Below are 72089 nucleotides of genomic sequence, written 5' to 3'. Positions count from 1 at the left end.
ATGGGCCAGGCGGCCCAAACTGCTGCATTTACCCTGACTCTGCTTGAGAAGTGACAATTACCCTAGTTAAAAGAAATTCATGTTAGCAGGCAATATTAACTAAATATGCAGGTTTAAAAATATATACTTGTGTATTGATTTTAATAAAGGCATTGATGTTTATGGTTAGATACAGTGCTTTTTTCGCGAATGCGCTTGTTCAATCATCAACCGTTTGGTTTGATAAATTAACAGGCACTGCATCGATTATATGCAACGCAGGACAAGCTAGTTAAACTAGTAATATCATCAACCATGTGTAGTTAACTAGTGATAATGTTAAGAATGATTGTTTTTTATAAGATAAGTTTAATGCTAGCTAGAAACTTAACTTGGCTCCTTGCTGCACTCGCATTACAGGTAGTCAGCCTGCCACGCAGTCTCCTTGTGGAGTGCAATGCAATCGGCCATAATCGGTGTCCAAAAATGCCGATTACCAATTGTTAGCAAAACTTGAAATCGGCCCTAATTAATCGGCCATTCCGATTAATCGGTCGACCTCTACTTGTAACACCGCTAAGTGAATCCAATTACGCTCACATAAACAGTGCCAATAGAACCACTTCTAAACTCCCAAAACTCTCGCTTGTCTATTCATTGTTCAGTTTGTGGCCCAGGAGTAATGAAAAATTTACAGACGTGTCAGAATTACTTTTCTTGGCGCAGGGATACAGAGTTTGTTTTGTGGTTGGATGGATACAGAATGTCAGTAGCTTTATCCTTCTCAACCACAAGGACTCATATAGAAGCACAGGCAGGCATGCGTGAATAAAAACACTCACGCATAGATATTTGCATGCAAACCAAATTGCATGCAAATCAAAAATCTTTCAAACACTTATGGTGTCTGGAGCTCCAGACATGGTTTTGTGACTATTCTGTTGGTTCTATTGGGCCAGGTAAGCACAATCAAGCCCAGTTAACGTACATGAAATGATTTAAAATAGTATTTGAACCTGTCTGGTACACACACACGCACACACGCACACGCACACGAACACACACACACACACACACACACACACACACACACACACACACACACACACACACACACACACACACACACACACACACACACACACACACACACACACACACACACACACACACACACACACACACACTCAGCCAAATGTCAATATTAGGAGGCTCTGTTCTGTCAGTGTTCTGTGTTTCATTAGCGAAGCTAGCCTAACTTTTACTGACCTAGGCCTCTTTTCTGTTTACCCCTGGTTCTTCTTATTAAGGACTGTGAGATCCTTAAAGACAGTCATGCTTACCTCTTCATATTTTACATCTTGCCTCCCTACCTCGCTGTCCTCATCTTTCAAAATCCCATCTTTCTGTGTCATGCCTACCGCAGCTGTCATCACCTTTTAATTGCTTCTCCTCTCTCTCACACACTTGCAGAGTTTGACAATCGTATTTCGCTCTCGCTGATACACACACACACACACACACACACACACACACACACACACACACACACACACACACACACACACACACACACACTTTCAACCCCTTCTCTCCATAATGCAAATCTTGAAGTATTCTTGAAGTTTTATCTTTTATATTGAGTTGGACTAGGAGTCCCAAATCGCGTACGCAGATTTACTTATGTTATCGCAGGGGCTGTGAAATGCTTGTGGGATGGGAGGAAAGCCCTTCTCATGGTATTTTATGCTTGGGGGTGAAGTTTCCCCCAGGTACAGATCGAGGCTCCGCTTCCCCTCCCCCAATCCTAACCTTAACCATTAGTGGGGGAAATGAAAAACTGACCCAAGATCAGCGTCTTGGAGCAAATTCACCTTATTACCCAAAGAGACTTAATTTTAAACTCATGGGACTACATACACAACATAATACATTATGCATGTTTCACAATTGATTGAGTAATAGTACAGTACATGTGTAGAAGTCATGATATACAGATACACTATACAGATATAACAACAACACAATAAAACAACTTTATTTATGGGAATTTCATATGTGGTTGGCTCATTCTAGAAATGTGGTTTGCAACCATAGAAAACACTTTAAAATGCCAAATAGTTATATCTGTGAAATGTGATATCTGTCATATCTGTACAGTTATTTTCTGCAGAGACGGATAACATTTTTGTAGTTGCTGCAGACTCATGCACGTTCAATCTCAAACTTCATGATTGTACATATGTTTTCCTCAGACAGACCATTGGCACTCTTGTGGCACCTTAAATAGATTTGCAGTCATGCTTTTGTGATTTGTAGCTCCAGATGCCTTGCCTAGCAGGTTGAAGAGACATTGCTCACTCGTTGACATTTCAGCCAACTGGGAGCTTCCTTTTCCCCGTCCTTTTGTTTCAGTTTATAGATCTCTTGCTATTCCCCTTCCCCTAGCTCTGATCCAAGGTGTTACGCTCGGCTTGCTGATACTCAGCCAGCCAAATGCCCTGAACCAGAATCTTCTCTCAGAGCAAAGACATCAGATCACCATACCATTTTGGTTGATATTTGATTGAGTGGTCAGCAAACTTAAATTCAATTAGAAATAAACCAACCATAGGAACTCTATTGGTGAATTGTGGTTGAAATCTGGGTTAAAATGAGACAAAGACTGTATACGTTGTTCACTTTTAACAAATTCAACCAATCAGCTACGTTGATGGACCATGATGACGTTGATAAATTAAGTTGTAATAATGGGTAACTAGGTTGACTCAACTAATGTTAGCTCTGGCTTGGAGGGCATTGGGGGCTGCTGATGGATCTATCAGCAAAAGAGTGGAATGCTAACTCATTCAGGTTTATTAGGGCCCCTGATTTATTAACTTAGTGGCACACTAACTCCTGATCATCACGATCATCATCATCATTGCATTCTCACAAACAAGTTTATTACAGGCAAACACTTCATGAAATCCCAGAGTTCCAGGCTACGAGTATGGACGGATCGTATAGACCTACAAGGAGTTCTAGGGAAAGTCAGTAGGACAGATGTGGTTGGGGAGCCATGTTCGGCATTGACCAAGTTGGCTGTACAGCACAAACCGACATGGGACCAGGCTAATGCTGGGCCTCCAAGTTGGGGATAGCGGTAGAGAGAGCTGGTGGAAATGTAGTTTCAAAGCATTACTGGAGATGTCTAGTTGAATTATTTGCAGATTTATTCCACTTTTTTTTTTCAACCAAAACGTTAAGTAAACATGGCTGAACAGTAGATAGTTTGAGGTAGCTGGAACCCATTTAGAAAGCAACGAAGAAGAGTATGGGTTGTTTACAGTGTAGCATAGTGTTTGTGTGGGAGTCTTTCCCCTTCAGGTGTCTTGCTTCTTTCTTCCTGTGTAGGCCTCTTCTCTTCTCACCTGAGACAGCTGCTGGGCACTGTCATGTTGGACTCCGATTTCGCTGCTGCTGCTGGTATTGAAATATCTGACCGCTGCTATTTGCTTGCTAAGCACGATCATAACCCTTTATCCTTGTGACAAAGTCACCTCAATCGTGTAGCAGTCTAATGCTTGTGGCTAGCTGATGAAGTGGAGCTGCTGCATGGTCTTAGCCGTTGCTGTTTCTGTAATCTGTGAGGTACGTTCTACAACTGTACAAATCCCCAAATTACCACTACGGATGTCATTTGTATGCAAGAGGAGTAGAAAAGCATGGTGGCCGGGTGCGTGAGAGAAAGAATATTCAGCAGGTAGTCCCACTCTAACCATAAAAATGAAAAATAAATAAATCAAGGAGGCTGAGATGCAAAAATATACTTCATTTTATTCCATGGTCAAAATAATACAAAAAATGCCAGTGTAAAGTGCTAAACAAAAAAGAGCATACCTTTTGTTTCAATGGCATCATTGTGCTGTATATTTTTGTATCTATTCCTCCTTGCCTTTTCCCCTTTTATGGTTTGAATGCGTGTGCCTGCTGAATTCTATGCAAGATGAGTGCCAAAAGTCTGCGAGGGGACTACAGTTCTGCACACTTAAAGAAAGAATCATGCAAGTGAAAGTTGAATGTGAAAAAATATATATATATTTGGGTTTACACTGATAATAAAGTGTATTCGTTTCTTAAATCGTTAACAACTAACTTTTTTGTTGTTACAGAGGAGAGATTTTTACATTCTAAAAAGTTACATTCGTAAAAGCTACCATTCACAGACTTTTGCCACTAAATTCACTCCATTATGTGGAGTGCGTTTTTAATGCCTAAATACATAAAATATGTATTTGAATAACAGGTTATCAAGTCATTTCACATGCTATGGAACATGTTAAAATTGCAAAAGGAATGTGTTAATTTTGTATCGAACTTCTGTTATCTGTAATTGAATGGTTTGAATCGTAAACAACTTGCCATTAAAAAAGATTATGCATGCAGCAGTGTATAATCGAACAATAGCAGAGATGGACTGTCCATTTTTAGCCTAATGGGCCTGTATAAATTGGGGTTTTCAGTGGATCATTATTTGGCTAATCATTGGGTCCTCAAATCAAAAAGTGGGCCGGTGTGGGGGGCCTCGAAGAAAAAAATGGCCTGGTGTGTTAGAAAATTCCCAGGACGATTTCTGTTCCTAGTCCCTCCCTGAACAATAGTGACCTTGCTGTTGTTAAGAAGCTGCAGCACTATGACATGGAATGTTCCAGAAATTGTTATCGTTTATTCTACATCCACGTAAACGCATATTGACACATTTGATTATTGTTATGAGGGATCTCAACTGATGTTTAGGATCACTGTATATTATTTACTGATAATTATTATGGCATATAATAAGATTTCACTTTCACTTTTAACTTTGAGCGTTCAGCTTTACAGTTCTTGTTACTGTCTTGTTTTAAGCTCCTATCACCTTACAAGGTGAACATTTTAACCTCGCTTCTGTTGACATAATTACGTGAAAGGAGAGAGGGGTCGGGCCAAGCTTCTGGCAACACCAGTATCTCAGCCAATAATGAGTTGACTCAAATAGAATATATACTGGTACATACTTATCAATGCAAAAGCCTATACATCAAAGGGTCAACATTGAGATATTTCCCTTTTAAATATATTCTTAATTGCATAATTTGGTAGGAAATGGAAAGAGGCAAGCTGCAAGCATTGGTATATTCCCATATTGAAAATAATCTATATGAATCATTTAAGGATTCTTATATGGGTACTCCTGCAACATTTTAAGTAACATACAGTTGAAGCCGGAAGTTTACATACACTTAGGTTGGAGTTATTAAAACTTGTTTTTCAACCACCCTACTGTCATGTTCTGACCTTTATTTCCTTTGTTTTGTCTTTATTTAGTATGGTCAGGGTGTGAGTTGGGGTGTGCAGTCTGTTTGTGTTTCTATGTTTTTACTATTTCTGTGTTTGGCCTGATATGGTTCTCAATCAGAGGCAGCTGTTTATCGTTGTCCCTGATTGAGAACCATATTTAGGTAGCCTGGGTTTCACTGTTGGTTTGTGGGTGTTTGTTTCCGTGTGAGTGTTTGTCGCCACACGATACTGTTTCGGTTTGGTTTTTTCACGTATTCGTTTGTTTTTTGTATTTCATAGTGTTCAGTGCTTTTCTTATTAAAATTGTCATGAACACTTACCACGCCGCATCTTGGTCCAATCCTTACTCCTCTTCAGAAGAAGAGGAGGAAATCTGCCGTTACATCTACAAATTTCTTGTTAATAACAAGCTATAGTTTTGGCAAGACGGTTAGGACATCTACTTTGTGCATGACACAAGTCATTTTTCCAACAATTGTTTACAGACAGATTATTTAACTTATAATTCACTGTATTATAATTCCAGTGGGTCAGAAGTTTATATACACTGACTGTGCCTTTAAACAGCTTGGAAAATTCCTGAAAATTATGACATGGCTTTAGAGGCTTCGTATAGGCTAATTGACATCACTTGAGTCAAATGGAGGTGTACCTGTGGATGTATTTCAAGGCCTACCTTCAAACGCAGTGCCTCTTTGATTTCTTTGCTTGACATCATGGGAAAATCAAAAGAAATCAGCCAAGACCTCAGAGCAATTTCCAAACACCTGAAGGTACCACGTTCATCTGTACAAACAATAGTGCGCAAGTATAAACACCAGGGGCCACACAGCCGTCATACCGCTCAGAAAGGAGACGTGTTCTGTCTCCTGGAGATGAACGTACTTTGGCGCTAAAAGTACAAATCAATCCCAGAACAACAGCAAACAACCTTGTGAAGATGCTGGAGGAAACAGGTAGAAAAGTATCTATATATACAGTAAAATGAGTTCTATATTGACATAACCTGAAAGGCCACTCAGCAAGGAAGAAGCCACTGCTCCAAAACTGTCATAAAAAAAGCCAGACTACGGTTTGCAACTGCACATGGGGATAAAGATCGTACTTTATCCTCTGGTCTGATGAAACAAAAATAACTGTTTGGCCATAATGACCATTGTTATGTTTGGAGGAAAAAGGGGGAGGCTTGCAAGCCGAAGAACACCATCCCAACCGTGAAGCACGGGGGTGGCAGCATGATGTTGTGGGGGTGCTTTGCTGCAGGAAGGACTGGTGCCCTTCACAGAATAGATCGCATCATGATGAGGGAAAATTGTGTGGATATATTGAAGCAACATCTCAAGACATCAGTCAGGAAGTTAAAGCTTGGTCGCAAATGGGTCTTCCAAATGGACAATGACCCCAAGCATACTTCCAAAGTTGTGGCAAAATGGCTTAAGGACAACAAAGTTAAGGTATTGGAGTGGCCACAAAGCCCTGACCTCAATCCTATAGAAAATGTGTGGGCAGAACTGAAAAAGCGTGTCCGAGCAAGGATGCCGACAAACTAGACTCAGTTTCACCAGCTGTCAGGAGGAATGGGCCAAAATTCACCCAACTTATTGTGGCAAGCCTGTGGAAGGCTACTCGAAACATTTGACCCAAGTTAAACAAGTTAAAGGCAATGCTACCAAATACTAATTGAGTGTAAGTAACCTTCTGATCCACTTGAAATGTGATGAAAGAAATAAAAGCTGAAATAAATCAAAATAAATAATAAAGTGGTGATCCTAACTGACCTAAGACAGGGAATTGTTACCATGATTAAATGTCAGGAATTGTGAAAAACTGAGATTAAATGTCTTTGTCTGACTTCCGACTTCAACTGTATGTGGTATGTCTTATAAGACGTAGGCCACAATTATACACAGGCATAGTACAATATTCATATTTTTTTACTTATATGTTGTATATACCTACTGTAAATGTGATAAATACAGGAATTGTATAAGAATTATACATGTTTTGTGTGTTTTCTTATATGAAGTAGGCCATAATAATCATATAAGATTGACTACTATGAAGACTGACATAAATAAAAATGTGTATGAATCCTTCCCATATGGATTAGCAGAGAATAGTCTTGTACAGTTTATACTGTAAAATACAAAATCATTGGTGTACAGCCCTTCTATCTGCACACTGTTTAGGGTCTATGTTATCTTCTCATTGTTATCTTCTCATTGTTATCTTTTTGTCACCTGCCTTTGCCAGTTCCATCTAAGGGCAAAATCTGTGAGACTTCCTTATGTTCAATGTTCAGATAATGATATATTGATATTTGAAGAATTATAACTTGTTAATAATGACCTTATTCATTAGTACAAGTGTCTTACTGTATCTTAACTCAACATCTAAGGTTGTATTGCTCCATTGTTTATGTATTTAAAATTTTTATTTATTTATTTAACCTTTATTTAAATAGGCAAGTCAGTTAAGAACAAATTCTTATTTACAATGACAGCCTACCCCTGCCAAACCCGGACGATGCTGTTTCTCCACCGACTATTGGATAAAGGGAACCGTAAGGTGTTAACAACGCTTGGTGGAGACTAAAGATTCTGACTGCCAATGTGCCCAGCCTGAGACATGCCCTTAACACTCGAACCGCTGGGCCTCGAGGGACGCCCCTTCAGAACCGCTGGGCCTCGATGGACACCCCTTCAGAAGCGCTGGGCCTCGAGGGACGCCCCTTCAGAAGCGCCGGGCCTCGGGGGACGCCCCTTCAGAACCGCTGGGCCTCGATGGACACCCCTTCAGAAGCGCTGGGCCTCGAGGGACGCCCCTTCAGAAGCGCTGGGCCTCGGGGGACGCCCCTTCAGAAGCGCCGGGCCTCGGGGGACGCCCCTTCAGAAGCGCCGGGCCTCGGGGGCGCCCCTTCAGAAGCGCCGGGCCTCGGGGACGCCCCTTCAGAAGCGCTGGGCCTCGGGGACGCCCCTTCAGAAGCGCTGGGCCTCGGGGACGCCCCTTCAGAAGCGCCGGGCCTCGGGGACGCCCCTTCAGAAGCGCCGGGCCTCGGGGGCGCCCCTTCAGAAGCGCCGGGCCTCGGGGGACGCCCCTTCAGAAGCGCCGGGCCTCGGGGGACGCCCCTTCAGAAGCGCCGGGCCTCGGGGGACGCCCCTTCAGAAGCGCCGGGCCTCGGGGGACGCCCCTTCAGAAGCGCCGGGCCTCGGGGGACGCCCCTTCAGAAGCGCCGGGCCTCGGGGACGCCCCTTCAGAAGCGCCGGGCCTCGGGGACGCCCCTTCAGAAGCGCCGGGCCTCGGGGACGCCCCTTCAGAAGCGCCGGGCCTCGGGGACGCCCCTTCAGAAGCGCCGGGCCTCGGGGGACGCCCCTTCAGAAGCGCCGGGCCTCGGGGGACGCCCCTTCAGACGCGTTGGGCCTCGGGGGACGCCCCTTCAGAAGCGTTGGGCCTCGGGGGACGCCCCTTCAGAAGCGCTGGGCCTCGGGGGATGCCCTTTCAAGTTAAAGAGCAGTCATTCTGATTTCTACATTCTAACAGTGTAATTAATAAATGTCATATATGCTATTGCAAAAGTAATAATTTGGTTGTGTTTATGGAGGACTTGGGTAATATTAAAATTATGTTTCTTTTATTTCAAACAACACAATAGCCTTTTCATTAGTTTATGTTACTGTGGGATATATGTAAAAACAAAAAACACCAAAATTCAAGTGTCAATTTTATTCATGAGTGTCTTTGTTACAACTATGAAACAGAAAGCATATGTCTTGGAACACGGTAACAGTTTATTTTTATAACGACAAAGTGTCGATGCTTATGACAAAAACATAATGTTGTGTAATGGTCTGGTTGTAGCTGTGGCAGAGGAGTCAGGCGCAGGAGAGCAGAGATGAGTAACACAAGTAACTTTACTCAAATATTCCAATAACATGTCGTAATACAGAGCCCACAATAACGGACCGAACATACATAAAACAATCACGCACAAAAACTATGGGGAAAACAGAGGGTTAAATAATGAACATGTAATTGGGGAATTGAAACCAGGTGTGTAAAACAAAGACAAAACAAATGGAAAATGAAAAGTGGATTGGCGATGACTAGAAGGCCGGTGACGTCGACCGCTGAACGCCGCCCGAACAAGGAGAGGGACCGGACCGAAGTCATGACATGTTAATGTTGTAATATCTGTATGCCATGGCAGAGCCAGGGGGTGTGTGTGTTTGGTCAGTCAAAAACATGTTTTAAGACTTTTCAATGCAGACAAAAAATGCTAAACGTCCCCCGAAATAACTGTTGCTGTCTCGGTTCTTGAAACATATTACTTCTTAAAATGGGAAACTGACTTATAATTACCTTGTAATTACTATTTTATTTCAGCTTCATTAAAACGAGCACCTCTGCACGTCATTTGGCATGTAATCAATTGTGTTTCATCATTCAATGTGTCAAATCACTTGAAGTAAGTACGTAAAATTATCTATTGCTACAGTACCACACACTTTCATTTTGAAGTGAATTCCAGAAATAGGACTATAAAATAAATCGGATCGACCCCATCCCGCATAATCAGTGTACATCATCTTGTCTCTTACCTTCCACCCTGCTCTCTCTTTCCCTCCATCATTATCTCCAGCTCTCTCTTTCCCTCTTCCTTTTGCCTTAACCCACTCCTCCCTTCGATGAAACCTTCCCACTCTCCCTCCTTCTGCTCTCTTTTTCTCTCTATTGTCTCTCTATCCCCCAGCCAAGACCCTACTCATCTCTAAACCCTCTTATACAACGTCCTAAATCAATCAAAGCCCACGTTTGGTTTGTGTCTGCTTCAGGGCAATCCAAACAGCAAATTCACACCAAACTCATAAGCATGACTACAGTTCTACCAGTCCCTGTTCTCAATGTGTCTCTGAGCTTGGATACCATTACTGTGTAGTACACATGTTCTTGATTCAGCTTGTTAGTGTAACAGTTTAGCTTCCATCCCTCTCCTTAGTCCAACCTGGGACCCTCTGAACAAATCGACCACAACCACTCACAAAAGAATATTGACTTTCCGCACCGACCAATGAATGATGGCTTATATCTTGGCAGGGAACCTTGATTGAATTTGGTGGATGTCTTGAACTGTGTTGCTTTCTCTACCTCTCCCTTTCCCCTCATCCTTGTCTACCTCCCCCCTCCCTGTTCAAATCTCATATTCTCTTCTCAGCTCACTCTCCATGGAAATGTAATCATACAGCGCCCTCTACTGTAAAATGGGATGTATTGTGATTATATCGTGTTAAGCAACACTGAGCAATAATAGACACTACAGCGTCCTTATATTGCTTTATCATGACTTTTTAATGTGAACACTGTGTCGAGAAATGTAAATAATCAAATGAATTCATGTTTGGAAACATTTGCCTGTTAACAAAATGATGTGATGTAAAACACTGTTTTGTTTCGGCTATGTGTGATAGGGTCATAATCCAATCACAACTGGTTTTGGGTCATTTTTAGTTACCTCATTCTTTTGGCTGTTAGTTTCCAGGGTTAAAGGAAACAAAACTCTTCCCATGCTGTGAGAAAGTACTCTATGGTTTTACCAGAAACAAAAAGGCTCTGTGCTGAAACGGTGACAGTACAGTTTTTCTTAATCGCGTACAAGCATTTTTCTGGAATAATGTTGTCGATTTTGAAACCGAGTCCAAAAGACACAGAACTCTGGACTTTTTCAAAACAGTAGTTGCCTTCTCAAAACATAAATACATTAGTCAAAGCTATATTATACTATGAAAATTGGAAAAACATTAATCAAAAGAACATAACTGTAGGCAAAAAGATTAAAGCAAGCATGTAGTCTTTCTTTTAAAAATCCCAGTAGATCAATACATTTTCTTTGCATTCACTAAATTATGAAAATCAAAACTGGAAGTACAACTATCCAAAGTTGCAGAATTATGGGAAATGACTCTCCTTTTATGCATATTCCACCATACAATTTCATACACTTCAAATAAAATATTATTAAAATAAGCACATTGTGTGAAGGATTCATTCATCGGTATCATCACAATCCAATTCCATGTATTCAATATAAAGGTTGGTTTGCTCATAGTTTAGTTGACGTTCCATTGGCGCACAGAAACACAATACACAATAGCAATAAGGAAAGGTAAATGCAATGGAACAACACGACTGATGTGAATGTATAGGCATAAATCCACACCAAAGAAAACCTCTATAATGGAAGGTCACAATGTTGGAGATGATGATTTAGGACTTAATATTCTGTGAACAAAACACTTAACAGTAGATTTGTATTACTGATGACATTTGTATTTCAATTTTACCAAAAGATGGTCTGACCAAAAGATCTGCAAGTCAGGTACTAAGGCAAGAAAATGATCAGAAGTTCTGTAAAAGTATTTGAGCACTTGATCATTGCTGTCCTGCTATAGATACAGTACATTTCAACACAGATCGAAAAATGTACACAATGATCAAAATGGTTAACGCTCCCAACTATATCCCCACTTCTCGTTTTTCAATGGTATGTAGCCTAAGGGGATGAGCATTGACTGTGTAATGCTGATCTTCTTCATTATTCATTACCGGAAACTCAGTCACAAGTTTTAGCATATCAGGGGGTCCCCTGTGCAAAGCACCAAAAGCAATGGTGTAATTCAACATCATTATTGCCTAGTTAAATAAAGGTTTAGAAAAAAAAATGCCTCATCATAATAGATGAGAAAAAAACACCATCATCCCAATAGTTAGAATTACAGGTTGACCGATTTAATCGGTATCGGCTTTTTTTTGGTCCTCCAATAATCGGTATCGGTGTTGAAAAATCATAGTCGGCGACCTCTAGTTAGAATGGTCCATTGACAATGGAAAATGCCACTTGTTTCTGAGAGCGCCATGTACAACTGACCATAATGGCACAGGTACAAAGATGAGGCCTCTTTATATCTCTATGGTGTCAATTGTTTAGATTGTGACAGTTTCAGATTGGACTAATTATACTTATTTTTTTACTGTAATTTATCCCCATAGCTAACATATGGATGGGTAGATTTCATTTGGACAAATGTATAGTACATACCAGCAAACATATATTTTAGTCCAAAAAGCATACTTTACATATTTCTTGAAATATTAGATGTTCGGTATTGACGCTTCTTAAAAATACTTGAAGATTTACCAACTTGCTTATTCACTTTCTCAAATGTTTGCAGAGGGACGACTCACCATGTGGCCATGCTAGAGAGGGGTGGAATCTCTTTGCCTCATTATATTTGTAGGGGTGTGGCTTAAGGCACACACATTCTAGTCTTTTAATGTGTTTTTTTTGAGAAAGATGTTTAAAAATAAACTAAATGACTAATTATATCATTATCTTTCAGTGTAATAAAAGAACAACTCAAGATGCTCTATAGAAATAATAGTGCGGTAGAAAATTACAATAATCATTCCTCTTTATTATGCGTCAAGAGACAATAATATTTGATATTAATCAAATCATATTATTATATCACTTATCATTAAGATATTCACAAGTCACAGGAACTTTCATGTCTGTTTTATTTCACCTAAGATTGAGGAGCTCAACAGAATTGGTACTGGTACCTATTGGTACTGCAAGAAATGATTTAAAAAATATGTCCTGGCCAAATATAGTCATACTACTCAGATGTCTAGGTTGCCTACGTCATCACCAGACAGCGACCACTGATATGTCTATGCACAGTAGGCTAATAGTTGATGTGGAACTCAGAGTGAGTCAACCTCAGTAAAAGACTTGACATCTGCATGGTAGGCTATTGGCTAAAAGTTTCTTTACGCTACTCTTTCATCATGACCGTGCATTTGCTCATCTTTTGTATTTAAACTGTCGGCTGCATCTGACGTAGGCTAGACGTTGTCCTCCGGTTTCCTGTGGATCGCGGAACATTGGCGTTTTAATCCCAACAGCTGTGCAGCGTCTCTCGCATTGTCTCGGCTGGACAAAAAGCACGGTACCGCATTACCTCATTCATGGCCGTCCCGCCACTTACCCCTGCAGTTTAACTTTTGCGTGCACACTGCTTGCACTCGGACTCTCTCTCTCTCTCTCTCTCTCTCTCTCTCCCCTCCCTGATATTACGTCCGCCAGTGAAGACGCGGAGACGAGCTGTACAAATTAGGAGAACATTCTAACGTCCTTGCGTAGCCTAGCCTTGGAAGACAGAGTGTTCTGAATGACCGTCGGTGGATGAGAATAGAAGAGGGGGAAAAAACACTCATGATGCCTCATTTTTGCGTAATTTGTCCCGGAGACTGTGCCCTTCCGGCGTTTTGAAGCTTGTGAACCGAGAGAGCGGCTACTCTAAGTCGAGGTGGCTATACGCTATGCTACCTCGCCCAGTGTTGTGATAGTGTGTCCGGATTGCTTGGATTGAGGAAGGCTCCCACCAACCCAAATCAATGAGGATTCTGAGGTCATTCCTTCAGAAAGGAGCGCATATGCTGCAGTGTTTCTGTGGAGAACGATCGAAGTCGACCACAATTACCGCCGGTGAGACATAGCCTCTACCCTTGCATGCTTTCTCTCTTGGGCGATGATGACAAAGAGGGGGGAAACGATTTCATTGGCCACCCGAGTGTGTGAGTAACATCTTCCGAGTCTGCGGTATAACAGGCTCCCCTTGCACTTGCCTCTGTCCCGAGTTTTGCCTCTCGCCCGCCGATGCGCGGCGCAGTGACGGCAGTGCGCGAGACTCGTCATCCCAACACTACTGTAGAAAGACCCAAGTATTTGTGTTCCAAGTCCTCATACAAACTGACACACCTCAGACATGTAGTCTTGTTCATCGGCTTTATGTCATTTATAGAGCTATTAGGAAATGCTATTTTAGGAATGAGTCATTTACAGCACTGCATATTAAGCAGGCCAATCAGGACAGCCAATAGGCGACGAAACTGGTTCATGTCTTAAACTTACACGGCCTGGAATGTCATTTCATAACTCTAGACTGCAACCCAGAGCTTTCAATCGTTTAGGTTTAAGCACCATAGACAACGAGTCATATCTTTCTATGTATGCTTGCGTTTCAACACCATGGACAGCATACATAGTGGCAGTCTTGAACTCAGTTATGCTGGGAGTAGATTCCCCTGCTTTTACGATTTCACTCAATATTTATGTTTCAGCACCATGGACAGCATACATATTCATAGTCTTTGTTAGTGAAAGATGCCAGCATCAGTTCACCCAGTTAGGCTTGAAGGCCCCTGGCAAGTCCTGCAGTCCCCTCGTCCCACAACACACTGCAACGCTGCTCTCTGCAACAATCCAACTCACTTCCTTCATCAATGACACTAAACACTATTAATATTCCTCATCCTGATCTGATCAAATTCAGTTTCTGTTAAATTGAAACAAAGGCAACACCATTCCATCTCATCACATAGGACCTCAAGTCGTTTCAGGTCTAGAGCTTCTCAGATTCAGGGCAGAGACAATTAGAAACTCCATTAAGCACAGTTGATTCCTGGGGGGGTAGTTGGACCAAAAGCAGCATCCACACTGGGATCTCCTGGATAGAGAAGCACAGTCACTGACTATCCTATACAGCAATTTTGAAGAAGTTCAAGTGAACTGATTAGACTTGTAATTATACTTATACAACAAGAGTCAAATCATGGCTAAAACAGCATATGATAATGACTATTTTGTTATAGTATTCTAGTGTCAATTTAAGACATCACAGATGAGTGGTAAAAAGGACTTAACGGCTAAAATAGTGAAGATACCCTTTAAGAAGTGGAAGTGAAGGGAACTACAACAATCTCCTTCAAAGCTAATTCAGCGTTTCATTTTGATTGTAATATAATTGATTTGAGACAGATATGCCCCTATAGATATCAGTATAGGTACTAAAGTCTTCCCTGTTATACTAAAGCTTATTGGTGAAACGGTGCCTTATACAGATGTCTTGAAGTTACACTTCCATATTCTTACTTTGTTTTAAGTTTCACAATGAGCATTTTCCATTCTTCCACATGACAGGAAATGGTATCTGCAGCACCTTGTAAATCTTACCGAAGCAACTTAGAAAAACTAATAAACTAAACTCAGTAAAAAAAGAAACGTCCTCTCACTGTAAATATTTGTATGAATATAACAAGATTCAATAACAGATATAAACTGAACAAGTTCCACAGACATGGGACTAACAGAAATTGAATAATGTGTCCCTGAACAAAGGGGGAGGAGGGGGTCAAAATCAAAGTAACAGTCAGTATCTGGTGTGGCCACCAGCTGCATTAAGTACTGCAGTGCACCAGATTTGCCAGTTCTTGCTGCGAGATCTTACCCCACTCTTCCACCAAGGCACCTGCAAGTTCCCAGACATTTCTGGGGGGAATGGCCCTAGCCCTCACCCTCCGATCCAACAGGTCCCAGACGTGCTCAATGGGATTGAGACCCGAGCTCTTCGCTGGCCATGGCAGAACACTGACATTCCTGTCTTGCAGGAAATCATGCACAGAACGAGCAGTATGGCTGTTAGCATTCATGCTGGTGGGTCATGTCAGGATGAGCCTGCAGGAAGGGTACCACATGAGGGAGGAGGATGTCTTCCCTGTAACACACAGCGTTGAGATTGACGATTGACGATTGTCGATTTTTATTAAACAATAGTGGATGACTGAGATTTTGCAGACTAAACTAGATTTTCTAAAACAAGCCTACTATTGCAGGTTTCTGACTATGCAATGCAGATTATTCTTGGGGTTAGCTTTGTTCCCACTTATGAGAACATTGTTCTATCATTTGTTTCACGACTTCTGTTTGAGAATGTTAGGCCGGGATTCATTCCTAGCCTCGGCACAACTCTGTTTGTGCGGTCATGCCACTCCTTTCCACATTTGGCAATGACAAGGAGTCGACATGATAGCACAGACAGATCTGGGACCAGGCTAGTTCAGTCAATAGATACAAGGTACAATCTGTATGATGCTTATAATGCAAATAACCATTTGTGTCCAATGAAATATCTACTGTAGCCTCAGGAACCATAATTTCAATTTACAATGAGGTAGAGGTACAATGAAGCCATTAAAACCAAGTGCCTGTCTTGCTAAGTGGTTTCACCTGTGCGACGTTTGCACCTGTTTCTCTTTCCATGTTCGTTATCATGTGCAGCCAATTGGTGTAAAAGATGAAGACTCATGATCAATCAGAAAAACAACAGGTACCAAAGAGAAGAGTTTTTCAGTTTTGTTTTTGGTGAAGAAATTCTTGAGTTTACTAGCAATTATAAATATTTGGGTCTTTGGATGAATATATTACCTTTCTTATCGGCAGGTCAGCAGGTAGAGCTCTTGAGGGGGGAAAAAGAAGAAAAAAAAAGAAACCCTCAAAGATATTGGTTATGCCAAACTGTATCAGACATGCATGTGTCCTGTTGATAACAGAGCAGTGCGTTATTCTTTTAGGTTCACAAGCTTGTGCCTATATTGGCAATAACTGGGGACATGGACTGGGAACCATGTGAGGTGAGATGGAAGGTGTGCATGGTGATAGACTGTTGGCTATGCCAATTGCCAGAATAGCCAGCAAAGTTTTTCAATGGGATCTATCCATAGGGGGAGCCTCAGCAATCAAAATGTCTGACCTTTTCCAACAGTCTGACTGTGAGCATTTGTACGAAAACCATATTTAGGGACCCTTACAACAACAAAAAACATGAAAAAAAATCACGCGTTTTTATTTTATTTTCACGAGTCAGATAAACGATTTCACCATGTAATAACACTATTACTCCCCGCCACAGTTTAAGTTAAAAGCTGGGGGATGAGGCTGGAGAAATGCAACCACTCTCAAATCTATAGACTACAGCATCGATGCAAGGACTGACCATCCATGATGTCAAAATTATAGTTTTAGGGCTGGATTCAATCCGTACCACTGAAGTATTGCGGATCTTCAGCTCTACGGATTGAATAGAGCCCGGAACCATGTTTTTAGGCTTAGCAATGGTTGTTTACATTTACTTTGTTTACAAACATTGGAGTAAAACAAGCTGATATTTTTGGTTTTGATTGGGTACAACAGTTTAAATAAGCTCATGAGGCATTTAACATTATATTCTTCAAGAATCAATGGGTACATACAGTATAATTAATTTATCAATCCAAAAATTGATGTAGCAACTAAGGATTACCTGTTTAACAGGAAGTGACCTTCATACAGCAGAACTATGTTACCATTTGAGATTGATCCATTAACCTGCCCCCCCAAAAAATATATTCTGTTCTGTGAACATCCCGCAAAATTGTTCCCGTCCCACATTTGGGCTTTTTAGATGTGGTCACTCTAATTCCACCGGTGGAGACATTGCTTCTGTAATATGTTGACACCATCTTTTCACGGAGAATAACAGTATTTCAACCCCACAAAGTGAGATTTTTATAGTTGGAGGTTTCCAACTGCAAATTAGATTTAGAAACTGCAAATTAGATTTTCACATGATTGTTTTTCATATATGAACTTGCAATTCCACATGTGAAAGTGAGATTTTCACATGTTCATGTTTTTTTCACATGCAAAACAGCATATCCAATTTTCATGTGAAATTATATATATATTATATATATTTATTTTTACCTTTGGTACTTTTTACCTCTTTTCGTGATATCCAATTGGTAGTTACAGTCTTGTCCCATCACTGAAACTCCCGTACGGACTCAGGAGAGAGCCATGTGTCCTCTGAAACACGACCCCGCCAAGCCGCACTGCTTCTTGACACACTGCTCGTTTAACCAGCTGCACCAATGCGCCCAGCCCGCCACAAGGAGTCGCTAGAGCGCAATGGTACAACACCCGGGTCTGTAGTGACACCTCTACTTAGACTCCTGTGCCACTCAGGAGGCCCCTTACATGTGAACATTTTAACATGTGAAACAGCAAATTTCACATGTGAACCTACAATTCATGTGAGGTGAAAACATGTTATTCTCCTGCAATATGAAAATAAATGGGTGGAGGAGATTGATCATAAACCCAAATTGAGAACCTTTTGTTTAATTAACTTTTTACTGCAGTAGGCTAAATCAGGGTCATCCAGAATGTTATTGGTAGTGTAACGGTTTTCTTCTGGTGAAAGAGAGGCGGACCAAAATGCAGCATGGTTAGTTTTGTACATCTTTAATAAAGATGAAAATACAACAATCTACAAAACAAGAAATGTGAAAAAACCGAAACAGTCCTATCTGGTGCCACAAAGACAGGAACAATCACCCACAAAACCCAACACAAAACAGGCTACCTAAATATGGTCCCAATCAGAGACAATGACTAACACCTGCCTCTGATTGAGAACCATATCAGGCCAAACATAGAAATAGACAAACCAGACACACAACATCGAATGCCCACCCGGCTCACGTCCCGACCAACACTAAAACAAGGAAAACACACACGAACGATGGTCAGAACGTGACAGGTAGTCTTAAACAAATCTACTTTGAAACAAAAGTATACACCTCACACACATGGTTATGGGCTTAAAAAAACAAGACACCTGTACCATGTCAGATATAGAGTTAAAATGTATTCAATTTTGAGTTTGCATTCCAATAATACTCTTCACAAAAGACTGAAATATAACAAAACCGTTTGACATAGACTGGATTCTCTGCAGTTTTTTAAAATAATGTTTAATATTTATTAAAATATAAAAAATATTATTAACATTCCACCCATGAGGCCACTAGGCCATTTGGCTGCAGGAAAGAGCTTCGAGTGAATTTGTGCTTGCGAGATATATTTTGTCCAACCTACCTAAAAGCAAGATATCGCTATGTGCACAGGTAAGATCAGCGTATTGAAACAGGTCAGTATTGTGGTGAAATGGAAGAGGAAAGACTATGTAACCATTGTGACTTTGAAGAGATGGCTAATTAAATAAACGTTATCCTCTATTGAACTTTCTAATATGATATGCGCTTGCCCTTATTCCAGAAAGCCCACCAGATATACTCTGGTATTATGTGGCTGAGCGATGAGGAGAAACTGAAATGTTTTCTGAATTCTTAGTTAAAGCCTGGAATAAAAGAAAAGCGGTGACCTGTAATTAAAGTATAAAAATATTTATCTCCAGACATATAGCAAAGTGCACATACTGTATGCGTGTAGTCCAATATCTCTCACACTTGAATCTTCTTTTTGTGCCAGACCGAGTTTAAACGCCTTACTCTTATTTTTTTTAAATCCGTGTTTGTGTTTTTTTTTACTGCTTTAGGGGTTTTATTATTGCTTGGATAACCTTATTAACTATTATGTGTTGATTTATTTTTCAATATTTATGTGGTGCATACTGCACAGAACACCAGAAGAATTATTACTGTGAATCATTGTAATGTTTGTTTATGTGTCATTTAAACCCGTATGGGATGGGTTGCCAACTGGCAATTTGACACAAAAAATGGTCATTCATTCATTCCGAGAATGCAAAGGGTGGCACTAAGTGTAAAGACAGATCATATTTTATTGTAAAGTGTAACTAAAGGTGCATTATGTGATCTGTTCCCATCTGTAAATAACAGGTTGATACGTGCACACAGATGCAAAGTTTTTGTAAATCGGGCCCCAGGTTCTTTGCGACATCATCCCTTACAGAATCATTTTTGTGAACAGTATTGTACTGGTTTTAAAGGTGGATATGCCTGTTGATATCATACACACTTCAAAACCTGATAGCTCAATTATATTTATATTTGATGTCATTTTCATATGAAAATGAAAGCAGAGTAGTAGCTGGGTTTCATGTAACTTCCCATCTTTAATTATTTGTGATCAAATGTATTTTATTTGATGTACATTATCAGGGAGTACAGAGAAAGGCAGTATAGCGCATTATTCACATTGATCCTCCCCCATTTCCCTCTCCTCATTGTCCTTTACCACAATTTCATGTCCCAGCATATTATAAATCATATAACAGTTACAAATGGGCTGGAAGCACATTTTCATTGGTGGAAAAGTAAGACGGCAAATACTGGAGGACAAAATGTAGGCATCCTTTTGATAATCAAACTAAACAAGCCGGATGAGGGATTTGAAACCTTTCACTTTCCCGCCCAGCAACAATGTGCCTATTGACTGCCATTATTGCCATCTCCATAAGCAATGGTAACACCAATTCCTCATTAGAATTTCAGCAGGGTATTCGGGAACAGAATCCATAGTAAAAGATGATAGCAACGATTGTGTAGGTTGCCAGAGATTTGACCCCATCATGGCCTGCTTTATGTCAGAAGTTGACCTCATCCCATGCATACTTGGAATATCCAAAAGCGTGTGTGTTTGTGTGTGCATGCTCTATTTCTACTTTAATGAACTTTTTAAAAAGAGGGTTTGAGATGTGTCTTGAGATGTGTCTTTGTCATTGTATTTCCTTTACTTTATGAGAGCATGGACAACCTCTTGATAAGTACACAAGTATAAATGTCTATAAGCAAAATGTTGAGTATTTTTATAAAGGCAAGGCATCTATGGGTAACTGCTATAATTAAGGAAACACCAATATAAAGTAGCTTAATAGGGCATTGGGCCACCGTGAGCTGCCAGATCAGCTCCAATGCACCTTGGCATAGATTCTACAAGTGTCTGGAGCTCTATTGGAGGGATGCGACACCATTATCCTACAAGAAATTCCATAATTTGGTGTTTTGTTGATGGTGGTAGAAAATGTTGTCTCAGGCTCTGCTCCAGAATCTGCCAAAAGTGTTCAATTGGGTTGAGATCTGGTGACTGAGACACACACACACACACACACACACACACACACACACACACACACACACACACACACACACACACACACACACACACACACACACACACACACACACACACACACACACCCTTTAAACACCCTCCTTATGCTCCTTTGAGACCCTCTCTTTCAAAGTCACTGAGATCTCTTTTTCTAGCGATGTTAGACAGAATAATGGCCAACTGGGCATTTTTATACACGACCCTGAGTATGATGAGAAGTTAATTGCTTGCTTTGTATCCCTCATTTACTCAAGTATGCCCTTTATTTTGGCAGTTACCTGTATCTACTCTGACCTTGCACATAATAGGTGGCAGGTAGCCTAGTGGTTAGAGCATTGGACTAGAAACCTGAAAGATTGCAAGATCGAATCAAAATAAATAAAATCTGTGGTTCTGCCCCTGAACAAGACCCCAGAACAAGGCAGTTGGCCTGTTCCTAGGTCATCATTGAACATTTCAATTTCTCCTTAACTGACTTACCTAGTTAAATAAAGTTTTAAAAAATGGAGATCTGGCCATGAAATGTATACTTTCTTTCCCGAGGGCACTAAAACTGACATTCCATCATGCTGCATTCTGTTTATGGAATGGGGGAGAGGATTGCAACTATGTATTCCAATAGTTTACAAGAGTGCCAATAGAGTACACAACGTAACACAATCTAAGATGCACTTCTTATTATATCATGAAAAAGTTCAGTATCACACTTCCCTTTGTGTCACATGGTCACATTTCCAGTACAGTAAATAGTTTTATGTACAAGAAAAAACAAATGCAGTATGCTCTAATGACAAGACAACTGAAATTGAGCACTAAAATACTTGACGCATGACAAAGACGCTATGTCCACAAGATGGCGGTAGATATAAGGAAATCTGTAGTGCTCTTCTTGGAACGTCGTGGCCTGCTGTGGCACAGTTCCGCGGGGTTGACAGGCTCACAGCTGGTGAACAAGATCACTTTGGCCACGTTGTTGTAAATGTTTCAATATTTTCAGAATTTGAAGGAATCTATTAAAATTCTAATTTTGTTAGTGATATTGAGTTTCCTGTCTAGTGAAACGAGAATCACTCTACAACAGACTGAATGCTGATTAAAGGCCCAGTGCAGTCAAAAATGTGAAATCCTATGTTTTATATGTATATTTCCACATTAGGAGGTTGGAATAATACTGTGTAATTGTAAAAATTATGATAATGCCTTTTTAGTGTAAACGCTGTTTGAAAATATGGCCTGAAATCTCAAACTGTTTTGATGTGATGGAGTTTTGGCCTGCCTGGTGACATCACCAGGTGTTACATTTGTTAATTAATAGACCAATAAGAAAGAGAGTACCAAACCTCTCTGCCAATAACAGTTTGTTTTCAGTTTTCCCCTCAGACCACTCACAGACAGTCCTATCAAAATTCTTGCTTGAGAAATTGATCTTTGCTAAGAAGCTATTTCTGTTTCTTTTTGACAATTTTTATAGAAATATGTTCACAGTAAGATACTTAATTGTTACCCAGAAATTATTTGATATTGAGGTAAAAACAGCTGCATTGGACCTTTAAGCTTTGTTGAGACACAAATGACTTCATTTTGTTGAGTAACAAATAAAGGAGCATTTGTATCCCACTGGGCAAAAACTGGTTGAATCAACGTTGTTTCCACATCATTTCAACCCTAAAAACCTTTGTGATGTCGTTGAATAAATGTGGAAAACTAATCGTCATCAACGTAAGAGCATTTCTTTTTTTTTCTCACTCAACTTTGAACCTAAATCCAATGATATGGTGATACATTTATTTAATTTCATGTTGAATTCATGTTAGTTGACAACTCAACCAAATGATAAATCAAAACTAGACATTGGAACTGATGTCTGTGCCCAGTGGGATTTGAACAGTGACAACTACACAGAAAGTATTTACTAACATTTACATACACATACACATGCTGTGATATATGTTGATTATTGTCTACAATATGACAAGTGATGAAGTAGAAAAACATAAAACTTAAAAAAAAAATGTTTTAAAGGAATGAAAAAAAATATATCACTCACTTGACTCTGATGGGAGACATTTCAAGGTATTTATTGATAGTAGAAAATAATGAAGGTCAATGCTACACCGTAAATATATTACCTATAGGGGTATATACTATAGAGAAAACAAGAATAGGTCATGTAATAGAGACTGTTTAATGTTGACATTTCAGCACAATAATATAGATTGAATAGGGTTATACAATGATAACATCCACAATATGAAAACAGATGATGAGGGGTTTTACTGTAACTACTTGTGTTACAGTAAATCACACCACACACAAGAAGACGTTCTGTGTGGACAGATGGAATGAAGCAGTAGGTATCTTGAGGAGAGAGAACTTACATGTAATGTACAATTCACTTTGTGTAAAGTAGTTACCCATTAGGGAAAAGCTTATTTTTTAATATATATTTTTTTAATCTTATTGTGACAATGACATAAGTCCCATTTTGGGCCTGGTCTTTATTCGGCACCACAGTGGAGCCACCATAGAGAGCTATTCTATTTGTATTCTGTAAGAGATGATATATAATTTAATTATGTGGGAGTCATTTCCCCTTTCCAAGAATTCTCCATAATACCCATGAACCCCTTCTCCATGGAACGGTATATCAGAGAATTACGTGGGGCGACAGACAGTGAATACATCCTACAGTAAATGGCATCCTAATCCCTACATAGTGAACAACTTTTGACCAAAGCTCTATAGGCCCTGTTAAAAGTAGTGCACTATTAGGGAAATAGGGTGCCATTCAGGGCAACAAACAGTAAAAATGATAAATGATGTCATTTGGGATATGCTATTGATTATATTTTCTGGTAGTAATTAAATATCAGTTTTGACATATATGCGCTTGGACCCCCCCCCCCCCCCCACCTAACAATATGCATGAACACTTTGGCACTAACTCACAAGGCGAACACACACACACACACACACACACACAAACCCCTTTCACCGCCCCAGACTTATAAGCTATGGATCCCAAATGGCCCCTTGATTGACAATTTTGTCTCTTACTCTGAAACTTACTTGAGAAGACAGGGGGTAGAGTCGAGACGAGGAGCGAGACAGTAGCTTCCTCAATCATTGATTCCGTTTTCAGAGAAGAGATGTCAAACCCAGACAAAGTTTACCCCTGAATGTTTCATGCCAACTCTCTGTAGCAGGGAGGCAAGAGCTTTTCCATGTACTGTGTGACTCACGTCATTCTCCCTCCCACCCTCCAAGCCGCTGTCGCGTGTGTGCTCCTACATGTGGATACACACGTGATATAGGACACAGCACCAGAAAAAAAACACACACACACACCGCCATTCATCAGTTAATGCAACAGAGGTCAGGAGTTGCCACTTTCATTGAGAGGGCCTGCCACTGCCAGAACACTAACACTGGCAGACTTGATATAACACTTGTTATAACGTGTCATGACACCCTTGTAATGTAATGACACTGTAATAACGCATGGAACAGAATATTACTTTCACCAAATTAGAATTCACATAAAGTCACTGTATTTCATGTGATTCACGTGTGTGTGTATATGTCTGTAATTTAGTCCTGTTGTGTTGTCGCTGCCTTATCAATATGTGCTTTATTTCTACCAGTATATGTGCATTGTGCGCCGGGATTCGTATAGGGTGATGTTGCATAAACTCTTTAGCCATCACGTGTCCATAGACACTTCGAACTAATGTGAGACCCAATTAAATCGGGATGTACTTGAATGCTGCAGTGTATAAAACAATATAATATAAAACTGATGTTTGCGAAATGGACTCATAAACCAATGGAATTTGAACGGTATAGTCTGAATACCATTGGGCCAAATTGTCCCTGTAGCACCAGATTATATAACATTCTTCACTGCTCCATTTCAAACTGAAGAAAGACTCTAGTCCCATGAAAAAAAATGTGGCACCGACGTGCTTCTCAAATCCGTGAACAGTTTGGGGTTGACCGCGTGTAGGGACCACAGCACACCGTTATTTTGGAGATCCGCGCTCTCGGTCTCTCTCTTACGCATTCACGTACTCTCTCTCTCTCTCTCTCTCTCTCTAACATGCACGTGTACAGACACACACTCTCTCCCTTACTCCGCTGCCCCTCCTGCCTCTCGCTCTCTCCTTGCCCCCCTCATTTATTCTGTGCCCCGGAGAATTCCTCATCCAAACCTCAATCACGTATGATTGCGTAGAGTGAGAGTGATCGAAAGGTGAGCCCATTCACGCTTGCCTGGTCGGCGATAGCACGCGCCACACATCCATACGGAACGCATTGGAAATACTCCTTTAGGCTCCACCAATGGTTTGTGGGCAATAAGAAAAAAAAGGCGTTTGGGGTAATCTTTATAGCCTACCTACGGACAATAATAACAACACAACGCATATTTGTTTACTCTCATCGTAAAAGCCCAAATCACCATGTTGCTGCTGCATTCTCGCAGACCATTGTCTTTTCCCGAGAGTGCTCGCGGTGTCTGCTACTGGTAGAGGTGCTGGTGCGCTGGCACAAATGCCCGTAGTCCTCGAGAGCGAGTGGGGCAGCCAAACAGACAGTCGCCTAGCTCTCGTCGCCTCTCGATTCGGCGTTGTATTTGGCTTAATACGTTGAAAAGTTACGAGGCGTTGCATTAACGCAGCTGTTGATGAAATTGTTTACAGTGGAGTTTAAGGTGTCTCGAATGCATTACGGTGCTGGATATTTTGCCACTTACCGACTTTCCGTGCACATGAGGATTGCACAGAGTCGATTCTTGTCAGACTTGGCGCCATTCAACTGGAATACCTGAGACTCAATTGTGTGCACGCACGCACGCTCCGACAACACACAAACTTATTTACCACTGTTGTGACTTTTTTTGAATAGCCTACATTTTGTAGCCATGCTTTTATCCGTGCGTAAATTTGCGGCATATGTTTTATGAGTCAATGGCATTTGACGCTTTCCCTGTAAGGAATTTGTGACTGTAGGCTGGTATCGTTCCCCAGGATGCAGTATGGATGCCCGATGATGCGCGGGACTTGGTGGATTTTCTGAAGGGGATCGGAATGACATTTGAGTAAACCCCCGTGGACCGTAAATTCGATTTTCTCCACCCGGTTCCTTTTGCACCAAACAGCCGCACACAACTCGACATCTGTCCAACGATTCTGGGCTCGGTTTCGGTTCGGCTCGCCCGCGAGGGAGATGGCCGCAATCGCCAGCTCCTTGATCCGACAGAAACGCCAGGCGAGGGAGTCAAACAGTGACCGGGTCTCCACTACTAAACGGCGCCCCAGCCCCAGCAAAGACCCACGTTCCATATGCGAGCGGCATTTCTTGGGGGTCTTCAGCAAAGTCCGTTTCTGCAGTGGCAAGAAAAGACCAGCCGCTCGGCGGCGACCAGGTCAGTGCTGTAGTTTTGTGTGCAACGGTTCCCCTTGCCCCTCGACCGAGCCGATCTAAGGCATTACCGCAGTCGAAGGCTCTAGCTAGCCCATCTAAAAGGCTGCAGGTAGATTTATCCGCGGTGCCTGAGAATGCGATGCGAAAATTCCACCTGTTCCATAGCTCACATAGCTCTGTCGAGAACCACCGCAAGACACAACAGTTTACCCACATCCTGCCGTATCAGCCTCAATGTAAAACGATGTATATGTTGTGACGTTACCAATATGTATGTTATATTGCTGTGGTCAGAATGATCGTTTATCTTGGCACCGTTATTGCCATCCCATCATATAGTCAAATGCTGTGCATTTCTATTAAAAGGCAAGGCAAATATTGGCTTACATATATTAACATATATTTTTAATCCAGATTTCTTTTTTACATCCCCCTTGCCAAGTAGAATAATGCTACCTTAAAGAATTCAATAATGAATGCAAATTGAGACTTAGTGAAGATAAGTTGCACCGCAGTGCACCAAGGCTCTTTTGAGATGAAATGTTTAATGGTAAATGTTTATTGCAGTGGGGATGTTTATTGCAGTTTAGTGAGGTAGCTATAGTGATTAAGAGGCTACCCAGGCGTATTGATGGACACAGGCTCCGTTCCTACTATGCTAAGGTATCATTCTTCCCATCCTCCTGGTGCACAGATAAAGAGGAACGGGCAAATCATTCCTCTCCTTATCGAACCAAAGGCTGTCATGTGATGAACAGCAGGTGCACCATCCCCACAGACAGACAGGCCAAAACCACAGACAGACAGGCAGGCAGACCAGAACCAAATACAGACAGACAGAACAAAACCACAGACAGACAGAAGAGAAACACATGCAGACAGACCAGAATCACAGACAAACCAAAACCACAGACAAGAGACACCAGAACCATAGACAAACTGACAGACCAAAACCACAGACAGACCAAAACCATAGACAAACTGACAAACCAGAACCACAGACTGACCAGAATCACAGACAGAACAGGACCGTAGACAGACAGACAGACAGAACAGGACCATAGACAGACAGACAGACAGAACAGGACCATAGACAGACAGACAGAACAGGACTATAGACCGATAGACAGACGGAACAGGACCATAGACAGATAGACAGACAGAACAGGACCATAGACAGATAGACAGACGGAACAGGACTATAGACAGACAGACAGAACAGGACCATAGACAGACAGATAGACAGACAGAACAGGACCATAGACAGATAGACAGACAGAACAGGACCATAGACAGACAGACAGACAGAACAGGACCATAGACAGACAGACAGACAGACAGACAGACAGACAGACAGAACAGGACCATAGACAGACAGACAGAACAGGACCATAGACAGACAGACAGACAGAACAGGACCATAGACACATACAGAGAGACAGACAGAACAGTACCATAGACAGACAGACAGACAGAACTGGACCATAGACAGACAGACAGCACATGTCCTTTACCTCATATCCCTATACTGCTATAATGATTTTAGCATTTTGACAAACAGCCAATGCTGGAGGAATTTGTCTGTTAAAAGAATCTTGTTTTTCCTTTTATCCCCTGTAAGATGCACCCTCCAAACCTCCACAGGTGTTCCGTAAGGGCGGCAGGCTAGGTTAGTAGCTCAGCCTCCATCCGTGTGTGCTGTGTTTTTTTCCGTCTCCACCCCCCGCCCCATCTCGCGCCCATGTCGATACCCCTGTTGCGAGGGAGGGGAGGTGGGTGGGTGATGGCTTATAGCACCTGTCTGGTGCCGGTGACCCCTCTGCTGATTTGTTTGACACTATGCTTTCAAATTTTATTTCTGTTTCTTTTTCTTTACTCCTTGTAACGCTCTCTTCCAGTAGTCTCTTTGTCCTTGGCTACTCTCTCCCTCTCTTTTGTCTCAGTCTTTCAGTTCGTATGTGTCAGATCAGTTTTTATTCTCTCTCTTCGTTTTCCTCCTCCAGTGTGTCTTTGTTTGTGTTCAACATGTATGTCACATGTGGAGTATTGCTGTGTGACTGGGTGGCGGTCTGTTTATTTGTGTGCATCGACCTGCTGTGTTTTCCCTGTCTAACTTGTCGACGGTAGCAGTTGAGGTGATCATTCACCATTTCATGGTCATAACGCCATTTGTCAACATGTCCCCGTGTATGTCTCTGCATCGGTACACGTAAAGTTGTGCCATTTTGAATGGCTCCAGTCAGCATTCATACACACAGGCACATTCTCCCATACTAGGCATATCCCAAGCGCAAAAAACAGGTAATTTGCTCCTTCAATGTCCACCCGTCTCTCTCAAACTCATACTTAAACACTCCCTCGCCCTCTATTTCTTTCTCCGCTCACACATACCAGCATACTTCACTTGCACGTAAACGCACGTCCATTCTGTTTCCCGCCCCTCTGAATGGAGCTGATGTGCTCTGCTGGCAGTGATTACTTAGCCCTTTATTTACAGAAGTGCAGTTATCACATGTGATTTAGTGAGACCCCCCCCCAGCTAGCCCCCACTCTCTCTGCCCTACCCATGATGGATGATGGCGGGCCTGTCCCAGAGATTGATGGCTCCACCCCGGAAGGGAAGTGAGTTGTGGGTTGATGGACAGAATAGTGTACAGCTGAGGCGACATGAACCTCCATTGTTGCGAGGTCAGCTTGCAGGCCAACCCTGGGATCAACTACAGTATGGATCAAATGCCACTAATCTGCTCCAGGACCAGCTCTGGAGGACTACAGATCCACTGTGGACACTAGCCCCGATTCTGATGCTACACCATCAGCCCTATCTGAACCCGTCCACATATTCACACTACACCTCTAAAGATCTGATCTTGATCAATGAATGGTTTGTTTAATTTAAAGACCAAGAAAATTCAATTGAATAATGAACTTGCATCCAAACACAATGTTGTTTGTTTAGCTCTGGCAAAGTGAAGGATTCATTATTTCCAGATTGCAACTTTCCATTCACTCTCAGTTTGATGATGAACGTTATTTTACACTTTCACAGATTATACAATGGTTGTATCCAGTTGGATCACAACTGTCTTAACTTCAACCGTGCTTCAAATTAACCTTTGCATGACTCCATAAGCAGCATCACTTCCATAATATACAGTACCTTTGGAAAGTATTCAGCCCCCTTGACTTTTTCCACATTTAGTAGGTCACAGCCTTATTCTAAAATGTATTAAATATTTTTTTACCCTCATCAATCTACACACAATAGCCAATAATGACAAAGCAAAAACAGGCTTTTAGAAATGTATGCTAATTTATAATAACATTTAAAAAAGGAAATAAAAATGAAATAGCACATTTACACAAGTATTCAGACTCAGTACTTTATTGAATCACCTTTGGCAGCGATTACAACCTTGAGTCTTCTTGGGTATGACACTACAAGCTTGGCACACCTGTATATAGAGAGTTTCTCCCATTCTTCTCTGCAGATCCTCTCAAGCCCTGTCAGGTTTGATGGACAGCTATTTTCAGGTCTCTCCAGAGATGTTCGATTCAAGTCCGGGCTCTGGCTGGCCCACTCAAGGATTTTCAGAGACTTGGCTTTGTGTTTAGGGTCGTTGTCCCGTTGGAAGATGAACCTTCACCCCAGTCTGAGGTCCTGAGTGCTCTGGAGCAGGTTTCCATCAAGGATCTCTGTATTTTGTTCCGTACATCTTTGACTTGATCCTGACTAGTCTCCCAGTCCCTGCCACTGAAAAACATCCCCACAGCTTGATGCTGCCACCACCATGCTTCACCGTAGGGATCGTTCCAGGTTTCCTCCAGATGTAACGCTTAGCATTCAGGTCAAAGAGTTGAATCTTGATTTCATTAGACCAGAGAATATTGTTTATCATGGTCTTAGAGTCTTTAGGTGCCTTTTGGCAAACTCCAAGCGGGCTGTCATGTGCCTTTTACTGAGGAGTGGCTTCCGTCTGGTCACTCTACCATAAAGGCCTAATTGGTGGAGTGCTGCAGAGATGGTTGTCTTTCTGGAAGGTTCCCCCATTTCCACAGAGGAACTCTAGAGCTCTGTCAGAGTGACCATTGGGTTCTCGGTCACCTCCCTGACCAAGGCCCTTCTCCCCCGATTTCTCAGTTTGGCCAGTGGGGCAGCTCTAGAAAGAGTTTGGTGGTTCCAAACTTCTTCCATTTAAGAACGATGGAGGCCACTGTTCTTGGGGACCTTCGATGCTGCAGACATTTTTTTGGTACCCTTCCCCAGGGACAATTCCTTCAGCCTCATGGCTTGGTTTTTGCACGGACATGCACTGTCAACTGTGAGACCTTATATAGACAGGTGTGTGCCTTTCCAAATCATGTCCAATTAATTGAATTTACCACAGGTGGACTCCAATCATGTTGTAGAATCATTTCAAGGATAAACAATGGAAACAGGATGCACCTGAGCTCAATTTTGTGTCTCAAAGCAATGGGTCTGAATACTTATGTAAATAAGTATATTTTTTTTATAAATGAACAAACATTTTTCAAAATCTGTTTTATCTTTGTCATTATGGGGTATTGTGTGTAGATTGCTGAAGATTTGTATTTATTTAATACATTTTAGACTAAGGCTGTAACGTAACAAAATGTGGAAAAAGTCAACGGGTCTCAGTACTTACCGAAGGCACTGTAGGTGCTCCTTTCATGCCTCTGCTGTTCAATCCAAATCTAACATGTGCTTTCATAAAGGCCAAATATTGAATGACCAAAAATCCCAAATGCAAGATTGTTTACTCAAAATCTATTTTCACTGCTAAGTGCTACTGGTGATGAGCTCCATCGAAGTGAAACTATCCACACAATCAAAATAACTGCATGTGAATCATTCCTGAGAGTTCGCAGATTATTCGTTCTCACAACGTGATCTTCTAGCACCCCCACCCTTTCCCAAACGATAAACAGTCTCATTCACACATACATTTTTTTCTTGCCTTGGGAGAGAAGACTCCCATAGCCTTGGGCTAAAACTCCGTATCCACCTGCTCCCTCACAAGTGTTGATTGCTGCAACCTGAGCTCAGCGCTAGCTCGGCTCTCCTCCAAATATCATCAGCACCACCAAGTTGGAAGGTAAACTCAGAGTTATTTATAGATGGTATGACATTTTGGGCTGACTCTCCTCAGGATATAACCATAGCCTTTGATTGGGGATCAGTTGTGGTGTTGAAAGCCCTAAACGGCACAATCAACATACAGTTGTGGATTTTTGTTACTCAAACCCACATTATGAAGTCCCGGCTCACCAACGTTACCAGGCCCATCTAGGAGCAAACAGTTACTTTGTGCAGAATACCAGTTTGAGATGATTGTGCACAACTGTTGATTTTGCACAAATATCCCAACGACATCCGTTCATTATTACGCAAAAGTTAAGCACATAAAAGGTTAGGATTCATCCCTTGGTGAACAGTGACAATGTGAATATTCCCACAAGGCAATCGTCTCATAAAAATTGTGAAGAACAGGTCAATCTCAACCCTCAAAACCCCAAAAGTTAGGCCAGTTGCTGTTGCACCATAATATACTGTATTACTTTTCAGATTACATCATTACCTTCAAGAACCACTCATTAACATCACCAGACTACAAGAGTGCAGTAGATATACATCATTTTTACAGATGCATCCGTATTCGAGGGTCAGTTTGTCTTATAAATGTTAGGAGATACCTTAGCTAGCAAATTGGCAGTACAACAAGGTAACATTTCAGATGCATAGGTTACTGTCGTGACTACGAGCCCACCCATTGATTCTCTTGAATTTTCTTATTCTACGCCAAGTCAATTCTCACCCCTGACCCCAATCTGGTACCCAGGCTTTTTACCGTTAACCACATCCCCAACATCTGTTTTACTAGTTTGTCAATGTGAGCAGCAGTGGCGAGGTGTGAAGTGATAGGGGTGTGGTCTGACATGCCCCTGGGGGGTGGGGCGTGGTGGGGGTCTGTCCTTTGTTTCAGAGCCGCAGCTGAAAGGCATCGTGACACGATTGTTCAGCCAGCAGGGCTTCTACCTGCAGATGCAGCCGGACGGCTCTATCGATGGCAGCAAGGACGAGAACAGCGACTACAGTGAGTAATTGGGTTAGTCACTACGACTCCCAGCATGCCGCATGGTTACCACTAGTCACTGGCCCAATTCCAGTTTCTTAAAAGTGTGTCCTTCCTTTCTTGACAGAATAGTGGTTAGACATGATTTGACAGGTGAACGCAAGGGCTCCGCCACATAGCTTTCACCTGTCTAGTCATTTCTAATCAGTGATTACTTTAAGGAAGGAAGTAAGGAAGGATGCACTTTTAAAGACTTTGAACTGGGATACTCACGTTACCCATTTAGTATGACTTCCTTTATAGTATTGTATGACCAAAGCATGACAGACTTGCTAAGCTAACCAATTTGGCCTGCTATTTAGTATTTACTGTGAAGCAAAATGTGTGTGCAAATGTGTGTGCAGTTTTGTTATAGCTAAGTGCTAACATCTACTGCCAAGATATATAACTATGTAAAATACACCAGCTGCGAACAATCAATTGGGTCGAACTTTTAAACAAAGTCTTGCAGATTAGCAATTTGCATATATCACTTTTTTGCCTCGCGTGACAGTTTTAGACAATATTACACATCAGTGTAATATTGAGAAATAAACAGCCTAGAGTTTGTGTCAAATCCATTATAATTTTGATAGAAAAGAAAAACAATTTGGATTAAAATTTGCATGTTCAACTGAGAACACTAAAATATGTTTTTTTTTTATATCAAATGAAAGCACCTCCCGGCGCCTAGCAAAACATCCCTTGTGTGCCACTGTGTGGATGTAAGTGCCACATTAACCAGGTTTCCATTCAACCCTTTTATGCAAGTCAAGCACTTTGTATAAAGAATGTCAAAACGCCTGATGGAAACAATAAACGTTCCAATTGTCGACAAAACAAAATATGCTAGACAAGGTTAGGATCTTTTTATCGGTAAAATGAATTATGCGAGAAATGTCAGTAGAAATGCTTTTATGGACAAATATTTACATAATAACCATATATATCGAAGTAAACGTGGATTCATGCGGTGACATGTGATCCTCCCACTACAACTTGTCCGGAAAGCATGTAGTTTATTAGGCTACAGATTAAATAAGTTATAATGAACTTCACAGGGTGGTGAAAGTGCAAGGTGATGAGCTTGATGCTCCTTTCCAATAAATATCGAGGGTCTTATTCTGGTGACATAATCATCGATGCTTAGCTGCCGTTTGACAAATTCAAATAATTTAGCTCTTTTGTCCATAATTATCTCATAATGTAGGCTATACCCACGCTGTTGACTAGAGCACAAGTGCCAATACCAGAGTGGGCACACGCTATATAACTCAACATTTATGGTGAGAAAACCCATCAGTAGAGTTGAAAATGCGATGAAAACCCATTTAACATGTATTTTTTATTCAATACATGGGAATTTAACCGCAAAAGGTATTTTTTATGTGCATTACATCATCACGCACAGCCTTTTATCCACAAGTCAAATTCATGGTAAACCCATCTGGTAGGAAATTGCGCATATTGTTTTAATGCACATTTTTGAATATTCGCATGAAAATCTGTCACCAATTGGATGGAAAACTAGTTAGTGTTTTGATTTATTCAGGTCTAAAGCCTGTGATTATCACAACTGCACTTTCGAAAGTGGATGTTCATGGCGGGGAATAAATCCAATCGAAGGAACTTCATTCTCAGGAGAAATCTGGTCCAAAGGATCATTCCACGAGTCATTTCCCTCCACTTTTACAGTGGTCGCTCTCTCCAAGTCGGTTTGCCATGCACCGAAGCAGTAATCTTAACAGTGTCTCCCTATGAACCTTGTCACAGTGAAGAAACACCTTTCCCTAAAGGAGTCACCCTGGAGGAATGTGTCTCGGGGGGTAACAGTCTCTGCATTGTGAACAATCCCTCAGGAATAGGTTAAGCCCCAGGATCAGTATTTATGTCGGACGGACAACAGTTTCCTAGGGGCCAGTGGCGCTACTCAAGGATTACTTTGCCCTCTAGGAACCATAGTTGAGAGAATGCCAAGAGTGTGCAAAGCTGTCATAAAGGCAAAGGGTAGCTACTTTGAAGAATCTAAAGTATATTTGTTTAACCAGTTGGATTTAGGGGGCGCTATTTTAATTTTTGGATGAAAAACGTTCCCGTTTTAAACAAGATATTTTGTCACGAAAAGATGCTCGACTATGCATATAATTGACAGCTTTGGAAAGAAGACACTCTGACGTTTCCAAAACTGCTAAGATATTGTCTGTGAGTGCCACAGAACTGATGTTACAGGTCGAAACCCAGATAAAAATCCAACCAGGAAGTGCCGCATTTTTTGAAACCGCCTCATGCCAATGACTCATTATATGGCTGTGAATGAGCTACAAATGAGCTTACGTTTTCCACGTTTTCCCCAAGGTGTCTACAGCATTGTGACGTCTTTTTAGGCATTTCCCTTGAAGAATAGCTGTAAGGGACCATATATGGCATGTGGTCACATGGTGTCTCCCTCTGAAAACCTTGCGTAAAATACTGAGGTAGCCATTTTTCCAATCGCTTCTTATGAGAAACCAACTGCCTCGACGGATATATTATTGAATATATTTGTTAAAAACACCTTGAGGATGGATCCTAAACAACATTTGCCGTGTTTCTGTCGATATTATGTAGCTAATTTTGAAAAAAGTTTGGCGTTATAGTTGTAGCATTTTTCGGTCGATTTCTCAGCCAAGCATGGTGAAGAAACGGGAGCTTTTTCGCCAACAAAAATAATATTTTTGGAAAAAAGGAACATTTGCTATCTGACTGGGAGTCTCCTGAGTGAAAGCATCCGAAGTTCTTCAAAGGTAAATGATTTAATTTGGTTGCTTTTCTTATTTTTGTGAAAATGTTGCCTGCTGCCAGCAGAGCCTAGCATAGCATTATGCCATGATAAACTTACACAAATGCTTGTCTAGCGTTGGCTGTAACGCACATTTTGAAAATCTGAGATGACAGTGTTGTTAACAAAAGGCTAAGCTTGTGTTTGAATATATTTATTTCATTTAATTTGCGATGTTCATGAATAGGAAAAGTTTCTAGGGGTATTTATGTCCGTTGCGTTATGCTAATGCATTTGAGGCTATGATTACGCTCCCGGATACGGGTTTGGTTTTTTGGTTACTACATGATTCCATATGTGTTATTTCATTGTTATCCTACAATGTAGAAAATAGTAAAAATAAAGAAAAACCCTTGAATTAGTAGGTGTGTCCAAACCTTTGACTGGTACTCATATGTATATGTATATATGTCCATGTTTTTGAAAGAAAAGCACATTTTTTTGTCCATTAAAATACATTAACATTTTCTCAGAATTACAGTGTAGACATTGTTAATGTTGTAAATGACTATTGTAGCTGGAAACGGACAATTTTTAATGGGATATCTACATAGGCGTACAGAGGTCTATTATCAGCAACCATCACTCCTGTGTTCCAATGGCACGTTGTGTTAGCTAATCCAAGTTTATCATTTTAAAAGGCTAATTGATCATTAGAAAACCCTTTTGCAATTATGTTAGCACAGCTGAAAACTGTTGTTCTGATTAAAGAAGCAATCAAACTGGCCTTATTCAGACTAGTTGTGTATCTGGAGCATCAGCATTTGTGGGTTCGATTACAGCTCAAAATGGCCAGAAATAAATAACTTTCTTCTGAAACTCATCAGTCTATTCTTGTTCTGAGAAATTAAGGCTATTCCATGCAAGAAATGGCCAAGAAACTGAAGATCTCATACAATGCTGTGTACTACTCTATTCACAGAACAGCTCAAACTGGATCTAACCAGAATAGAAAGAGGAGTTAGAGGCCCCGGTACACAACTGAGCAATAGGATAAGTACATTAGAGTGTCTAGTTTGAGAAACAGACGACTCACAAGTCCTCAACTGGCAGTTTCATTAAATAGTACCTGCAAAAGACCAGTCCCAATGTCAAGTGAAGAGGCAACTCCGGGATGCTGGCATCAATTTGATGTTATTTTAATGGACAAAAAATGTGCTTATGTTTCGAAAACAAGGACATTTCTAAGTGACCCCAAACTTTAGAACGGTAGTGTATATGACAATTTTATCAATTGTGTAATTGCGTGAGATGATAGCATTTTGCAAACCATCTCCCCCCATCGCCCCAAGATGAATGCTTCTGACCACAAAAGTTTTTCTTCACTACACGCTCCACTGCTTTGATTGGTGTAACGTTAGCTAGAAAAAAGTGTCTATCCAGATATTGAAAAGGCACATGCAAAAAAAAATCAAGGAACTTATAGGACAAGAACTGTGACTTTCCTTCCTCTCTGGAGCAGGGCTCTGCTGAAAGGAGTGATAACTGGAGTGGTGTTAAGTGTTGAGGAGGATCAACTGAAGTTCGCCGTGTCTGTGACACCCGCCGTTTGGTGCGACGCAGACCCAGTGGAGAGTGTGGTGAAACAGAGAATACACTATCTGTACTACTGAGTTCAGATAAAGTTAAGTTAGGATGGGTCAGTTATCCCGTGAGAGCTTTTGTCTCGAATCCATTACATTGTTTTAGGTGTCAAGCTTATAGTCATGTGGCAGCAGTGTGTATGAGGGAGTTTCCTAGATGTGTGAAAAGTTCTTGTGTGTAAACTGTAGGGGTTCCCATGGTGCTGGTGATCAGAGGTGTCTGGTGAGAGAAAGGCAGGTTGAGGATTCCAGGATCAGAGTAGTACAGTAGGTGTCGTATGATGAGGCAGTAGAAGAGAGTAGAAGAGAAAGATGGGTCCAGGGTGAGGGATCTTAAGAGGCTACCTGTGAGTAGACCGAGGCCAATAGAGAGTGATAGGAATAACGTGCTTCAGTAAGGTTGTTTTTTTGGCATTCTTGGCCACAGTTGTCAATTGTACCGCAGGACTGGAATGTAAATCACAGAGGATAGATGTTGTGGTGGAAGCTGCAGAGAAGTACTTGGGTGTACGCAGTGGCGATTTTAGCGGATAAATCTTGGTGGGGCAAAAACATTATGTGGGATGCATGCCAGCATAGCCACTACACAACACAACACTAAACAATACATTAATTGCACTTTAACGGTGACAAACGGTTAGGACCTACATAAAGCTGTCCCAACAGCAGAGTCCCAACAGCTGTCCCAACACCTTACCACTGTTACACCTAGCGGAGCCTTGTCTGGCAGCGAAACAGTTCATTCATCCTCATTTACTGCCTTTAAAAAAAACATAGCTCATATGGCTGACTTGCTTAAACAAATGTGGGTTCTACTGACAATTGAGATGTACAAACTATGGCATAAGGGGATGACAAGCGGATAAAAGGCAATCCGTAATTTCGATTAAAACATTAATGAGCGAGCGATGACGGACGTAGTCAATATAACTATTTGTTCAGCACTTTTGAAATGTACAGGGACAGAATTCAGAACATGGGCCATTCTTCCAGTGTACTCCCTGTACACCAAGTCAAAACCGTAGGATAAATAAAGGGGGCATATAAGCAGACAACGAAAGCTCATTTTCGATGCTTACATTTCTCTAAAACAGGTTATAGGCTACATTTGCACCACCAAGTTAGAACAGTAGGTGAAATTAAGAGGTGAAAATAGACCAAATTATTAGGGTGAACGCCATTTGGGTCTTTGCATGTCAAAAACGATACACTTCAAATAACACGGATTCCTTCGAAACCACTCATTGTTGAATTTGCAAATTTCCAATTTGTTGTGTAATGTTTATGTCCGATGGCCGATGAGCAGCATACATTTTATCTATTATTTCTCGTCTTTATTTCTCTTCATATGATAAGGATTAAAAAGGATTTGCCAGTAGATTGTCGACATGATTCATGATGATGACTGCTAGCTAAGATTTTGAAAGTAAGATGTTGACATGATCAGCTACTGTACATACAACGTGATTTGATTTCATTTTTATCTGTGGCCAATGAACTTGAGCCTTCTTGGCTCTTGGCTCAAGGGCTCTTCTAATGTAACTCTATGGCAGGACCCAAAGAGTATAAATGTTCGATGTCTACCCTTACTAAGGACTTAGACTTGAGAGCCAGTTTCTCATGAGAGACAGTTTCATCATAGTGCTTGATGGTTTTTGTGACTGCACTTGAAGAAACTTTCAAAGTTCTTGAAACTTTCCGTATTGGCTGACCTTCATGTCTTAAAGTAATGATAATAACTATTTGCTTATTTGAGCTGTTCTTGCCATAATATGGACTTGGTCTTTTACCAAATAGAGCTATCTTCTGTTTTCCACCACTACCATGTCACAACACAACTGATTGGCTCAAACGCATTAAGGAAAGAAATTCCACAAATTAACTTTTAACCAGACACACCTGTTAATTGAAATGCTTTCCAGGTGAGTACCTCATGAATCTGGTTGAGAGAATGCCAAGAGTGTGCAAAGCTGTCATCAAGGCAAAGGGTGGCTATTTGAAGAATCTCAAATATAAAATATGTTTTGATGTGTTTAACACTTTTTTGGTTACTACATGATTCCATATGTGTTATTACGTAGTTTTGATGTCTTCACTATTATTCTACAATGTAGAAAATAGTAAAAATAAAGAAAAACACTTGCATCTCGAGTGGCACTGTGGTCTAATGCACTGCATCACAGTGCTATCTGTGCCACTAGAGATCCTGGTTCGAATCTAGGCTCTGTTGCAGCCGGCCGTGACCGGTAGACCCATGGGGCAGTGTACAATTGGCCCAACGTCATCCGGGTTACAGGCTAAGGTGCGCTCGCGTGCGCTTGTGTTGCAAAATAAATTTAGAAATCTATATTATTCAATTATTGCACCCACACTGCTCGCGCGCGCCAACAAGCGTCTGAGTTGCCACGGGCTAAAATAGAAGTCAGTTCTATTTGTGACGCAGATCGTACTGCAAGTCCTGCCTCTCCCATCTCATTGGTTTATAGAAGCAGGTACCCACGTGCCATCTCCTCATTGGTTATACCCATGTGGGTGACTGACAGACGAACAAGATCGGTGGTGGTAATGCACCTAATTTATGAAAGTTGCCAATCACAATATAAAGTCCAGAGAAGAAAAGCCTGGAAGGAGGAGAGATGACTAGAAACGATTCGGTTAACCATTTTATGTGTGGATTAATTGTTGGAGTAGAGGACCTTGTGCATTTCAGGTAAAATAACAAGTCAATGTTTATATCCCAGGACAAATTAGCTAGCAACAGCAAGCTCGCTAAATAGGACAAATTAGCTAGCAAGTGCAAGCTAGCTAGCTAAATTGCCATAAATGTTTAATGTCTCCAAATTAATGTAATTGTTTCAGAGTTTGTTTTGATATTTTAACCTGCGTGTCGTGATTGCGTTTGGTGAGGGGGGACAAAATACATTTATCACGATGGTGCACGATGGCACATGCGCGCAGCCGGTTTGGGTTGTCCCATCTTGCACTAGCAACTCCTGTGGCTGGCCAGGAGCAATGCACGTTGACAAGGTCGCCAGGTGTACGGTGTTTCCTCCGACACATTGGTGCGGCTGGCTTCCGGGTTAAGTGGGCATTGTGTCAAGAAGCAGTGCAGCTTGGCTGGGTTGTGTTTTGGAGGACGCACGGCTCTCGACCTTCGCCTCTCCCAAGTCTGTACGGGACTTGCAGCGATGGGACAAGACTGTAACCACCAATTGGATACCACGAAATTATGGAGAAAAGGGGGTACATTTTTTAAATAATAATAGGAAGAAATAGAAAAACCCTTGAATGAGTAGGTGTTCTAAAACTTTTGACTGGTAGTGTATATATTTTATTTTTTATTTAATTTGCCCCACCAACCCTGAATGATGGGTCGCCACAGGGTGTACATGATTTTACTGCAGAAAATATGTTTTGAACGACAGTGTCCCGTCCTCCCAGGCTGCTGACCTGGAGTAGGATCAGATAGGGCCAAAGTAGTGGAATAGTGGTGAGGTTTCAATGGGTGCAGGGTTAGTTGGTAATTTTGCACAAAGTATAATGAATTCATACTTAAGCAATAAGGCCTGAGGATGTGTGGTATATTGCCAATATAGCACGGCTAAGTGCTGTTCTTAGGCACGACGCAACGCGGAGGTGTACACAGCCCTTAGCCATGGTATATTGGCCATACAGTATATCACAACACCCGATGTGTCTTATTGCTATTATAAACTGGTTACCAACGTAATTAGAGCAGTAAACGTAAATGTTTTATCATACCCGTTGTATACGGTCTGATATACCACAGCCAATCAACATTCAGTGCTCAAACCAACCAGTTTATAATACAGAATACTAGGCTGATACACAGCCAATATAGTAGGTGGCAGCCTGCACCTATAACATTTGTTTGCGGATGGCCATAATACCAAAGAAGAAGAAGGAATTTACAGTTAGTTACGTGTCATTTGTGGCGTGCATGATCATGAGCAAAGTCATTGTAGCCTATCATTTGTGAGAACCATGAGTCATGAGCATGGGCTGACTTTGCTTTGCTGTACCGCGGTCCATTACAATGTAGAAAAACGCATATCAGCCAGCTTTCCATATTACCAGCGCTTCATTTTATTATTTCTAACTATTTCTGCGTTGGATTCGTGGCCGTAATTTATGGAAGATGACAAAACTTTGGAGAAAACAAAGATAGGACAGTGGTTGCCATCTGTGGCAATATCTTCCCTAAATCAATGCTTATGACAAATCCAGCTCCAGAACCATCCATAGAGCCAGCTGGCTAATCTTTTGAATACGGTGTAGTACTTTAAAAAAATATCCAACAACAGATAACATTAGCTAGCTAGATAAGGTTAGCAAAATAGCTAGTTAGCTTTCTAGATAAGGTTAGCATGCTAGCTAGCCCTATTAGTTGATGTTCATCAACTCCACTGGGAAATTACCACACCCAATTCTTGAATGTGTATAAGTAGCCTTCGTCATTCTTCTGAGGTGGAACCTAAACATGCATTTCATCGCTAGGACAGGAAATTATATTGAAATATTGGCGACAACTTCCTCTGGGGGGGGGGGGGGGTGTTCTTTAAATGAGTTATTGGGAACGGAACTGTTGCAGTGTTCTAGGAGTGATGCTGCACTGTAAAGGGTTTTCCGTGAATTTGACAGCATGTTATAGGCAGCTCAGTGGCTTGTAAAATTATGTGTTTCATATTACAGTACACCTACTGTAATATAAATACAGTATCAAAGCAAGTACTGTGTAATGCCACACAGTACAATACCATAGCATTGTCTGTATTTTATGGTAAAAATAATCAGAATGAATGAATTAATTAAGTAAATTCATTGAGAGGAGGGGTTTGCATTTCACTGTAGTTTACTGTAATTACGGGATGGGTGTAAGCAGGTTAGCTGCTACACTGTAAAACAGTAACTTGTTTTTACAGTAACTTACTGGCAGAGTTACTGTAAAAAAAGTGTTACTGTAAATTCCAAATAAACTTTGGTTAAACAATACATTCTTTGGAATTTATGGTAATATACTGTAATTTGTTTTGTATTAACCAACAGGTTATTGGCTGCCAGTAAGATACCGTGAAAACAACAGGATTTTTTTTACAGTGTAGGTAAAATGTTTACACATTCCAGCATCCCTACAGTAACTTACAGGTCACTTGCTTCCAGTACTTTTTTGTGTGTACCATTCGAAATACAGCAATTATTTCCCCACCCACAGCATTATCCCACAATGCACCATCATTTACAGTATGCTGCAGTAAAAACATTTCTGAGTATTTTACTGTTGATAATACCCCAAATGACCGTATAAATGACCGCTTTCCATTACAGTGTGGTTTGGGTCAGGGGTATCTGGGAAATCTTCTCAATACCCAGTAATGCTGGCCCAGGGATGGAGGAGTGCAGTAAACTGCAGTAAATAATTCAGTAAATAGAACTAAAAATACCTCCTTCTCCATTTGTACCAAATTAATAATTCCCTCTGCGAGAAGCTTCATGCTCAGAGACAGACTGAAGACGACACGGAGAGGAAAGGAGAGAAGAACCTGTCCTAGCTGGCTCATGATGTCTTAATGCTTTAATTTCTGTTTAAGAAATTATTGTATAACCAGATTGCAACCAACTGCACTGTTGTTCATCTGAAGTGCTTTTACTGATTGGAATGATTGAAAATTAGTTCATTCAACCTTCTATTCAATTTTTTCTGAAATCAAATTATGATTTTGTCAGATCAATGTGATTTTTTAAATTAATGAACACTTCTAAGTTGCTTTCAACTCCTTGCGCATGTGCGTTGAATTGCGGTGGGGGCAATATAGTGGCAGCAGCCTATCAGAGGAGTTGGAGGCATGGCTAATTTGGGGTGTGGCTTTCAGGTTGTAATTTAAAATTTTAAGAGCCTGATTATTTTTTAAGAGCCTGATAAGGTTTCTGTATTTAGGTAGCCTTTGCTTGGTTATGATATTGTGCTTGCTAAATGTGAAGGTCTTCTGTCAATAATATTATATTTTATTTTTCCAATTTTTCAAGTTGTTGAATAAATTTAGTTTACAGGGAATTTATTTAATTCCAAAGTCAAAACAAGATGTTTTGTATTTACATGAAATATTAGTCTGTATTTGTTATTTATTAGGTTTAACCAAGGGGGAAAAGTTAAATTTGAAATATAGGTTTGTTAATAATTAAATATAACAGTTGACATTGAATCATACAGTTGGTTTCAACAAATGTAGTTTCTTTCAATTGGGAAAAACAAACTCATTCACTAGTAACCAATTGAGGTATTTTTGAATGGGTCATTTTTTACATTGTGGTCTCTTTCAAAACCAGGTAAAGATGCATTTTTGCCATGATGAAATCAAATTATTCAAATTGTCATGGTAAAGACGTCATATTTTCAAATCAAATCAAATTTTATTTGTCACATACACATGGTTAGTAGATGTTAATGCGAGTGTAGCGAAATGCTTGTGCTTCTAGTTCTGACAATGCAGTAATAACCAATGAGTAATCTAGCTAACAATTCCAAAACTACTACCTTATACACACAAGTGTAAAGGGATAAAGAATATGTACATAAAGATATATGAATGAGTGATGGTACAGAGCGGCATAGGCAAGATGCAGTAGATGGTATCGAGTACAGTATATACATATGAGATAAGTATGTAAACAAAGTGGCATAGTTTAAAGTGGCTAGTGATACATGTATTACATAAAGATGCAGTAGATGATATAGAGTACAGTATATACGTATACATATGAGATAAATAATGTAGGGTATGTAAACATTATATTAAGTAGCATTGTTTAAAGTGGCTAGTGATATATTTTACATCAATTCCCATTATTAAAGTGGCTGGAGTTGAGTCAGTGTGTTGGCAGCAGCCACTCAATGTTAGTGGTGGTTGTTTAACAGTCTGATGGCTTTGAGATAGAAGCTGTTTTCAGTCTCTCGGTCCCAGCTTTGATGCACCTGTACTGACCTCGCCTTCTGGATGATAGCGGGGTGAACAGGCAGTGGCTCGGGTGGTTGTTGTCCTTGATGATCCTTATGGCCTTCCTGTGACATCGGGTGGTGTAGGTGTCCTGGAGGGCAGGTAGGTTGCCCCCGGTGATGCGTTGTGCAGACCTCACTACCCTCTGGAGAGCCTTACGGTTGTGGGCGGAGCAGTTGCCGTACCAGGCGGTGATACAGCCCGACAGGATGCTCTCGATTGTGCATCTGTAGAAGTCTGTGAGTGCTTTTGGTGAATTTCTTCAGCCTCCTGAGGTTGAAGAGGCGCTGCTGCGCCTTCTTCACGATGCTGTCTGTGTGGGTGGACCAATTCAGTTTGTCTGTGATGTGTACGCCGAGGGACTTACAACTTACTACCCTCTCCACTACTGTTCCATCGATGTGTATAGGGGGGTGTTCCCTCTGCTGTTTCCTGAAGTCCACAATCATCTCCTTAGTTTTGTTGACGTTGAGTGTGAGGTTATTTTCCTGACACCACACTCCGAGGGCCCTCAACTCCTCCCTGTAGGCCGTCTCGTCGTTGTTGGTTGTTAGATATCCAGATTACAACCAGATAAAAACTGCTTGCTAAAAACCTTTCTCTAGACAATCACCATACAACGTGACCATGATGTCTGTTTTTCCCATTGGGGGAAAGATAGAACATTTTGGAATACATTAAGAGAGAGCTGGAGAACTGTTGAGCAATAGTTACTAATAGGCATGTAGGGAGGGAGGGTTGAGAGATGAGAGATCGAGAGGAAGAGAAATGCAAATTGAAAGCTTGGCATTCAGGACCTATTGATCTGTGTGATGGATTATTAGAATAATAGATTACCTCCACCCTTGAACTGCTCGACCTCCTGACCTCTGCTACATTATGTGATGCCGAGATGGCAGGAATAATTTACTTTCAGGAGGCGGTTTGGTTGTACTTTTGGGATCGGAGGAAAATACTCTAACTGCATACTAGGTGTGACCAGCTATGGTGAAACCAGACATTTCAGTTACATTTATTTGGCCTCTAATTTTCCTCCAATAAAGAATGGTCCATGCTTATTCTTTAGGCAGCAAGCTGAAAGCAAATCTGACAAGGATAAACTGTTGATTTCAGAGAACAGGAGGATTTCATGCACAAATACAAAAACATTCTGTTTAATTGTCCAAAATTAGGAATTTGGTTTCTAAATGTCATGATATTTGTTGGTGGGCTGATAAAGCTGGTTTAGGGTGCAGGCGGCTGCATTTACAGTACTGAGTGGGCGTCTTATTGGTAATATGATTGACTGGTAGGTTAGTACACAATTGCAAGAGAGTGCTTGGAAACCACCATTAAATTCATTAACAACCGTGTTCAATTTTGAGTCAGCAACCCGGCACTAATTTCATCGCGTATTCGGTTGATCGCTCCTCTATAAGTACCTGCACAAATTGAAGCTTATGAATCCATCGCTGGTTGTGGAAGACCAACTCTATATACAGTGCTAGTTCTTCGCCTGCTCCATCATCTCCATGGCTAATGCTCTTGTTTAGCATTAGCTGTTAGTGCAGCTGAGAGAGCCTTCTCTATCTGTCACAGTAAGCCCCCCCCCCCCCCACACTTTCTCCCACCAAATTTCACCCAAAGGATGTCCCTCAGGATTATAGGAACTGCCCTTCCCATTTGCACGGCCCAGCACTTTCTAAACTGTCCCGGGGTTGTATTATCTACCGAGCCCATATTAGCGCATCAAACAGGCTTACCTTCCCTTTTGGATTCGCCTTGGCCGATTACAGCTCCTTCAGAGGGCTGACATTCCTAGGAGTTGGCGTTCTTGAGTCACTTTGACACGTTTGTCTGCCCTTTTGAAGAATGAATATTTCTGGAAATCTTTTTACACTCGCATATGGCAGGTTAGGCCAGCTTTAGCTGGTGTCTGTCAGATATTATAGACGCGTGAGTAACAGGCTCGTCGTTAACGCTTGCCTAGTTAAATAAAGGTTAAATAAATAAAATGAAATAAAAACTCAATGTTTGCCCATGTCTTTGCATGCTTAAAGGACATGATTGTTGAATCATTCGATAAAGTAGACAAAAGCAGGGTTTTCTCTTACGGATTCGAATGTAGGACAGCTCCTGTCTCATTAGTTAAGTCACAGTTGTTGAACAAGTCAAATGAGAGCTCTGGCAGCTATTAATCATTTCATGATTTCTACTCCACACGTCCTACCACTTCTCTGATCTCAGGCAATGGCAATGTAGGTCTGTCTGAGGGGACTGCATCTGGTCTGATTGAACCCTACAATATGTCTAGGTCTGTCTGAGGGAACTGCATCTGATCTGATTGAACCCTACAATATGTCTAGGTCTGTCTGAGGGCACTGCATCTGATCTGATTGAACCCTACAATATGTCAAGGTCTGTCTGAGGGCACTGCATCTGATCTGATTGAACCCTACAATATGTCTAGGTCTGTCTGAGGGCACTGCATCTGATCTGATTAAACCCTACAATATGTCTAGGTCTGTCTGAGGGCACTGCATCTGATCTGATTAAACCCTACAATATGTCTAGGTCTGTCTGAGGGCACTGCATCTGATCTGATTAAACCCTACAATATGTCTAGGTCTGTCTGAGGGCACTGCATCTGATCTGATTAAACCCTACAATATGTCTAGGTCTGTCTGAGGGCACTGCATCTGATCTGATTGAACCCTACAATATGTCTGTGCAGTTGATGGCTGATGTAGCGGCAGCTCTCGTCCAGAACATTCTGTCTCACGCTCATGAAGTCATGCACGAATCCTCGGAGAGACAAGTTTTGGTCATCAAAGCAACAGAGGCCTCCGTCAGAAAGTGCAACCGAGCGATGGATGAATAAAAGCGAGCGAGAAAATGGAAAAGAAAGGAAACTATGAAGTGCTGGACAACCCCGCCACATTGGTACAGTAGCTGAAAGATCCAACAAAGCCTTTTCAGTGTAAGTATATCTCCTGCCTGGAGATCCTCAGAGGACAATTTATACTATAGCTCGGCGAAAGCGGCATGTCGATTTTTATTGAGTGAAATTGAATCTGCTGGGCGGACAGACGTGTGTTGGCACCTCTCCTCTAATCCCTGTGAGCTTTATCTGAGCTTTATCTGATTCCGTCACCACTTACAATCTTCTTAGTGCTCGTGCTGTATCCCTAACCACTCAACATGGAAATTCACCACTAGAGGAAGTCCACTTTAGGAAAGAGTCCACCTGAGAGAGGGATGTCCACGTTTTGTCAAATATTTGCTCTCATGGATGGAAGACCACTTCAAAAGTAGTGTCCACTTCAGAGGGAATTCTGCCTCAGAAGGAAAATGCATGCGGTATAACTGCAATGTCAGCCACTGTTCAAAAACCCCACTTTAAGAGGTGCCATACAGGAACATCAGTCAGGTCACACTGGTGTCAGAAGTGGGATCCATCTTCAGGGTAATTCAGTTATAATTGTGCACAGCAGGCCTTTCACAGGTAAAAGTTAAATACTAAAAGTGCGAGGTCAAAAGGTCTCCGGTGAGTAATACCTGTCCTCTCTCTCTCTCTCTCTCTCTCTCTCTCTCTCTCTCTCTCTCGCTCTCTCTCTCTCAGCACTGTTTAATCTAATTCCTGTGGGTCTGAGGGTGGTGGCCATCCAAGGGGTGAAGGCCGGCCTCTACATTGGAATGAACGGAGAAGGATTCCTCTACAGCTCAGTAAGAGCCACCGCCTCTCACAGGCGTGTGTGTATTTGTGTTTGTGCCTGTTTGTTTATGAGTCCATGCGTGTCTTTTCGTGTGTGTATGAATACATGCTAATGTTGTGCAGTGTGCATGCATATGTTTTTGTATTTGTTGTTTTTATTTTGTTTTGTAAAATTACCACATTACCACATTCATTCTACATTGATACATATCAATTTCTGTATTTTTGTGTGGAGCTGTGTAAAACACTTGAATTATTGTGCAATAATTTCTACCTTGTTCCTTATTTCTTTCTAGTACCTTGCATGCACTTAATGCAAACTTTAGAGAAAAAGACTAACTGTCCCTAAAAACAAACTTCTCCTTTGACAACTGCCTATGTGGCATCAATATGTGTCAGAAACATTTATTCTTGTGTGAAATGGTATTTTTTTTCCATTTTTTATTATTATTCATATTTTTTTCTCCCCAATTTCATGATATCAAATTGGTACAGTCTTGTCCCATCACTGTAACTCCCGTACGGACTCGGGAGAGGCGAAGGTCGAGAGCCATGCGTCCTCTGAAACACGACCCTGCCAAGCTGCACTGCTTCTTGACACACTGCTCGCTTAACCTGGAAGCCAGCCGCACCAATGTGTCGGAGGAAACACCGTCCAACCTGCGACTGTGTCAGCGTGCATGCGCCCGGCCCGCCACAGGAGTCGCTAGAGTGCGATGGGACAAGGGAAACCTGGCCGGCCAAACCCTCCCCTAACCCAGACAGCGCTGGGCCAGATCTGTAGTGACGCCTCTAGTACTGCGATGCAGTGCCTTAGACCTCTGCGCTACTCGGGAAGCCCTCTTGTCTCAAAATTTACTACAAAGTGTAAATAGGATAGTTTTGGTCATGAAGTCAGTCTCGTCCAACACAGAGTTTGTAAGTGAGTTCGTCACGACTTACTGGAGGGTTGGGTATGGGCTACTTACAGTTGAAGTTGAAGTTTACATACACCTTAGCCAAATACTTTTAAACTCAGGTTTTCACAATTCCTGACATTTAATCTGAGTACAAAAATCCCTGTTTTAGGTGAGCTGGGTTCACCACTTTTTTTTAAGAATGTGAAATGTCAGAATAATAGTAGAGAATGATTTATTTCAGATTTTATTTCTTACATCACATTCCCAGTGGGCCAGAAGTTTGCATACACTCAATTAGTATTTGGTAGCTTTTTCTTTAAATTGTTTAACTTGGGTCAAATGTTTGGGGAAGCCTTCCACAAGCTTCCCACAATAGGTTGGGTGAATTTTGGCCGATTCCTCCTGACAGAGCTGGTGTAACTGAGTCAGGTTTGTAGGCATCCTTGCTCGGACACGCTTTTTCAGTTCTTCCCACAGATTTTCTATGGGATTGAGGTCAAGGCTTTGTGACGGCCACTCCAATACCTTAACTTTGTTGTCCTTAAGCCATTTTGCCACAACTTTGGAAGTATGCTTGGGGTCATTGTCCATTTGGAAGACCCATTTGCGACCAAGCTTTAACTTCCTGACTGATGTCTTGAGATGTTGCTTCAATATATCCACATAATTTCCCCCCCTCATGATGCCATCTATTTTGTGAAGTGCACCAGTCCCTCCTGCAGCAAAGCACCCCCACAACATGATGCGCCAACCCTGTGCTTCACGGTTGGGATGGAGTCTTTGGCTTGCAAGCCTCCCCCTTTTTCCTCCAAACATAATGATGGTCATTATGGCCAAACAGTTCTATTTTTGTTTCATCAGACCAGAGGACATTTCTCAAAAAAGTACGATCTTTGTCCCCGTGTGCAGTTGCAAACCGTAGTTTGGCTTTTTTTTAATGGTGGTTTTGGAGCAGTGGCTTCTTCCTTGCTGAGCGGCCTTTCAGGTTATGTCGATGTATGACTCATTTTACTGTGGATATAGATACTTTTGTACCTGTTTCATCCAGCATCTTCACAAGGTCCTTTGCTGTTGTTCTGGGATTGATTTGCACTTTTCGCACCAAAGTGCGTTCATCTCTAGGAGACAGAACGCGTCTCGTTCCTGAGCGGTATGACGGCTGCGTGGTCCCATGGTGTTTATACTTGCGTACTATTGTTTGTACAGATGAACGTGGTACCTTCAGGCGTTTGGAAATTGCTCCCAATGATGAACCAGACTTGTGGAGGTCTACAATTTTTTGGCTGAGGTCTTGGCTGATTTATTTTGATTTTCCCATGATGTCAAGAAAAGAGGCACTGAGTTTGAAGGTAGGCCTTGAAATACATCCACAGGTACACCTCCAATTGACTAAAATTATGTCAATTAGCCTTTCAGAAGCGTCTAAAGCCATTACATAATTTTCTGGAATTTACCAAAATGTTTAAAGGCACGGTCAATTTAGTGTATGTAAACTTCTAACCCACTGGAATTGTGATACAGTGAATTATAAGTGAATTAATCTGTTTGTAAACAATTGCTGGAAAAATTACTTGTGTCATGCACAAAGTAGATGTCCTAACCGACTTGCCAAAACTATAGTTTCTGTGGAGTGGTTGAAAAACGAGTTTTAATGACTCCAACCTAAGTGTATGTAAACTTCCGAATTCAGCTGTACATGCCCACTTTTGCCGATGATGCCCGATTGCCCAGAGACAACACATTGTGGTCTTTCCCCAGCTGCCATGTCGACATTTGTTGTCAAGTTTGCATATGGGTGCCACGCACGCACATTTTACTCGGCAAATTGGAGGGACAATTGGCTTCCATAAAGTTGATGCAAACCTCCAATGCATTTCAACAATATTGCCAAATGGCCAGGAATGGATTTACCTCCGACACGGTCACTTCTGCCGCATGTCAACCGTGTAACCGCTGGGGTTGGTGAGTACTTTTTAACAAAGTAAATAGCTGGTACTAGCTAGTAGCGACGTTTGGTTATACAACATTTTTTGATAACGCTAGCGAGCCAGGCTAGCTATGATACCACAGATGAAAGAGGAATGATACTGTACTGTAGCTAGCTTGTCCAAGGAAGATATGCAGCTCATGTTAGCTAGCTACCTTGCTAACAACAGCTGACTGTAACCCATTGGCATTTAGGGTCAATACAGGGCAGGCACTTGGGCACTAGCTTGCTAGCTAATCAGAGGATGTAGTAAGCTTGCTTTCAATAATGTTTCAACTCGAACTGGCTAGTTAACGTTAGCTGGCTGGCCAACTCATTTCAACTCATGCAATGATTTATAACTTACCCTGATTTGTTAGCTAGCATTTGGGGTCTCCGTCTGCTAACCCAAAACAACATGCCTGTTCTCATAAAAGTTGATTGTGTGTTTTCTAGGGCAAAAATAAATATAGCTATGGCTCTTGTCAGCAAGCATTCAGCAAAGGACACAGTTGGTTGCATATTAACTGTGTCAGCATCACCGGCCTTAATCTATTTTGTCGTGACAGCCCCTCTATTAGCATATAAATTACTTCCAAATTAAAGTAAGTTATTTTTCTCGCTAAATGTTTATTGATGATATTTTATTTCATTCACAGGCTACGTACAAAACCTACCATATCAGGAGCTGTTACAGAAGGCGGAGGCAGTGGCCAGACACCAGTCCTGCTTCATAGTAATGGAGGACACTTGAATAAGGTTGGTCACATTTGATTTGGTTAAAATTCCTGGAATTCACCTCACCACCATTGATAATGTAACCAGTGCTGTATGATGGAGGAAGGCCCGAAACATTTTCAGACCCCAGCCACTCAAGTCATAGACTGTTCTCTCTGCTACCGCATGGTAAGCTGTACCAGAGCGCCAAGTCTAGGACCAAAAGGCTCCTTAACAGCTTCTACGCCCAAGCCTTAAGACTGCTGAACAATGAATAAAATGGCCACTTGGACTATTTACATAGACCCCCCCCTTTGCTTTTTACACTGCTGCTATTTGCTGTTTATTATCTATGCATAGTCACTTTACAAATTACTCTGACTAACCTGTACCCCTGTACATTGACTCGGTACCGGTATCCCCTGTATATAGCCTCGTTATTGTTTTTATTATTATTTTTCTTCACTTTAGTTTATTTTGTAAATATTTACTTAAATCTATTTAATCAACTGCATTGTTGGATAAGAGCTTGTAAGTAAGCCTGCCACGGTAAGGTCTACACATGTTTTATTCACTGCATGTGACAAATAAAATTGGTTTTGATTTGTGTACAGTATGTGTGTCTTGTATGTTGTAAGGAGGTGCCCCCTTCCACTGTGCCAATGGACTACTCCTGGGCCTGAGTGAGTAATGTCAACCAGTCAGTGCAATGCTGGCACGTGTCCCTTGTGAATTAGCTGTGAAGCCAATCAGGGATTTTGATATGTTCAACAGTGTATTTACTGTTGGCTTCCATGACTGTATGGTGACCGACTTTCTCTCCCCCTCCCTCTGTGATATACGAGCTGGGTCAGATATAGGAGCCTAAGTCAGGCTCCTTTATGACCAGTATCTGTGACATGAGGGACCTGGAGCCGATCTACGCTGCCATAGACATCAGGTATTGGCAAACACTTCAGAAGGGGCAAAAGTTGATAAGTAATAAGATATTACTAAATACCTGTGATGCACTATCACTCTTTCAATACATGTCACTCATCAACTCATCCTTGTTTTACTACAGATGGAGGACAGAAAGAGATGCTTTTGAAATGGAGTCCTCGGGTTGATACTGATGTCTGAACCGGGACAGAGATCTTGCACTCAGCATTCAAATTATACAACATATCTATTACTTGTTGTGGTCTTTTGTTATTATTGAATCGGACTGTACTATCCATGTGGGATACACACACACACACCATACAGAAAGGTATAATATTTGCACATTGTTATATTAGCAGAACACTGCTTCTATAGTGTTATGTGAAGTAGGGTTTATTCTACATGGAACTGTTACACTTGAACATTATCTATGTAAGTGGCTCTGGATAAGAGCGTCTGCTAAATGACTAAAATATCAAATGTAAATGTAACAAGTTCAGCAATTGCACTCCTCTAATATTACTGATTAGGCTACTAACCTTCTGGAGGAAGCTTTGAATTGGTCAGTAGCCTACAGAGTGGTATGAGAAGTGCGCCATCCTCCAGTAGTTATTGAACTCTGCCTACTGGACCCATGGGTTGACGCAAACTCTGTCACATCTGGGATGGAGTGTCATGCACTCCACTTCTCCTGTCCCCTGACTGCACCTGTCTAAAACATTACATAGATGGAAGGGACTTCAAGTCTCCAGTGGGTGATGAAGACAGAACCTCACCCAGAGAGCTGTACATCTCAGATTTGGACAAATAGAATGCCGTTCTGGTTAGACAGCTGAAGTTGTACAATACATGTTTTATTTATTTGCTAGGCAAATGTAGGCATACTGTCTTAATCAGCACATCAATATGATATTTACAGCATAAAATGTTTTGTCTTTGTAACACGAACACACAATTTTGTTGTTGAATGTATCTACACTCAAGCTTGGTGATATTTGTGCGAAGTTGACATGTAGCCTACACCTGTTGGGATATTAGTAGATCTAACAGCAGGCACAAGGAGAGACTAGACGAGAAATTGTGCCAGTTAAAGAACTAGTGTTGTAGGAGAGCTGAGCTGACTCAAGACCGGGCATTGAACTCACAGTTGACACCATTTCCACAGTAACATGTCTTTACATGAAGTGATGAAACATTGAATCTAAGTTGCAAGCTATTTTGGTAGCAAGGTGTTCTAGAACAAGTGTCTTGTGAAACGCATACCAGACACTGGCTCTTGCTATCTTGCCTTAAACTGATTTCACAGGGAAATATCAGCTCGATAGGCTAGACAGCTACAGCAATCCCCAAGCTATACTAGCTAGCTGCTGTCAGCTTGGCTAAACATAAGGTCAGCCCAGGCTTTAGCCTACACATAGAACTGAATTAGCTGACCACCTTGAGATAACAAGTCGGTCAGGGGAGAAGTCCTTCACTTCAACATTTCGTTCTCTCCATAACAAAGCTAGCTTAGCTTACCTCACTTTACTCACTACTGCCTTGTTTGTTGTGATTGAATGGATGGCAAAAACACCCACATCAAACCACACCCCCAAGACAACTCTCGTTTGGCTTCAGTCATGGCCGCTAACATTTTATTAATGACCAAACTTCAAAACGAGGCCAAATCAGGAAGGTCAGTCGTTCTTTAAGTTTAGGATGATACAATGTTTCTGTGGGGCTCAATTGTGGGTGGGTGGGCTGTGTGTGTGTGATAGCTATGGGGAGGGCGTCATAGCTGTTCCCATTGGTGACGAATGCATGCCTCTGCACAGACAGGAGAGGCTTGAGCACGTTTGTGGGAATGTGGTGCAGCAGAGAGGAGGATCTCAAATTGGTTACGTAACGGACAGCAGCACAACTTTCTAATCCCGTTAGACGTTGTACGGGGAGAAGAGGGGTATGTGGTCCCACAGGAGTGTCCGACTGCTGAGGGACTTGTGGTGCGGCTGTAATGGCCATCTGATCACTGCTCAGCCGTGATGAGTCTGTCAGAGAGGGTAGCTCGGCTTTCGACGTCTCTGGTGGCAACAAGTTAAACAGAAATACACAAACGTATGCCTGCACGTACACACACATATCCACACAAATGTATAAAAATCCATAAATAGAGATAAGAATGCTAAAATATTCATAATCACATGATGCTAGTACACTCACATACAGATACATAAATTCACCAATACTTTAAAAGATACAAATCACACTTTATTGTGTACGTTACATTACAGTTGAATTAAACAGTAATTTATCAAACATTAACTCAATGCAAAGCTAATTTAAAGAGTTTGTGACAGTGGAACCGCATTTATCCGACTTCTCCCCTATAGTCAGTCATGTTAAAACATTCAATTACCATCATCTTGGTAGCCAGACGGACTTTAACCCCAGTGTCAAACAGCAGCTTTTTTAAGGCTCTGCTACACAATCCTTCATCATCACTCTTATGGGCCGGAGCACAAATCTTTCCCCTTACACAAAAAGGATAAGGAATCCGTCAGAAGCCATGAAGGCTTTTACAGTAGTGGCTGAAAGACCCATTGTAATTAAACAGAGAGCAGATATACGGTGGCCCATCTCTCCAGACATGCATCATGGGAAATTAGCATGACCTGGCAGATCACAGAGGCCTTGGCAAACAGCCGAACCGGATAGTTAACCCGTGCTGCCCTCAAACCAAGACCGCTAATTATTTATAGGCTGTGTTTCAACATGTCAATATCAAATTCAAAACAGTTTGAATTGAGGTGTGTTCCGCCTCCTCATGAATTCACGTAGAAGGCTTTGAGGCTTTACTAAGCCGGGCAAACTCTTTTCGAGGAGAGCCCAAACACTTTCACAGTGTTTCCGCAGATCAAGTATGCAGACATTTGCGCAGTCTGGCACAAACTTTTTTCCCCTAGCGTGTTTTATGGCTGCCGCTCACATTGCCTTCAAATGCTGTTTTCCTTATAAATAATAACTTTGGACATGTATGCGTTCCTAAGTGCCTTATTTTCTGTTTAGTTGTCGTTTCTAGTGGAGCATACTGTATGTATGTATGGAGCATAATGTATTTACAGTTTTATTCACGTTTTCAAGTAAAATACTTTTTGGCAAGTTGTACTGATTATGATGAGCTAATGCTAAGCCACACTACATGACCAAAAGTATGTGGACACCTGCCCGTCGAACATCTCATTCCAAAATCATGGGCATTAATATGGAGTTTGTCCCCTCTTTGCTGCTATAACAGCCTCCACTCTTCTGGGAAGGCTTTCTACCAGATGTTGGAACATTGCTGCAGGGACTTGCTTCCATTCAGCCACAAGCATTAGTGAGGTCGGGCATTGATGTTGGACTATTAGCCCTGGCTCACAGTCAGCGTTCCAATTCATACCCAGGTGTTTGATGGGGTTGAGGTCAGGGCTTTGTGCAGGCTAGTCAAGTTATTTCACACAAATCTCGACAAACCATTTCTGTATGGACCTTGCTTTGTGCATGGGGCATTGTCATGCTTGAAACAAGAAAGGGCCTACCCCAAACTGTTGCCACAAAGTTGGAAGCACAGAATCATCTAGAATGTTATTGTATGCTGTAGCGTTAAGATTTCCCTTCACTGAAACTAAGGGCCCTAGCCCAAACCATGAAAAACAGCCCCAGACCATTATTCATCCTCCATCAAACTTTAGAGTTGACACTGCATTGGGGCAGGTAGCGTTCTCCTGTCATCTGCCAAACCCAGATTCGTCCATCGGACTGCCAGATGGTGAAGCGTGATTCATCACTCCAGAGAGTGCGTTCCACTACTCCAGAGTCCAATGTCGGCGAGCCTTACACCACTCTAGCCAAAGCTTGGCTTTGCACATGGTGATCTTTGGCTTGTGTACAGCTGCTCGGCCATGGAAACCCATTTCATGAAACTCCCAACGAACAGTTCTTGTGCCGACGTGTCTTCAAGAGGCAGTTTAGAACTCTGTAGTGAGTGCTACAGGGCGATTATTAGTTCAGTTACCTTCGCTTTCTTGAGTACAGGAACAATGGTGGACATCTTTAAGCAAGTGGGGACAGCAGACTGGGACAGGGAGAGATTGAATATGTCCGTAAACAATCCAGCCAACTGGTCGGCGCATGCTCTGGGGATGTGACTAGGGATGTCGTCTGGGCCGGCAGACTTGCGAGGGTTAACACGCTTAAATGCCTTACTCATGTCGGCCATGGAGAACGAGAGCTCACTGTTCTCGGGAGATGTGCTGGCCCACATCGGCAGCACTGTGTTTTCCACAAAGTGGGTGGAAAAGGTGTTTAGCTTGTCCGATAGAAAGATATTGGTGTCAACAACGTGGTTCGATTTCCCTTTATAATCCGTGATTGTCTTGAGTCCCAACCACAATCTCACGCTGTACTGAAGTTTTGCCTGTTTGATTGCCTTACGAGGGTATAACTGGACTGTTCCTACTCAACCATATTCCCAGTCACCTTTCCATGGTTAAATGCAGTGGTTCGCGCTTTCAGTTTTGTGTGAATGTTGGCATCAATCCATGTTTTTTTGGTTTGAATAGGTTTTAATCGTCACGGTGGGAAAAACATCCCCTATACATTTCCTGATGAACTCAGTTACCGTGTCAGTATATGCGTTAGTGTTATTCTCGAAGGCAACCTGGAACATATCCCAGTCCGGAATTATCAAAACAATCTTGAAGCATGGATTCCTATTGGTGAGACCAGCGTTGAACAGTCCTTACCATGGGTACATCTTGTTTGAGTTTCTGCCTATAGGAAAGGAGGAGCAGAATGGAGGCGTGATCTGATTTGCCAAAGGGAGGGTTGGGGAGGGCCTTGTAGCTGTCCCAGAAGGGATAGTAGCAATGTTTTTCATGTGCGAATAGCACAGGCAATATGTTGGTAAAACTGAGGTAGCATTTTCCTCAAATTTGCTTTGTTAAACTCTCCAGCTACAATAAATGCGGTCTCAGGATATGTGGTTTCCAGTTTGCATAAAGTTCAGTGAAGTTCTTTGAGGGCTGTCGTTGTATCCAAAAGTTCCAGCTGTATGTAATAATGCCTAAACCTTCTGATGTAATAATATGAGAGAAGTAACACAAAACATATATATTTAATGCAAAGTTGTTTAGGAGCCAGGAACGAGGCGATCATGTCTATCGGCGCAATCTTGTTCAGGTGAATAAAAATTCCAAGTGTTGGATATCTCTAACTCCGGCTGGATTCCAGTAGGAATTACACAAATACTTTGCAAGCCAGCATAATGTAACATGCAAGTAGGGTTTCAAAATTCCGGGTTGGAGGTCGCTAGGCCTCAAAATAAGGTCTTATGAGACACATAATGTATTTCCATAAAGAGTTTAATTATAACGAAAACGTTTTTTCACGGTGACTATTATCATTTTGAGTAATGACGACAAAATCACTTTAAGTAACTGTACTCGGGTATATGAAGTGGTTTCCTCAAGGTTTGTCTAACGACACCACATTGGGGTTTACAATGGAGTCAACTTGACCTCTGATTGGCATTAGGCATGCTGCTCATGCTACCACGAATGAGATAGTTCACATGTAGTGGATGGGGAGACGTTATTCACCATAATGGAAGGAGTATAATGAGAGGGAATGGTAAAACATCCTCACTTCTTTCACTCTTTTTTTATTTGTTTTTATGGTCTCTTCAAGTGTTGCTGTCAGCGTGGCTTTTCTAATGCTCTTCTTCTCTGATGTATCAGACCAGAGCTGCAGTGTTGTGTTCCCCTTGGGAAGTAATTACAGAGGGGTATCCTCCTACCTCTCTACCCCCCCCCCCCCCCCCGCCTGTTCTCCGGACCAGAGGGACCAGTGGGAAAAAGTTTCAGTGTTTCTTTGGTTCTTTGACCTATGAACTTGGAGAAGGGCTGGGTGTGAGTGTGAGTTAAAGAATTGTGGATGAAAGTTGGTGTTGGTGATCTCACTGATCTGTGGGAAAGGGTGTTGAGTGATCGGTGTGATGTTGCTTGATGGTGTTAAGGTCAGTGTTGAAGAGGGTATCTTGGAAAGTTAAGTGTTTTCAGTTGAGTAATTATATTCTAAGGTTGGTTATCGTCCTGGAGATCATTTCTGGACCCCAAATGTATTGTTAAGTGTAACAACATAACTTTTGTGAGCTTACATGTTATGTTTTCAGAGCTTGGCTAAAAAGAAAGTGGTTTTATACAAGCTTAAGTTGGTAATTGGTAACACCTCATGGAAGGCAATTAAGTTAACCCCCTGGCCAGAGGCTTGCATTTTTCAGGGCAAGTAAAATACACTGAGTGTACAAAACATTATGAACACGTGCTCTTTCCATGACATAGACTGATCAGGTGAATCCAGGTGAAAGCTATGATCCCTTATTAATGTCACTTGTTAAATCCACTTCAGTCAGTGAATCTGAAGGGGAGGAGACAGTTTAAAGAATGATTTTTAAGTCTTGAAACATTTGAGACATAGATTGTGTATGCATACCATTCAGAGGGTGAATGGGCAAGACAACATATTTAAGTGCCTTTGAACGGGGCATGGTAGGAGGTGCTGGGTTTTTTCGTCAAGAATGGTTCATCACCCAAAGGACATCCAGCCAACTTGACAGAGCTGTGAAAAGCATTGGAGTCAACATGAGCCAGCATCCCTTTCAACACCTTGTAGAGTCCATGCCCCGACAAATTGAGGCTGTTCTGAGAGCAACGGGGGGACTCACTACCCGGGTGAGTGGGATGTTATCCTGATTTTTTTTTTAAATATAGCAATTTTTTCACTGGGGAGTGTTTTATGGAAAAGTTTGGGGAATAGTGGTACTTACTGCAATGTTCAAGAAAACCAGTTCCACCTAAGAACATATATGACATCATGTCAGCTGTTCAACAAAGATAAATGGTGGCAGAATTTTGGGTTCGAGTCTTTGCATTCACCCCAGGTAATATCACCACGTTTTGGTTTCGTTTAGATTATTAAACAATAATCACTGTTTTCAATTTTGTGTTTTTTATTGCGACTTTTTCACTTAATACGTTATGTGGGTTGAATGCTGTAACAACACAGAATAAAACAATACAAGGACAAAAATACAATGAATGGTAGTGACTGCCTAGTACTGCTAGTTTTATTGGATGACTTAATTATTTAAGTCCAAGACATCTCATCTCTATAGAGATGCTGCCTATACTGTCTGACAATATACTGTCTGATCTAAGTAAATAAGGCATAATTGAGCGCTGAATATCAACTATCAATCACTTAGATCCTGTATTTTCAGGTAGAGATACCTCGCGAAGCAAATGCTTTCTATCCCTCTCGATCGCTCGTTCTCTCTTCTCTGTCTGCTACACACTGCTCTTAGAATTTTCTCTACTTTTGCATATTTTTGATACTGAATGTTATCAGATCTTCAACCAAAACCTAACATTAGATAAAGGGAACACAAGCGAACAAATAACACAACCATTACATACTTATTTCATTTATTTCATAAACAATGCAACACCCAATACCCCTGTGTGAAAAAGTAATTGCCACCTTACACTCGATAACTGGTTGTGCCACCTTTCAGCTGCAATGACTCCAACCAAACACTTCCTGGAGTTGTTGATTAGTCTCTCACGTCGCTGTGGAGTAATTTTGGCCCACTCTTCCATGCAGAACTGCTGTAACTCAGCGACATTTGTGAGTTTTCAAGCATGAACTGCTTGTTTCAAATCCTGCCGCAACATCTCAATTGAGATTAGGTCTGGACTTTGACTAGGCCATTCCAAAACTTCAAATTGGTTGCTGCTTAGCCATTTCCATGGAGACTTGATTGTGTGTTTTGGGTCATTGGCTTGCTACATGACCCACCCAACTGTGCATCAGCTCACAGAGGGATGGCATGACATTCTCCCGTATAATTATCTGATACAGAGCAGAATTCATGATTCCTTCTATTAAGCAAGTCATCCAGGTTGCTGAGGCAGCAAAGCATCCCCAAACTATCACACTACCACCACCATGCTTGACCGTTTGTATGAGGTTCTAACTGTGGAATGTCGTGTTTGGTTTTCGCCAGACATAATGGGACCCATGTCATCCAAAAAGTTCTACTTTTGAATCATCTGTCCGTAGACCATTCTTCCAAGAGTCTTGTTGATCATCCAGGTGCTTTTTTGACAAACTTGAGTGAACTTTTTTGGAAGAAATGGGTCCCATTATTCCCGGTGAAAAAAAACCCACTGCATTCCACAGTAAGAACCTCAATCCACGGTGGTATATTAGGTTTTGGTTGAAGATCTGATAACATTCAGTATAAAAAAATATTCAAAAATAGGGAAATGGGAGGGCAAATACTTTTTCACGGCAATGGAGCTCAGTGCTCCACACAGACCGGACAAGTAGGCCGGTGCACAATGGATTATGGTCATTGTAGTTAAACTATGTTGAATATTGGCCTCTTGGAAACTACAACTCAATACTACATCGCACAGTTCAGGCTCGATCTGATTTATTGTTATAGAAACGGCACATTGAGCTCACAGAAGAAGAAAAAACGGAGCGAAGTGGAATTAAAATAATTGAACTGAAGTCGGTCAATTAGTTGTTTAAAAAACGGTTTATCACTCAGCACTATAACACGGCCACCATATTTCAACTTTTTCAACAGAAATCAACAAACTTAGCACTTTTTGTGTGTTATTTTGAGTACTGTATATGTTGAAGTATTGAGTGTATTGACTATCAGTAAGTGCAGTGTGGATGTGAGATTACATAGTTCAGATGTTGAGTACTGGAGCTGTTGAGTACTGGAGATGTTGAGTACTGGAGCTGTTGAGTACTGGAGATGTTGAGTACTGGAGATGTTGAGTACTGTAGATGTTGAGTACTGGAGCTGTTGAGTACTGTAGATGTTGAGTACTGTAGCTGTTGAGTACTGTAGATGTTGAGTACTGTAGATGTTGAGTACTGTAGATAGCCTTGGGGTCCTACAGTCTATGGACTTGGAATCCAGAACGATGATCAACAATGCTGATGTTGGGGGTTCATCTCCAGTGAGGAGATCTCCATTATTTATAACACTCACTGTGACCTACTTTTCAGCACAGCAGTAACCACTCGCCCGCTGTATTTCAAAAAGCATCTATCTTTAACTAAGGGACAGGGGGCGCGTACACACTTACACTCTCAAGCAACATACATGCGCACATGAAAGTGAAGCCTTATAAACGCAAAGCCTCACATAAAGCATACCGGTTGTGTGCAACCTATCACTCGAGCACTCATACATACCATTAGGCACGCACGAGCATGCAGACTCACACATTTACACACACACACACACACACACACACACACACACACACACACACACACACACACACACACACACACACACACACACACACACACACACACACACACACACACACACACTGCTGATAATCCCGCCCTGCATCTGCCCTCTCTCCTGTTGTACCTGGCCTTCTAAATGGTATCTAAATTGTTCCCATTGTTTCTCTCAATCACCCACTGACTTTATTGCTTCTTATTTATGCCTGTGCCGCCAGAGACCAAAAATTGTGCCGCAGTAAAACCGTAGAGGAGAGGAGGGGAAGGCAAGACTCCAGTTTTTCTTTTTAGGGATGGGGCCTCCACACCGCAAATGAGAAAATATCATTTTTTACGAGAGAGTGCTGTGCAGTGTCTCTGTTCTCCAACCAAAGACTGATGTGAGTATGTGGAATGGAGAGGATTACTGTGAAGGTGCAAGCTCTGCAGTCTGATAAAGCGATAAGACTGTGTTGCGGCTACTAATGAGATGTAGCCTGGTGGCCTTCTGTTAGAGAGAGAACACTGGAACAGAACTATTCATTTCATTCTCTCTCAGAGGGAGCCCCATAAAAATAGTTCTTGCTGTAAATTCTGTGTGTGTGTGTGTGTGTGTCTGCGTGCGCGTGTGTGTGTGTGTGTGTGTCTGTGTCCGTTTTCATGTGTGTCTGTGTCCGTTTGTGGGTGTGTGTGTTTGGTCATTAACTGTGTAATATATGTCCTCTTTGTGGGTTCTGTGTCGTTCCCACACTCCCAATGTCACTGAGGTAGCTGTCTAGACAAGAGTGGTACAGCTCCGAGCTGGAATAGTAATGATACCGAGTAGAGGGGATTCAGACCCGCAGAACAACAAATCTCGATTCAGATTCAATTGAAGGGCCTTTATATTCTGATGTTGTTTCAATTGCTGTATGGTTTCAACATGAGAAGGGGAATTCTAAAGCCTGAGGAAAGGTATGGGCTGGTCAGGCAACACAGGATTTTATATTGGTGAGTCAACTGGATTCACTCTCTGTCAGTTTACACTGAACTGGATTCACTCTTAGGCTGGGAATCAATCTGTTTGTGCGTTGATTGAGCCGAGATATACAGCGTTTCCTGGGAATGCGATCTCTGTGAACGGCACATTGACAACAACGTGCTGTTGGATCGTATCCCGGCCTTAATCTGTTTACACTGAACTGCATTCCATTTCAGTCTGTTTAACTGAACTGGATTCACTCTCAGTCTTTCCACAAACGACTTTACATTTACACCCTTACTGTGTGCTTGGTCAACCATGTTTACACCACATGCTGTGCATATATCTACGCATCCGTCTGACTATTGTTGTACATACAGTATACGTTGAAGCTCTGCATGTACAGACCACTCGGTCTTGTTTGTATACTCGTGTCCATTCTGTCCATCTACTCTATTTCTATCTCTCGTCTGTCTGTCCTGTCTATGTGCTCTACACTCTTAAAAGTAAAGGAGCCTGGAAGAACCATTTGGGGTTCTAAACATTGCCACACTGGAGAAACCTTTCCAGTTCAAAAATGTTCCTCGAGGAGCCCCCATGTAAAGGTTCAAAACGGAACCTTTTTTATGATGGAAGGGTTGAATTTTGAACCTTTTAAATAATATATTGTAGAGGTGGCAGCCTATCAGAAGATTGGAGTCATGGCGTATTGGAGGCGTGGCTTTTCAGCTAGTTCTTTTTGGCCACCCGTTACAGTAAATGTAATTCCTGTTCCTCATGTTAAGTTTGTACACAGCAGCTTTCAATTTCCTTGAATATTTACACATATTACATGTTTGAACATAATGTTAAAATTGCTGACCATATATGGTAATAAAGTGGTAACTATTTACATTTTGGGATTTGAAGCTACAAAACTGTCAGTGTTCAACTTTAACATGTGATGACAATACAACAGAACAGGAAGGGCATTTACTCCCACCGGTAGCCTGAAAAGATCTAGCTGAAAGCCACGCACCTACTAAGCCATGCCTCCAGTCCAGGGTTACTTCTGGAATGGTTCCTTGAATAACTCCAGGGTTCCTTTAGGATCTCTAGGGTTCATCGAATCACAACTAATTCTTAGAGTGTATATCTGCTCCTCCTGCATTTACCAGTTGTTTTCTCTCCACTGTTTCTCCACTGGGCTCCGGGCTAGTTGTTTATCCTGCCCCATGCCCCGTAATGGAGGCGCGTGAGAGCCCCCTCATGTGCCCAGTTTCACTGACAAGTTCTTTCCTTCTCCTTCAGAATTGGGGCTGAATATAAACAAGCCGTTTAAACTCTCCAAGCACAGCTTGTTACTCAGAAAAATGGTGGGGTGTTTTTTTTTTACCCTCCTCTGTGAGCGAGTAACAGCTTCTCTTCATTATGCATTCCTGGCAGAGGAGCCAACTTTTAGCACGGCACAAGACCTGTGTACGTGTGTGTTAATGCAAATGTGGGTTCTTATCTCTTTGTTTATACCTGTTTTTTCCCCCACAAACTTGTGCACAATGTACGCTCATGTCCTTACAATCTCACACCTCTATCACCATCCCATTCACTATCCATTCAACAACATACAAGATAACAAATACCATACACACCTCTATCATTCCCCATCGAAGCCTCCTACGCCCCGTATAACCTTCCCTGCTATGCTACAGGAATACTAGACATTAATAGAGCGATGTCCTTGTGGCCAAGTTTGGAGGGGATTTCAGAATATGTCAGTGTGGTTGACAAAGGGAGGGGTGGTTCGGGGGTGTGGGAGCAAGGTGTGAGGGGACCTTGGCATAGATGGGGGAAAAAGGGAGATGGAGGTGGAGGAACCCTGGCTGAGTTGCCCACCGTGGGACAGGAAGGATGTGACCCCACGACCTCCCACATAGAGAGGCGTCTGTTTTCTGACAGAGTGTCATCAGGTCCAGATAAAACCAACCACTCCAACTCCCCACTGCGGCCCGTCCACAGTCACACGCCTGCTGACCGGCTTACACGCCCGACACGTACCGAGAGTCCTTCAGACTGCCGCCGCATGTCGAACACCGCCAGGTGTTATAAACGAGCACTCACACAAACAGTGTGCGATAGTGCCATGCAGTCTCATGCACGCACCTATTCACATATTAAGTATTCATATTCAGGCTTGAATGCACAAACATGCATCTCTCTCTGTCTCTAACACACACACACACACACACACTCTCTCACTCACACACAAGTTTGCCTGTGGAACATCTCCTGCAGTGAGCAGAATTGGGCTGTCAGTCAAAGGGACATCCTTAAAAGGGCACATAACCCTGAAGGAGACAGAGATGAATGAAATATCACCACACACACTGCTGAATCACTTAGCCCAGCAGTTCCAAACAAACTCATTCACCTGGACCATACACAGTCTGATACACCAATCCAAGAGAACCCAACCAAACCTTGTCAACACACACACACAGTAGCTAGTTCCATGTCCATTTGGCAATGGAGTTTTGTTGGATTTGAATGACGGCAGTGCCTTCTACCCAATATCATCCTCAAAACAATATAATCCAAAGATGATTTCTCATAGGCTTGTGTATTCCGCCCATCTCTCCATCATCTGTTGACCTGTGTCCGTTTGTCTGTCGAATGCCTTGTGGATCACCAACCTCTCGTAACTCAAACCATCTCGTTACCGCAATAACAACCCTCACTTGCCTCGTCATGTTCAGTGGGGAGAAAACAGTTTGAAACGTGAGAGTGAAATCTGACTTTGTCTAATAAGAACACAGATTTCCAATTTCGTTGGCAAAACATTTTGGGTGATGTTCCCTACTGAACATGATCCGACTTCCTGAACTTTGATCCGACTTCATGAACATTACTCTAACAACAAACTCCCTTTGTTGTTTGGCACCAAAACAGGAAATGTTCACGCCGGAGTGCAAGTTTAAGGAGTCGGTGTTTGAGAATTACTACGTGATCTACTCGTCCACTGTGTACCGGCAGCAGGAGTCCGGTCGGGCCTGGTTTCTAGGCCTTACCAAGGAAGGCCAGGTCATGAAGGGGAACAGGGTCAAGAAAACCAAGCCCTCCTCACACTTTGTCCCCAGGCCCATTGAAGGTAAGGCATCTGAATGAATCTGCTGTCTCATCTGTGTATTGTCTTTTGCAGGTTTTGATCGGCTGGAGTAAGTTGGTTGAAGCCCTGGTGAAATCAGGGCACTCTTTAAAAAAAAAAAAACATTTTCACGCACAGATTTGATCGTACATTGTGCGTACGATGAAATCCACAGCAACATTGTGATTTATAAATCTTGAACTTGACGAACGGAAATAAGTGATTTACTTGGATTTGCATGACATTTCTTGATTTATAAACAAAACGCTTTTATGTGATATACACAACATTATTAGAGTGTATACCGGTACTCATTTTACAAATTGCATTTCTTCACACTGCCGCTACAGTTTTCCTCATTCTAATATTAAGTACAAAAGGTTTTATAAACATGGCCCCTGGGGGATAATGTTTGACCTATGTGGTCAAATACTTTAGCTGTATTTATTTACTTTGCACAATGGAACCAATTAAATACTCACACAAGTGGGTAACACTTTATAATTATGTCCAGTGATAAATAATGTATATGTTTTTTAGAAATAGTCTGCCCACCATTTTAGTATTCATTATTCCTACACTTTTTTTATGTCAGTCAGCTAGTTATTCATGCCTTTTTAAACAATGTATTGCTGGTTTATAAGGCCATGTAAAAGGTGTTTAATATAAATACTTATTTATATTAGACGTTTGCAGTAGGCTACCTGACCTAAAGAAAGCACTATCTATACTTTATAAACAACCTGTTTATAAAGGACCTGAGTTATTACTCCCAAAAAGCTGGACATGCCATTAGTAGACATTCCAGCAGTACCTGAGGTCTCAAAATTACCTAAAACATATCCATGGTGAAAGAGTAACCACCCAACACAGGAAGTTACATTTTTAAGGACAGATATTTAATATTTTATTCCAAAACAGGTCCCAAGAGTAACTTCCTACACTCTGTGGGAGTCCCTGAGCTCGATCTGACTTTGTCTCTCTGTTTGCCCATCCATCTCCTCATTATTTGTCCTCCATGTTCTCCTCTATCCCCCACTGCTTCCTGCTTCGTACTCTACTACATACACTCTGTGCAGTGTGTATGTACAGGGAGCCGTCGCTGCATGAGATCGAGGAGAAACAGCGCTCCAGGAAGAGCTCAGGGACTCCCACCATGAATGGAGGGAAAGCTGTCAACCAGAACTCCTAGCAGCAGGGCCCCAAGGGTGGGGGGCCCGGGTCCCCCCTCTCTTAAATAGAGGGGAGAGAGGCTACAGACCCCCTCGCCAACATGCCCTCTGAAGGGATGGGCCGTCACGAGGGGGAGGAGCTACACCCAAGATGACAAAAAAACTGAACTCTCGCCTGTGAAAATCTTTTAGAGGAATATCCAGATAAACCCAGAGGAAAACAAAAAAACAACGACAAACATTTTCAATCAGGAGTTGACCAACGTTTTATGCAAAAAAAGAAAAAAAAAGCTGTGACAAAGGAATGGTGGTCTCTTCACAATACAAATATCTATCGTTTCCAATTTAAGCTGTGAAAAATGAGCTTTAAAGACATGTTTAATTTCCCATGCATTGATTTTATGAATGCTATGGCACCCTCACATGCTTAATTGTGTTACTGTTGTCCAATAATAACAATATTACTTATGTGTTGATAACTCTTCATCCCAATTTAGTATCATGGGTGTTCTGTTTTTCGTTTGAGACTGTAGACATGACAAATTGTTGGTATTTTTTTATTGCTTGACATTGATTGCACTTTCACACTGCATACACTGGTGTGGGGGTAAAGAATGAATATATATGAGAAGTCGCTGGAGGGCTCAGTAGGATACAGGAATGGGTGAGTGGGATGGCTTTTGCTCAGGTGATGTACTGTCGGTGTGGAATATCTCCTATCTCCACATACTCTTTGATATGACAGGACTAGACAACTGAAATCAATATGGCGGCTACTCCACCAAGCCTCATAGTAGTCCTCTAGCATATTATGGTGCGTTCGAGTGCGGATGGAAATGTGGAAATACAAGTTCCCGACCCAGAAATAATGATTGAACGACCCTCAAAGTCTGAGTTCCAAGTGGGAAACACGGTCCAGAATGAAGATACTGAAGTTTACGAGGTGTGACCGTTCACCTTTTCGACCACTAGACGATAAAAAAAAGCCATTTACAACCTTAACCATCTGATTAATGTAGCTCGGTGGATCCATACAGTATATAGTTTGACATATTGTCAATATAAGCAACGTTAGCTAGATTAGCCATCTAGCAAGAATGTCATTGGTTGAAGAGTTATTCTGACTTCAAAAGCACTTGAAAGCACTCATGTTGTATATACAACTTCACCAACTGGGAAATATTAGATTCCGAGGACCGTTCGAATGCACCATTACTCTCAATGATCCAGTCCTGTGAACTTAATGGTCAAGAGGGAAAGGATAGCCTTGTAATATTATCAATACTCTGGCAAAGTGGGTATAGCCAGGAGGAAAAAAAGATTGATAGAGCTTCTGGTTGTTTTTGTTTGGTGTGCCAGTACTAATAAGGGCATTTCTTTCTAATAAGGTCTGGGTTGGCCAATCCTGGGGGGAAATGCAATATTCTCTCCAGAAAAGGAAACTTGGCTTAGCATCCGCCAATCAAGGATTCTTTCATGAACAGGTCTACTTCACCTCTTTATGAGCTTTGACAAAGACTTTCTTGGAAGTGCGTCAGAGAATGCTTTTAGTCGGTCCAAATAAATCATGAAAATGTCCTTGGGAAGGCACGTTGTTGTGGCTTGTGTAAGGGCTCAGCAGACTCAGGCTGCTTGGGGCTAAGGTGATTGTGAAAGCTATCCAAGTCCCAATACTCTTAAGAAGCTTCCTCTCCTTGTGTCTTTATCTTTGTTATCAGCACACTGAGCAGACTAGAAATGTCACAATAATCGGTTGATGGGGTGTAGCGCATTCATTTGATGTAATTAGTCTCTTTATATCTGTGGCCAATGAGGGAAAGGAAACAAAGGAAGTGTTTTAAGATACTTTTCGACAAGGCCCCTGTGAGCTCCTCCTCTTCCATCAATACCCTTTCCCCTACGACACTGTAATCAATAATAACCTAGCACAATGCAACGGGAAGGAGCCCAGTCACCCAAAACCAACAAAAACAAAATGTGGATGCCGGAAGGTTCTTTTGCCCTGAGAGTCTGTAAATATTTCACTTTTTTGTACTTACAGGCTGGCATCCCAATGGCTTCCATCTCAGTAGGTTTTGTGAGCCATGAAATGAGCCGATTGCTGCATTGTGGAAATGAGCCCCCGCCATTTCATAAATCAAATGTAGGAGAGTGGCTGTATATATGAAGAGTAAAAAGGCTGGTTAAACCAGCAGGGAAGGCAGGGAGGAATCACCCCCATCACCAAGATGGAGAAGTCACCATGTCCACTGATCCTATTGTTCGCCTAACTCAGGAAGTCCCACTCCAGTCTAATGAACGGAGTCTGACAACAAGGCGGGCCACCCTTGCCCAGCACCTAATGCACAAAGCCTGGCCAAAGGTGTGGTCTTGGGGGGGTTGGGTCAGGGGTGTTGGTGGCAGAGTGGGGGGTCTGGAAGTCTTGGGATCTGGCTAGGGCATGAGATAGGGGATGTCAGGGTGTCATGTCAGACACTTCCTCATTTAACTGCGGCAGGTCATGGCAGAAGACCAGCACAAGTCTTCCACTGGGATCAGGAGAGAGCTGGGCTCAGTTCTGCAGTAGTTGCTCCAGTTTAAATCGCCCAAAGGCACAGATCTAGTAATCGGCTTACTCTTCCTCAGTTCTAACCTTAACCATTAGGGGATAGGGACGCAAAACTGACCTTGGATCAGCATCAACTTCATTCTACTCGGAAGGATGTACTTTACATAACCTGCTGGCAGAGAAAAGAAGGGAAGATAGAAATGAGGGGTTAAGAATAGGGAGTGAGAGTAAAATAGGGGATATGCGAGTGAACTAAGAGAGCACTTTTGGGGGACAAAATGAAAATGCCAGAGCGACAGCGCAGGGGCTCAATACTGTATGAAGAGATATTATATTTATGTTTAAGTTTGCAAATGATTTCACCGTAAATGGAACACAGGCATATATGCATTATGAATTGTGAGATGAAAAAAAAATGCATTGATATTTAAAAATCAGAATGAAGTTAGTGATTGTTTAAGAATAAAAAATACATTATCAAAAGCTTTCACTTATTTATTGTACCACTGTGTTCTTGTTGATAGCCTTGTGCACTGTATTCTTCCCTCTGGTGACAATATCCCCAAAAAGACTTGATTTCATGTAGAGTATCACATCTCCTACCCTCTCTCCCAGATTTCATGTAGAGTATAACTTCTCCTACCCTCTCTCCCAGATTTCATGTAGAGTATCACTTCTCCTACCCTCTCTCCCAGATTTCATGTAGAGTATCACTTCTTCTACCCTCTCTCCCAGATTTCATGTAGAGTATCACTTCTTCTACCCTCTCTCCCAGATTTCATGTAGAGTATCACTTCTCCTACCCTCTCTCCCAGATTTCATGTGGAGTATCACTTCTCCTACCCTCTCTCCCAGATTTCATGTAGAGTATCACTTCTCCTACCCTCTCTCCCAGATTTCATGTAGAGTATCACTTCTCCTACCCTCTCTCCCAGATTTCATGTAGAGTATCACTTCTCCTACCCTCTCTCCCAGATTTCATGTAGAGTATCACTTCTCCTACCCTCTCTCCCAGATTTCATGTAGAGTATCACTTATCCTACCCTCTCTCCCAGATTTCATGTAGAGTATCACTTCTCCTACCCTCTCTCCCAGATTTCATGTAGAGTATCACTTCTCCTACCCTCTCTCCCAGATTTCATTTAGAGTATCACTTCTCCTACCCTCTCTCCCAGATTTCGTGTAGTATCCTTTATGTACGAGAGAGCGCCCAGTATCAAATCAGTGAAGGTGATTTATCATATAATTTAGGCTCGAGTCCAATGTGTCATTTTGGGATTGCGCTCCTGCGCCCCTTAATTCCACCGTTGTCATGGAAACAGACTTTCCCTACCGTCTGCAAGGAGAATGAGGAGGATGAAGGCCCCATATGACTTTCAGGGCTGTCTTCTAGCCTGATGACTGCTGCACAGAGAACGGTTTCTTTTTTTTTGGGGGGGGGGGGGGGGTTGAGTTTTCTCTTTTTATATTTGGTTTTTCTCCCTTGTTTTAGGTTAGCACCTGAAAGAAATGTGGCACTTCAACAAGGGATGAGTGTACACCCACACACTCACAGAGAGAGAGGGGAAGATAGACCCAATTATCGCTCTAATCTCTCTTGCTCCCATGTACACAGGCACACAATTCACTCACAAAACCCTCACACACATGGACACCTCTCACAAAAGGCCTGCACCCTTCTCTCTCTCTCTCTCAATTCAATTCAAGGGGCTTTATTGGCATGATAAACACATGTTTATATTGCCAAAGCAAATGAAATGAATAAACAAAAGTGAAATAAACAATAAAAAGTCAACAGTAAATATTACACTTACACAAGTTCCAAAAGAATAAAGACATTTCAAATGGCATATGTATATATACAGTCTCTCTCTCTCTCTCTCTCTCTCTCTCTCTCTCTCTCTCTCTCTCTCTCTCTCTCTCTCTCTCTCTCTCTCACACACACTGTCTAACTCATTCATTAGATTTGAAAAAATAAAAAAATCTTTTGACTTCAAAGAAAGCTCTTTTATCCCTGGCTCTCCCTGATGAAATCGTTTTCAAGCTGTGCTAATTTCTATGCTAGACTGGAGTAGTATTGCGCCACAATGTTTTAGTCTATAGAGCTGGATAGATTTGTACTTTTGATTGAATTAATGTATTTTGATTGAATGAATGTCCAACTCTGACATGGGTACTGGAACAAATTCATCAGTTATTAATATGTTTAAGTGATAGTTTTTTTTTTTAAATGTATGAACCTTTATAAGTCCAGTATGTAGCTCTGTGTTCAACCCATCCAAATACACATAGAAATGGTAGTTATACTGTAGATCTGTCATTCTTATTGAAAGCAAGTCTGATAAGCGGTAGATCCTTTCAAAGGGTTCTATTTCTATGCTTTTCTTCTTAAGTTTTGTTTTTGTGTCTTTTTACTTTTGGTTTTGTACACCAGTTTCCAACAGCTAAAAATACAATATTTGAGGTTATTGAAAAGATATTTCACAGCAATTTCTGTCTACATTATATAATGCATGTTTTGTCACATAAAGGGAAAGTAGTTGAACATGCCATTTGTTCCATGCTATCTGTTGTTTAGATCCAGCTTTTGTTATTACTGTGTAATATGTGTCAATCATAAATTAATGGGAAATATATATCTAAAGCAGGGGTTCAACGAGCCCA

At 41.7% G+C, this 72089-nt stretch overlaps 1 protein-coding gene and 1 long non-coding RNA gene across 2 annotated transcripts in view; both read left to right on the top strand.

Annotated features, from left to right (window-relative positions):
* Window positions 1-8052, top strand: part of LOC135508222 (uncharacterized) — a 12139-nt gene extending 4087 nt beyond the window's left edge. Inside the window, exons 2-3 of the long non-coding RNA XR_010450773.1 lie at window positions 3376-3612; window positions 7805-8052. This is a non-coding gene — a long non-coding RNA (uncharacterized LOC135508222). The remainder of the gene's footprint in view (window positions 1-3375; window positions 3613-7804) is intronic.
* An 18154-nt stretch (window positions 8053-26206) lies between these two features.
* On the top strand, window positions 26207-69902 carry LOC135516757 (fibroblast growth factor 12-like). Its single transcript, XM_064940955.1, has 6 exons — window positions 26207-26540; window positions 28161-28208; window positions 32545-32655; window positions 47689-47792; window positions 65510-65708; window positions 66785-69902. The coding sequence occupies exons 1-6, from the start codon at window positions 26342-26344 to the stop codon at window positions 66895-66897; spliced, it is 774 nt and encodes a 257-aa protein (XP_064797027.1). The 5' UTR covers window positions 26207-26341; the 3' UTR covers window positions 66898-69902.
* The last annotated feature ends 2187 nt before the right edge of the window (window positions 69903-72089 follow it).

This window comes from Oncorhynchus masou, chromosome 3 (genome assembly GCF_036934945.1).
Source record: "Oncorhynchus masou masou isolate Uvic2021 chromosome 3, UVic_Omas_1.1, whole genome shotgun sequence".
Taxonomy (NCBI): Eukaryota; Metazoa; Chordata; class Actinopteri; order Salmoniformes; family Salmonidae; genus Oncorhynchus; species Oncorhynchus masou.
This window is presented reverse-complemented; position numbering and strand designations above follow the sequence as displayed.

Bases quoted from the DNA above. Each gene is read 5' to 3' on its own strand.
- LOC135516757 (XM_064940955.1), top strand. From the start codon at position 26,342: ATGGCCGCAATCGCCAGCTCCTTGATCCGACAGAAACGCCAGGCGAGG. The intron at 28,209-32,544 runs GTTAGTAGCTCA...CCTTTGTTTCAG, and splicing joins CCGTAAGGGCGGCAGGCTAG to AGCCGCAGCTGAAAGGCATC. The intron at 65,709-66,784 runs GTAAGGCATCTG...CACTCTGTGCAG, and splicing joins TGTCCCCAGGCCCATTGAAG to TGTGTATGTACAGGGAGCCG.